The 72089-nt window shown below is 31.3% G+C and overlaps 2 protein-coding genes across 2 annotated transcripts; one reads left to right on the forward strand and one right to left on the reverse strand.

Annotated features, from left to right (window-relative positions):
- The first annotated feature begins 5980 nt into the window (after positions 1-5980).
- Positions 5981-15811, forward strand: LOC101897223 (uncharacterized). Its single transcript, XM_005182388.4, has 4 exons — positions 5981-6274; positions 14854-15092; positions 15168-15360; positions 15436-15811. The coding sequence occupies exons 1-4, from the start codon at positions 6256-6258 to the stop codon at positions 15741-15743; spliced, it is 759 nt and encodes a 252-aa protein (XP_005182445.1). The 5' UTR covers positions 5981-6255; the 3' UTR covers positions 15744-15811.
- A 2957-nt stretch (positions 15812-18768) lies between these two features.
- LOC101897046 (protein ref(2)P) lies at positions 18769-25719 on the reverse strand. Its single transcript, XM_005182387.4, has 3 exons — positions 25042-25719; positions 19256-20938; positions 18769-19186 (listed from the first exon to the last, which is right to left on the reverse strand). Exons 1-3 carry the CDS (start codon positions 25205-25207, stop codon positions 19038-19040), a joined length of 1998 nt encoding a protein of 665 aa, XP_005182444.1. The 5' UTR covers positions 25208-25719; the 3' UTR covers positions 18769-19037.
- Positions 25720-72089: the final 46370 nt, after the last annotated feature.

Genomic DNA, 72089 nt, shown 5'->3' on the forward strand with positions numbered 1-72089 from the left:
GTTAAAAATTCTGCTAAAATCTTAAAAAATACCGAATGTAGCTATTATATTAGGGTCTAAACGACGACATGGACCTGCATAGGTAACATTTGTCATAAGCCATTACAATATTCAAATGTGAAACTTAAAAAAATCGGTAATAATGTAGCTAAAATCATCAAAATACCGAATATCGGGAGGTACCATGGGAGTTATAAAATATGGACCTGCACAGAGAATTTTCTGTCATAGGCTGCAGTATCCATTACGAACTTTAAATACAAAATTTGAAAAAAAATCCGGTCAGAAATGTCGATAAAATTATAAAAAATACCGAATATCGGAAGGTACCGTTATATGGGGCTATACGAAGACGTGGACCTGCACAAACAATTTTCTGTCTTAGGTTGCAGTATCTATAACGAACATCTAATACCAAATTTGAAAGAATTTTCGGTGAGTATTGTACCTAAAATCGTCAAAATACCGAATATATATGTATATCGGGCCTATACGGAGACCTGAACCTGCACTGACAATTTGAATAATGTCGCTAGAATAATCCAAATACCGAATATTGGGAGGTAATATTATATGGGGGCTATACGAAGACATGTAGTATCCATCATCACATACCAAATTTGAAAGAATTCCGATGAATATTGTCGCTAAAATCATAAAAATACCGAATATCGGGAGGTTCCGTTATATGGGGGCTATATCAAAATGTGGACCTACATGGTCCATTTTCAATACCAAAAGACTTGCAGACAAAACATACATTTGAGTGAAATTTTATCAGCCTACTTCATTTTTTTCGGAAGCCAGAGTGATTTCCACAGACGGACAAGCGGATAGATGGACGGACATTGATAAATCGACACAGAATTTTATGCTGATCAAGAATATATATACTTTGTGGGGTCTAAAATGTATATTTCGAGGTGTTACAAATGGAATGACAAACTTAATATACCTCCATACTATGGTGAAGGGTATACAAATTCAAATATTTTTTCTAAAGAAAATTTTCCAAATTTTTTCTAAAGAAAAAAATCAGAATTTTTAAAAGGATAAATTTTGTCAAGAAAAGTCAGATTTGTTTCTAAAGTAAAAAAATCGACATTTTCTTTTAAAGAAAAAACTTTTGTTTTTCTAAGGAAAAAATTGAATTTTTTTTATGAAAAACGTCACAATTTTTTTTCGAAAAATGTTTTTAAAGAAATAAATGCACAATTTTCTGTAAAGAAAAAATTCGCAATTTTTTTCTAAAGAAATAATGCACAATTTTTGCTGAAGAAAAAATCCGATTTTTTTATAGGAAAAAATTCAATTCAAAATTCCTTAAAGAAAAAATTAAAATTTTTTTTCTAAGAAAAAAATTACAATTTTTTTTAAAGAAAATATTCAATTTTTTTCTAAAGAAAAAATATTAGAGTTTTTTAATAAAAAAAAATATTTCAAATTTTGTCTAAAGGAAAAAATTAATTTTTTTTACCAGTTGGAAAATTCGATTAAAATGGAAATGATGGAAAAGCTACATCAGAGAACTTAAAAACAATCAAAATCCAATTCAAATCCCTGATGATGTCTATCGATAATAGTCGAAATATCGGAAAAATAAATTAAAATACAAAAAAAAGAACCAAATTCGTCTGTTTTTTTTTTTAAATTCTGACCTCAAGCCAAACGAAAAACCAGAAGAAAATATATTGATCAAAGGTCAACAATAACTATACAAAAAAAATTTGATTTTTTTCTCTTTAGAAAAAATTCTAATTTAAACAAAATACATTTTTTTTTAATTTTTCAATTTCTTCCTACAAAAATTCTGCTTCTCTTAAAACTATTTTTTACAGTCCCTCCACCCTGCTTATCTCCTATAAAAAATTATCTCAACATGTTTCGGTAGATTTTTACACGTGCCAATAATGCGTTATCTCAAACATCACTTTAATATCTATGACGTAGATGTATTTTTGTTGTGGAATTTCACAATTTCATATCAATGCACAGTGGCTCAAGAAAGAATATTAATTTCTACATTATTATGGCTCTAAGGACCCTGAAAAAAAACAATTATTTTATTCATGACACCAGAAGAACATGTTTTTTGTAATCTACGATCTGATGACCCTTCAGAAAATATTTCTCTTTTTTTCAAAATCCACGATCTTCTGTATCGCAACTCTTCTTCTTGTTAACCACTGTATCACGCACAAATTACCATCCAAACTCGCGAGACGCTTGTAAAACCGGCAATAACTGAATTCCTCCGAATTTTGTTATGTTTACTGTTTTTTGTAATAACTGAAATGTTTAGTGTCATCGCTTCTCTGCTTAGCATGTCTTATCTGATTTTAGGTAAAATCAACAACAAGCAACAGTGCGTTCCCAATATATGTCATCGTCAGCAAACTGAGAAAATTGTGGATTTTTTTAATTTTTTTTTTTTTCAAGGCAGCGGAAAATATGGGTTTTTTTGTAAAAATATTTTAAAGGAAATATAAACTTTTTTTCAAATTTGTTTTTACAAAAAATAAATCGATCTTATAAATGTGATTTTTTGAAAACTAATTTTTTAAAAATATTTCCCAAAAATATTTCAAACGTGTAATTTTTTAAAAATTGTTTATGATTTTTTTTATTTAAAAAACAAATATTAAAAAAATATTTTTAAACATATTTTTTAAATATTTTGTAAAACATTTATTTTTAATATTTTTTAAAGTATTTTTTTAATATTCTTTAAAATATTTTTTAAGGATAAAAGCAACTGTGAATTTTTTTTTTAAATATTATTAATATACTTATATGAGTTTATATTTTGTATAATTTTGAATATAATTTATACAGGGTGAGATGGAAAAAACCGCAATCAACTTCAGACTGCTGTCATTTCTAAGCCACTCCTCCGACAGCTGTTAAAATTATTCCAGTGACAGCTCATTATATTGTTTACAAGCGTACAAAAGCATTTTGGTGAGAATTTTCCAGAAAAAAAGTTATTCGTGAGTTCGGAATTCAAGCGTGATCGGGTGATTTCTTGATATTTGGCTGGAAAACCACAAGTGGCTATGGCTTTCGTTAGAGGACTCCAGCACTTAAATGTGAATAAATCTTTTGTGTCTCGTACCATCGCTCGTTACCGTGATACTAGTAGCGTAGCGTAGTCCGACGTCAAGGAAGTAGACGGAAGACAACACCAACATCAGCAGATATGCTACGAAAAGTAAAGAAGCGACGTGGTCGAAGCCCGCATCGCAGTGGCCGAAAAATGGCTCGTGAGCTGAACATATCGTAATATTCCATATTCCGTTCGGCAAATATTGAAAAATCGCAGGAGCTCGGGGTAAAGCCATTGAAATTCAAAAAAGTGCAAGAACTTACGCCGCAACAGAAAGAAAATAGACTCAAAAGAGCTAAGGAGTTCCTTCGCTTGGTCGAAAATGGTGAACTGCCGAATTTGGTTTTATCAATCCCATTCGACAAATATTGAAAAATTAGTTCGGGGTTAACCCATTGAAATTCCAAAAAGTGCAAGAACTCACACCGCAACAGAAAGAAAATAGACTTAAAAGAGCTAAAGAGTTGCTTCGCTTCACTTGGCCGAAAGTTGTGAACTGACGAATTTGATTTTCTCTCTCTCTCTCTCTCTCTCTCTCTCCGATGAGAAAACATTCGTTGTTCAGTAGTTTGTAAACAAACAAAATGATCGATCGTGTTTACTTGCCAAAGAGGTCAGCTGAAAATGTGCACCTTCGGTTGCCCACTAGAACAAAACTCAAGCGCCGGCCATGGTGATGGTGTGGGCCGCCATAACAGCAGATGGTCGCTCTCCGCTCGTATTAATCGACCATGGCATCAGAATAAATGCCGAATATTTTTGGGAAAATATTGTGGAGGGTGTATAAAAAGCCTAGGGCACGCAAACATTTTGGCTGCATACCCTGGACATTCCAACAGGACACCATCGCACTCAGCACACGGCACCCAAAAATGGTTACAAACTGAGGTTCCTCGCTTCATTTCCAGCACACAATGGCCCCCTAAAAAAATGGTTACAAACTGAGGTTCCTCGCTTCATTTCCAGCACACAATGGCCCCCTAAAATCTCCGGATACCAATCCGTTGGACTATTGTGTCTGGAGTAATTTGGAAAGCAAGGTTGGTACTAAAAAATACCAAGGTGTCGGTCACCTCAAGCAAGCGCTTCGCTGGGAATGGGCCAAAATACCGCAGAGCAACATTCGGGCAGTGTGTGACGGTTTCATTGGCCGTTTGAAGGCGGGTTAAAAATTCTGTTAAAATCTTAAAAAAAACCCGAATGTAGCAGTTATATTAGGGTCTATACGACGACATGGACCTGCATAGGTAACTTTTGTCACAAGCCATTACAATATTCAAATGCGAAATTGAAAAAAAAAAATCGGTGAAAAATGTTGCTAAAATTATCAAAATACCGAATATCGGGAGGTACAGTTATATGGGGGCTATGCGAAGACGTGGACCTGCCCAGACAATTTTCTGTCTTAGGCTGTAGCTTTCATTTCGAACTTCAAATACCAAATTTGAAATAGTTCCTGTAAATAATGTCGCTAAAATCATCAAAATACCGAATATCGGGAGGTACCGTTATATGGGGGCCATACGAAGACGTGGTCCTACACAGACAATTTTCTGTCGTAGGCTGTAGCTTTCATTTCAAATACCAAATTTGAAACAATTCCGATGAATAAGTCGCTAAAATCATCAAAATACCGTATATAGGGAGGTACCGTTATATGGGGGCTATGCGAAGACGTGGACCTGCCCAGACAATTTTCTGTCTTAGGCTGTAGCTTTCATTTCGAACTTCAAATACCAAATTTGAAACAATTCCGATGAATAATGTTGCTAAAATCATCAAAATACCTAATATCGGGAAGTACAGTTATATGGGGGCTATACGAAGACGTGGACCTACACAGACAATTTTCTGTCTAAGGCTGTAGTATTCATTTCGAACTTCAAATACCAAATTTGAAAGAATTCCGGTGAATAATGTCGCTAAAATCATCAAAATACCGAATATCAGGAGGTACCGTTCTATGGGGGCTATATCAAAACGTGGTCCTACATGGTTCATTTTCAATACCAAAAGTCCTGCAGATATGGTACACATTTGAGTAAAATTTTATCAATCTACTTCAATTCGTTTGGAAGTTAGAGTGATTTCGACAGACGGATAGACGGACGGACATCGCTAAATCGTTATAGAATTTTATGCTGATCAAGAATATATATACCTTGTGGGGTCTTATATGTATATTTCGAGATGTTAGAAACGGAATGACAAACTTAATATACCCTCCATACTATGGCGGAGGCGTTTGACTTTGTTACAGTTTTTTTTTATCTCACCCCGTATAAGCACTGATTTTTCGATGTCAAATATAAAGAGATATTTTTACATATATCCATATTGCCCTGTATTTCATAATCTCTGTTAATTTCCATCATCTCTTTTTCTTGGGGATTTGCAAAAATGCCAAGAAAAAGAAACCCCCAAACGTGATCATGACTCAACTTGCTGTTTGCACCAAAATAAAACTGTAGTTTTTTTTTCTCTTGTCTCTCTCTCTCTCTCTTGTCAGCCTCTCAATTCAAAGCACTCTTTTGTGGGGATTTACCATTGATGCGACACTGGACTATGTGACGTCACAACTATAACTACAAAAACAAGATTTCTTCAAAAACAAATTAAATATAAATCAATTTATTTTTATCCAGAAACAAAAAATAAAAAAAAAAACAAAGTAAAGTAAAGAACAAAGCTTTTGGATTTCTGTAAAGGTTAACTAAAACGTTTGCCACTGCTGCTGCTGTTGGCTTGATTTGGCCTGATCTCAATATTGTTGCTATTTCATTGTCATTGTTGTTGTAGTAGTAGTAGTTGTTGTTGCTGTTTTTTTTTTTGTTACAAGATTTGGAAAGGAAACAACGTTGCTGCATGGTTCAGCGTTGGGGTTTATTCTAAATGCTCCCCCAAGTCAAAGGCGCATTCACAAAACGGTAACCGGCGCGTGTGGTTCGCTTAGCTCGCATTGGAATTTTGGATAATAAATTGGCTCAAACTGAATCAAAAAGCAACTAAACTGTGATAAAATAAAAATAAAAAAATCCCCAAACAAAAACATATTTAACAAGAATAGCTTGAAAACAACTATTTTAATTAACAAATAATATTTAAAAAAAAAACAACAAAGAAAAAAAACAATAAAAATCAGCAGCAACATGTCGTGCAATAATGAAGGTATGTTGGAGTATTGAAGTTTTGCTTTTGCAAAAAAAAAACGTGTTCAATTATTGTTCGGAATCCAATGAGATAAGGAAGTCATATATGTAAAGTGATAGTTTTGTAGAGAGAAAAAAAATAAATCTCAAGCAGCTGGCCCTTGAAAAAAAAATAATTTAAAAAATACGGAATTGCAAAAAAATATACAATAATGAAAAAATATATTACATTCAAAAAAAAATATTTTCGAATAATCAATCAAATTACAGATATGAAAAAATATATTTTTCAAAATATCTACAGATGCAAATCCCACGAAACAATATTTTATACAAAAATGTTTAACATTTTAATAAAAAAGATTAAAACTAATTTTTAGGAGTTTTTAGGAAAATATATATTTTTTAAATATTTTCCTATTTTTTTTTTTTTTTTTTTTTTTTTTTGGAAAACAAATTTTTAGGAGTTTTTAGGAAAATATATATTTTTTAAATATGTTCCTAATTTTTTTGATGTAGAGAAAAAAAATTAAGAAGCAGGCCTTTAAATTTTTTTTTTTAAAATACGGAATTGAAAAAAAAAAAAAAAATAAAAAAACATGGACCTCCATAGACAACTTTTGTCATATTCATATTCAGATGCGAAACTTGAAAAAAAAATTGGGAGTAATGTGGCTAAAATCATCAAAATACTGAATATAGGGAGGTACCGTTATATGGGAGCTATACGAAGACGTGGACCTGCACAGACAATTTTCTGTCTTAGGTTGTAGTATCCATTTCGAACTTCAAATACCAAATTTGAAAGAATTCCCGTGAATAATGTCGCTAAAATCATCAAAGCACCGAATATCGGAAGGTACCGTTATATGAGGGCTATACGAAGACCTGTACCTTCATAGACAATTTTCTGTCACAGACTGTAGTTTTCATTACGAACTCTAAATACGTAATTTCAAAGAATTCCGATGAATAAGGTCGCTAAAATCATCAAAATACAGAATATCGGTAGGTACCGTTATATGGGGGCTATACGAAGACGTGGATCTGTACAGATAATTTTCTGTCTTAGTTTGCACTATCCATTACGAAGTTCAAATACCCAATTTGAAACAATTTCGGAGAATAATGTAGTAAATATCATCAAAATACCAAATATCGGGAGATACCGTTATATGGGGGCTATACGAAGACTTGGACCTACATGACCCATTTTCTGTCTTATGGTGAAGTATCCATTACGAACTTCAAATGCCAAATTTAAAAGAATTCCGATGAACAATGCCGCTAAAATCATCAAACTTCCGAATGTCGGAAGGTACCGTTATATGGGGGCTATATGAAGACTTGGGCCTGCATACACAATTTTTCGTCATAGGCTATAGCACCCATTACGAACTTCAAATGCCAAAGTTGAAAGAATTCAGATGAATAATGCCGAATATCGGGAGGTGCCGTTATATGGGGGCTATACCAAAACGTGGACCTACATGGCCCATTTTCAATACCAAAAGTCCTGCAGACATAATATACATTTGAGTAAAATTTTATCAATCTACTCCAATTCGTTCGGAAGCTAGAGTGATTTCCACAGGCGGACGGACATCGCTAAATCGACATAGAATTTTATGCTGATCAAGAATATATTTACCTTGTGAGGTCTAAAATGTTTATTTCGAGGTGTTACAAACAGAATGACAAACTTAATGTACCCTCCATACTATGGTGGAGGATATATTAAAATAAATCTTAAGCAGCTGGCCCTTGAAAAAAAAAAACAAACTCTTCAAAAAATACGGAATTGCAAACAAAAAAACAGTATTGGAAAAAAAAATATTACATTTAAAAAAATTTTGAAAAAAATTTTTTTTAAATATCTACAAATGCAAATTCCTCAAAACAATATTTTATAAAATAATGTATAACTTTTTTTTATAAAAAATATTAAAAAAAAAACATTTTTGAGGTTTTAGAAAAAAATATATATTTTTAAATCAATATTTAAATATTTTTTGGAAAAATATAATTTTTTTAATTCGTTAGAAGTTTATTTGTTGGAAGCTTATTTAATATGTAATATTTTTAAAATTCACCTATGATGTTTATTTTAAAAAAAGATTTTTTTTTAATTTGCGTTGGAAGCTTTTTTAAGAACTTTTTTTTTTAATCCACGTTTGATGTAGAAAAGAATAAGGAGCAGGCTTTTAAAAAAAATTCTATAAAAAATACGGAGTTGAAAAACAAGACAAAATTTAAAAATTATATATTTTATTTGAAAAAACACAAAAATATTTTACAAAAATCACCTTTTGTAAACCCCTTGAAAAAATATTTTTTGAACTATCCACGAACGCATATCCCTCGAAACAATTTTTAAAAAAAGGCGTCTAACATTTGAAAAAAATATTTTCGAATAATCAATCAAATTACAGACTTGAAAAAATATTTTTTAAAATATCTACAAATGAAAATCCCTCGAAAAAAATATTTTATAAAATAATGTATAATTTTTTTTTATAAAAAATATTAAAAAAAATTTTTTTTTGAGTTTTTAGAAAAATATATATTTTTTAAATCATTATTTAAATATTTTATTGAAAAAATATATATATTTTTTTAATTTTTTAAAAGTTTTTTGGGAGCCTATTTAATGTGTAATATTTTTAAAATTCGCCTATGAAGCTTTTATTAAAAAATGTTTTTTTTAATGGAAACTTTTTTAAAATGTTATTTTTTTAAATCCACGTTTGATGTAGAAAAAAATTGGGAGCAGGCCTTTAAAAAAAATCTTTAAAAAAATACGGAGTTGAAAAACAAGACAAAATTTAAAAATTATAAATTTCATTTGAAAAAAAAAATATATATTTTACAAAAATCACCTTTTGTTAACCCCTTGAAAAAAATTTTTGATCTATCCACGAACGCAAATCCCTCGAAACAATTTTTAAAAAAAGGCGTCTAAAATTTTTATTTTTTTACCCTCCATAGAATTGTGGATTATATTAACTTTGTCATTCCCTTTGTAACTCCTCGAAATATTTATAATAGACCCTACAAAGTATTCATGTTCTGGATCAGCATAAAATTCTAAGACGATCTGGCGATGTCCGCAATCATCAATCTCTTGCAATCACGCTATTTATCGAACGAATTGAGATAGAAGGTTAAAATTTTGCACACATGTTTATTTTTCCAGTAGGCAGGATAAGTTCGTAAATGGGCCATGTCGGTCCACGTTTTCGTATAGCCCTCATATAACGGTACCTCCCGATATTCGGTATTTTTGATGATTTTAGTGACGTTATTTACCGGAATCGTTTCAAATTTGGTATTTGAAGATCGAAATGGATACTACATAGGAAGCAGTAGTCCAAACACTAAATTTGAAATAATTCTATTGAAATGTGTGACCCAAATCCGGCCCAAAAATGTGACTAAATTTTTCCAAAAGACCACAAAACGGCCGGTAGAGTTATATAGAGGCTATGGGCTTATTACGAACTCAAAACGTCAAGTTTGAAGGCAATTTTTTAGTCATAGGTAGCAGCAGCCATCAGGAAGTCCAAATACCGAATTTGAAAAAATTTCTTTGAAATGTGTGACCCAAATCCGGCCGAAAATTGTGACTAAATTTTACCAAAATACCACTAAATGGCCGGTACAGTTATATAGGGGCTGTGGGCTTATTACGAACTCAAAACTTCAATTTTCAGAGCCACTTTTCAGTCATAGGTCCAAATACCAAATTTGAAATAATTCTATTGAAATGCGAGACCCAAATCCGACCTAAAATTGTGACTAAATTTTACCAAAAGACCACAAAACGGCCGGTACAGTTATATAGGGTCTGTGGGCTTATTACGAACTCAAAACGTCAAGTTTGGTAGGCAATTTTTCAGACATCGGAAGCAGTACCCATTACGAACTGCAAATATTAAATTTTGCATACATGCATGCATTTTGCATACATGCATAGTTTACCAGTAGGCAGGTTAAGTTCGTAAATGGACCATGTCGGTCCACGTTTTCGTATAGCCCTCATATAACGGTACCTCCCGATATTCGGTATTTATGATGATTTTAGTGACGTTATTTACCGGAATCGTTTCAAATTTGGTATTTGAAGTTCGAAATGGATACTACAGCCTAAGGCAGAAAATTGTCTATGCAGGTCCACGTCTTCGTATAGCTCCCATATACCGTACCCCCCGATATACGGTATTTTCATGATTTTCGCGATGGTATTTACCAGAATTATTTCAAATTTCGTATATGCAGTTCGTAATGGATACTACAGCCTAAGACAGAAAATTGCCCGTGCAGGTCCACGTCTTCATATAGGCCCCATATATCAGTACCTTCCTTATATTCGGTATTTTGACGAATTTAGGTACAATACCCACCGAAATTGTTTCTGATCTCGTATTTGAAGTTCGTAATGGATGCTACATCCTATGACCGAAAATTGTCTATGCTGGTCCAGGTCTTCGCACAGCTCCGCTATAACGATATTTTGATGATTTTAGCTACATTATTCACCGTTTATTTCAAGTTTCGAATTTGAATTTGGTAATGACTTATGACAAACAATGCCTATGTAGGTCCACGTCGTATAAACACCAATATAACGACTATATTCGGCATTTTTTAAAATTTTTACAGAATTTTTTTAAGGATTTTATTTCCAAATTCGTTCAAAATGGTGGAGGGTATTCAACTTGTTACTTTTAAATTTCGTTTGAATGAAAGCAAAAAATGTCGGAAATAGCATACAATTTTGGAATAAGTTTAGATCTGTTCGAATTGGTCATCTTTGGCACGAATTATGGCCTTTAAACGGCCAATGAAACCGTCACACGCTGCCCGAATGTTGCTCTGCGGCCCATTTTGGCCCATTCCCAGTGAAGCGCTTGCTTGAGGTGATCGACACTTTGGTATTTTTTAGTGCCAACCTTGATTTCCCAAAATACTCCAGACACAATAGTCCAACGGATTGGCATCCGGAGATTTTAGGGGGTCATTGTGCGCTGGAAATGAAGCGAGGAACCTTATTTTGTAACCATTCTTGGGTGGCGCGTGCTGAGTGCGATGGTGCTGAGTCCTGTTGTAATGTCTAAGGTCTGCGGCCAAAATGTTTGCGAGACCAAGGCTTTCTATACAGCCTCCAGAATATTTTTCGCAATAATATTCGGCATTTATTCTGATGCCACGGTTGATTAATACGGGCGGAGAGCGACCATCGGCTGTTATGGCGGCCCACACCATCACCATGGCCGGCGCTTGAGTTCTGTTCTGGTGGCCAACCGAAGGTGCACATTTTCAGCCGACCCCTTTGGCAAGTAAACACGATCGATCATTTTGTTTGTTTACAAACTGCTGGATAACAAATGTTTTCTCATCAGAGAGAGAGAGAGAGAGAGAGAGAGAGAGAGAGAGAGAGAGAGAGAGAGATAGAGAGAGAGAGAGAGAGAAAACCAAATTCAGCAGTTCACCACTTTCGGCCAAGCAAAGCAACTCTTTTGGGTCTATTTTCTTTCTGTTGCACTGTAATTTCTTGCACTTTTTGGAATTTTAATTACCTTACCCCGATTTTTTAATATTTGCCGAATGGAATATTGCAATATGTTCAGCTCACGAGCCATTTTTTCGGCCATTGCGACGCAGGTTTCGATCAAGCCGCTTCTTTACTTTTCGTAGCATTTCTGCTGATGTTGCTGTTTTCTTCCGTCCACTTCCACTTCCTTAACGTCGGGCTACGCTACCAGTATCACGATAACGAGCGAGAGGTACGAGACCCAAAATATTTATTCACATTTAAATGCTGAAGTGCTCTAACGATAGCCACTTGTGGTTTTCCAGCCAAATTTAAAAGAAATCACACTATCACGCTTGAATTCCGAACCACGAATAACTTTTTTTCTGGAAAATTCTCACCAATATGCTTTTGTGGGCTTTTAAACAATCGAATGAGCTGTCACTGGGATAATTTTAACAGCTGTCGGACGAGAGTGGCTTAGAAATGTCAGCAGTCTGAAGTTGGTTGCAGTTTTGTCATCTCACCCTGAATTTCCTCAAAATCCACGTTTCAGTTTTGTTTAAAATCCATGCTTCAAATTTCAATGGAAAACCCAAGTTTTTTTGAAATCCACGTTTGAAAAAAAAAATAATTTTCTTTAATTTTTCGCTCGGAAAAATAATATTTTTTAAACAAGAAAAAAAGGCAGCTAAGTTCTGCCGCTATTTTGGAGGGACTTATTTAAAAAAATCCCAATAACTTGTGTTTTTGTTGTATTGGGTTATACGAAAACGTGAACCTCTACATCCCATACTCTGCCAGAGAAGATTCTGCCAATTAAGAACTAAAAAAAATAAATTAATAAATAAATTAATTCCACCAGAGCTGGAACCCATTATGACCAACAAATACCAATTTTTAGACAAATCCGTGAAAAAAAAAAATGTGACAAAAAAAATTAAAATACCGAATATCGGGAGGTACCTTTATATGGGGGCTATACCAAAACGTGGATCTATACATGCAATGTTTTGCCACAAGCACAGGGACTCGTTATGACCTACAAATACCAATTTTCAGACAAACCCGTAAAAAAAATGTGGCATATATCATCAAAATACCGAATATCGGGAGGTACCGTTATATGGGGACTATACCAGAACGTGGACCGATATATCTCATTTTCAATACCAACCATCCTAGAAAAAACTTAGACCTATATAGAAAGTTCTATGCGAGGATGTTACCAAATCCGGCATAAAATTGTGACTAAACTTTACCAAAAGACCACAAAACGGCCAGTACAGTTATATAGGGGCTGTGGGCTTATTACGAACTCAAAACGTCAAGTTTGACTGGCAATTATTCAGTCATAGGAAGCAGTAACCATTACGAACTGCAAATACCAAATTTGAAATAATTCTGTTAAAATATGTGACCCAAATCCGGCCTAAAATTGTGACCAAATTTTACCAAAAGACCACAAAACGGCCGGTACAGTTATATAGGGTCTGTGGGCTTATTACGAACTCAAAACGTCAAGTTTGACAGGACATTTTTCAGTCATAGATAGCAGTACCCGTTACGAACTGCAAATAACAAATTTGAAATAATTCTGCTTAAATGTGTGACCCAAATCCGGTCTAAAATTGTTACTAAATTCTATCAAAAGACCACAAAACGGCCGGTACAGTTATATAGGGTCTGTGGGCTTATTACGAACTCAAAACGTCAAGTTGGAAGGCATTTTTTCAGTCATAGGAAGCAGTACCCATTGCGAACTGCAAATACCAAATTTGAAAAAATTTCTTTGAAATGTGTGACCCAGATCCGGCCTAAAATTGTGACTAAATTTTGCCAAAAGACCACTAAACGGCCGGTACAGTTACATAGGGGCTGTGGGCTTATTACGAACTCAAAATGTCAAGTTTGTCCGGCAATTTTTCAGTCATAGGAAGCAGTACCCATTACGAACTGCAAATACCAAATTTGAAATAATTCTCTTGAAATGCGAGACCCAAATCTGGCCAAAAATTGTGACTAAATTTTACCAAAAGACCACAAAACGTCCGGTACAGTTATATAGGGTCTGTGGGATTATTACGAACTCAAAACGCCGAGTTTGACAGGCAATTTTTCAGTCATAGGAAGCAGTATCCATCAGGAATTCGAAATACCAAATTTGAAATAATTCTGTTGAAATGCAAGACCCAAATCCGGCCTAAAATTGTGACTAAATTTTACCAAAAGACCACAAAACGGCCGGTACAGTTATATAGGGTCTGTGGGCTTATTACGAACTCAAAACGTCAGGTTTGAGAGGAAATTTTTCAGTCATAGGAAGCAGTACCCGTTACGAACTGCAAATACCAAATTTGAAATAATTCTATTGCAATGCGAGACCCAAATCCGGCCTAAAATTGTGACTAAATTTTACCAAAAGACCACAAAACGGCCGGTACAGTTATATGGGGGGCTGTGGGCTTTTTACGAACTCAAAACGTCAAGTTTGACAGGTAATTTTTCAGTCATAGGAAGCAGTACCCATCAGGAAGTCCAAATACCAAATTTGAAATAATTCTATCGAAATGCGAGACCCAAATCCGGCCTAAAATTGTGACTAAATTTTACCAAAAGACCACAAAACGACCGGTACAGTTATATAGGGATTGTGGGCTTATTACGACCTCAAAACGTTAAGTTTGACAGGCGATTTTTCTGTCATAGGAAGCAGTACCCATTGCGAACTGCAAATACCAAATTTGAAAAAATTTCTTTGAAATGTGTGACCCAAATCCGGCCTAACATTGTGACTAAATTTTAGCAAAAGACCATAAAACGGCCGGTACAGTTATATAGGGGCTGTGGGCTTATTACGACCTCAAAACGTCAAGTTTGACAGGTAATTTTTCAGTCATAGGAAGCAGCAGCCATCAGAATACCCTATATCTGGAGGTACAGTTATATGGAGACTATACCGTAACTTGAACATTCCTACATTTGATTTTTAAGGAGCGGATTTTTAAAATCCGCTTTCATTTTTTTAATTTAAAAAACAATCCTGCTCTTTTCTTTTTGTCTAGCTTTCAATTTAAATGGTTTAATGCCCCAAGCCCATATGGAGTGTCAATTCAATCTCACCAATGCCGTTGATGGCGGCTATGCACCCATGGCCCTACAGAGTTTTCCCACCCTACTGGCGGTGGCCATGAATCTATTCAATCATGTTTTAATTGTGACTTTGACCTCTTACATGGTCTACAAATGTTGGCTATTGGAGTTTCAAAAGACCGCCCTGCATGCCCATCTCTGTACAATTGGGGTAAGTGTTTTCGAACACCAATGTTTTGAAATCATTTTTTTTTAAAAGTTTTTCATTATCTTCTTCTCCTTTCAGTTCGTACTGCTAATGGCCGAGGGGATAATGGTGCGCTATCGTGCCAACATTCTATTCGATGACTATTCGCCGGAGAGCAAAACCTTGATGCATGCCTTGCTCCAATTTATGGGTGGATTTTTGGGTATCATTGGTACGCTGCAAAAATACTGGGGCAAGGAGATCCATTTCAAGTCGCGCCATGCAAAATTTGGTGGGTGTCCGTATATTTCACTAGCCCTTGGAATGTTTAAATAACTGCTTTCCTTCATTTTCTCTCTCCCCCTAGGTTTGGCCGCCTGCATATTTTGTTTCATCAATTTCATTGCCGGTTTCTGTACCCTGATATTACCCTCCAGCCGTGCCACCATGAAGCTATTACACACCTCATTGGGTCTACTCACCTTTGTCACCGGCATGTTGGCCCAAATCTTTGGCTATGACACCGGATTCTTCCAACGCAACTTTAGCCATAAACGTCTCTTCAAATTTGTCACCTTCGTCATTATGGCCATCTCCATAATTGGACCATTCAAAATGATGACCTATAAAATGCACAGCACTTTTATGAGCAGCATGCCTCAAGCAAATATATGAGGAGGTCTTTTGAGGTGGTCAGGTGACGACCAGAAAAAAACTGTGATTTTAAGATTATTGTTGCCCTTTCGAAGGTTGGGGGCTTTGTTTGATTTTTGTTTAGTTTTTTTATTGTTGTAGAGTAAATAAGTTATAATAAATAATAGTATTAATTTTTTTTAATAAAAAAAAAATGATCAAGTTCAGACATAATCTTAAGAATATTTATTTTTTAAGACCCTTTAAGGGCTGCTTGAAATTCAATTTGCAATTCATAGTTAAAGGAGTATCAATCGGTTTCTCCGACAGATGTATAGCCCCAGCCTTGACTCATGATTATTCAAACTTATTTACTCTTTATGGGCTATGCCTGGCCTTGACTTCCAGCTTTTTATGGACTTGCACCCTTGGATACAGACTAAAAAGCAGTAAGTTCGGCCGGGCCTATACCAGTTGGAACGAATTTGGAAATTTTAAAAAAATAAAATCCTTAAAAAATTCTGTTAAAATTTTAAAAATATCCGAATATAGCCGTTATATTGGGGTCTATACGACGTGGACCCCAAACATGCATAGGCATTGTTTGTCATAAGCCGTTAACATATTCAAATTCGAAACTTGAAATAAACGGTGAATAATGTAGAAGGAAACGAGATAGACCCATAGCTACTTTTGAGGATCTCCAAAGAATCACTTTCTGAGTTGATTTATGCATGTCAGTCCATCTGTCGATGTATTCTTGTGAACAAAACGCAGGTCGCATTTATTATCCGATTGAGATGAAATTTTCCAAACAAAATTTGTTTGGCCCATGGACGAACCCTATTGAAATTTGAAAGATAATCGGTAAAAATTTAGATATAGCTCCCATATATATCTTCGTCCGATTTGCATTTTATTGTGCACCAAACGTGTAATATCAGCCCGAATAGTATGGAATTTTGCACATACAACCAAATTAGGCCTGAAAAAAGGTTTGCCAAATTTGATTGAAATCGGTTCAGATATAGCTATAGCTTCCATATATATTGTTCATCCGATTTGTTATATTTGTTAACCACAGCTGTAATATGCACTCCGTAACGACGATTTTCAGGGAAAAATATCAAATACAACTCAGAAATATCTTTGCCAAATTTGATCGAAATCGGTTCAGATTTGGATATAGCTCGCATATATAACTTCGTCCGATTTCGCGTTAATTGTGCACCAAACGTCTAATATTTGCCCAAATGGGATGGAATTTGGCACATGCGACCGAATTGAGTCTAGAAGCTAGTATGCCAAATTTGATGAAGATCGGTTCAGATACAGCTGACTTTAAATAATAATTATAATCATGGCGTGTATGATTAAATTCTCCCATAAAAAACTTTTGCCATGTGGAGCTCTACTAAATTAGCAAAGTAGTGTAGGGTTTATTATCTGTTGGTCCTTTATTGGTTCTTTAAAAAACACATGTTTATTGGTCTGTTGGTCCTTGAAAAAAAAAATCCACGTTTATTGATCTGTTGGTCCTTTATTGGTCCGTGAAAAAAATCCAGCTTTATTTATCTGTTGGTCCTTGAAAAAAAAATCCACGTTTATTGATCTGTTGGTCCTTTATTTGTCCGTGAAAAAAATCCAGCTTTATTTATCTGTTGGTCCTTGAAATACAAATCCACGTTTATTGATCTGTTGGTCCTTTATTGGTCCGTGAAAAAAATCCAGCTTTATTTATCTGTTGGTCCTTGAAAAAAAAAATCCACGTTTATTGATCTGTTGGTCCTTTATTGGTCCGTGAAAAAAATCCAGCTTTATTTATCTGTTGGTCCTTGAAAAAAATCCACGTTTATTGATCTGTTGGTCCTTTATTGGTCCGTGAAAAAAAAAATCCACGTTTATTGATCTGTTGGTCCTTTATTGGTCCGTGACAAAAAATCCAGCTTTATTTATCTGTTGGTCCTTGAAAAAAAATCCACGTTTATTGATCTGTTGGTCCTTTATTGGTCCGTGAAAAAAATCCAGCTTTATTTATCTGTTGGTCCTTGAAAAAAAATCCACGTTTATTGATCTGTTGGTCCTTTATTGGTCCGTGAAAAAATCCAGCTTTATTTATCTGTTGGTCCTTGAAAAAAATCCACGTTTATTGATCTGTTGGTCCTTTATTGGTCCGTGACAAAAAATCCAGCTTTATTTATCTGTTGGTCCTTGAAATACAAATCCACGTTTATTGATCTGTTGGTCCTTTATTGGTCCGTGAAAAAAATCCAGCATTATTTATCTGTTGTTCCTTGAAAAAAAATCCACGTTTATTGATCTGTTGGTCCTTTATTGGTCCCTAAAAAAATCCACGTTTATTGATCTGTTGGTCCTTTATTGGTCCCTAAAAAAAATCCACGTTTATTGATCTGTTGGTCCTTGAAAAAAAATCCACGATTATTGATCTGTTGGTCCTTTATTGGTCCGTGAAAAAAATCCAGCTTTATTTATCTGTTGGTCCTTGAAAAAAAATCCACGTTTATTGATCTGTTGGTCCTTTATTGGTCCCTACAAAAAAAATCCACGTTTATTGATCTGTTGGTCCTTTATTGGTCCCTACAAAAAAAATCCACGTTTATTGATCTGTTGGTCCTTAAAAAAATCCACTTTTATTGATCTGTTGGTCCTTAAAAAAATCCACGTTTATTGGTCTGTTGGTCATTTAGTAGTCCTTGAAAAAAATCCATGTTTATTGATCTGTTGGTCCTTGAAAAAAAAAAAAAAAATCCACGTTTATTGATCTGTTGGCCCCGCCCCACTTTAGGACTTTCTTTACTGGTTTAAAATGTCATTTTAAAGCTCCTCAGAATATTTTCATTATCTACTTGTTCCATATATCTTTCTTTATCCTCAAAATACTCCTCAAAATTGCTCATGTCAATATTCAATACACCTCCGATGTTATTAAAAATCTCTTTCAAGGCTCCTCCAATTTCACCTTAAGAACTTTTCCAATCATCGTTTGTAGCTCTCTTGAAAGCCTCTCCTCGATTTGATTTTTCCGATTTTCATACTCGAAAAATAATTCAATTTCCAAGTGCTTTATTCTCCAAATTAAATAGGGGGAGATTTCGTAACACAGATACACGTTTTTTTTCATAATATTATTCACTAATTACACTACACATAGTTATATTGATCGAATAGATTATATATAGAAATTGGCTTGGGAATAGGCTCCAGCAAATGCCATTTCAATTACTACAAACTAGAGTACAATATATAAGAATGTAAATCGAGGGCGTAGTTATTTTTTAAAAATATAAAACGAAATAATTAATTATTGTTTTCCTTTTAACGGCCTTTACGCTGAGTGGCCGAGATAAGATCCAAGGCTTCAGGTATATTGCCATTAACACTTTCCAGCAATTGTGTCAACCAGGCACCCTCATTGCTGAAACCCATGGACATCATGGCATGAATCGAGCTATTGATGAATTCATCTAAAAAAATGAAATGAAAATAAATTAAAATTAAATCATTTAAAATTGGTCTCCATATCTGCCACTTACCCTGATGATAAACCGGAACATTACGCTTCTCCTCGGGTTTGGAGGGTGTGGAAGTTTGTGTTTGTTCGGCTGGCTTTGGGAAAACAGGAACAGCCCGCATTTCAACTGGAACCTCACCACTGTCCGCTTTACGTTCTTCCGTTTCCATTTTATCAATGTGAGCCTTGAGATCAGCACTGATTTGAGCAAAGTCCATAACTTTGGATTTATCCAACGATTTGGGTGGTGTTGTGCTTGTGCTGGCATTTACCGAAGTTGAGGGACCATCTGTAGTTGCTCCTGCTGCAGTTTCGGGGCTAGCCTCCTTGGAGGGAGCATTCAATTTAATGAATGATTCCGAAACGCTATCACTCTCACTGTCACTACCCAAATCACTGACATCCAAAAGGCCATTTGTTACTTCTTCTGGGGTCTTCTTGGTCTCGGCCTTGTTGTTTTCGGGCGCTTTAGAAGCAGTGGTGCTTGTGTTTGAAGTTTTCGAAGAATTCATGGAATTTTGACTATTGCCCGATTGCTGTGAAATGTTGGATGATCTCCTTAGGTTGGCAGCAAAGGGACATGAGGCTTCACCACCCTCAGCCCCATCCATGGGGTCAAGCATTTTAGCAAACATATCATTGAAATTATTCAGAATTTCCATTCCACCTTTGAGCAGTTTGGGATCCAGCAATTGCACAAAATCTTGTAGGGATGGTGTGGCCGACATGGTGGGTGTGGCCTGGGCACTGGTAGAGGGTGTTGAGGATTTTGTTTTATTTTCCTCTTGTTTATCAGCAGATGTTGTAGAAGAGGGACTGGCCTCCTTGGCTGCAGCAGCCAAGCTAGTTTCATGTATAACTTTGGCCGCAATCTCGGCTGACTTTACAGCGGCTTCATGGGCCTTTAGGGCAGCTGTATTTGCTGCCTCGGCTGCAGCCTTGGCAATGGCCTCATTCACAATATTTTCAGTTGGCGTTTTTGTGCTTTCTTCGGCAGCAGGAGCAGAAGCTGCTGCAGCAGCTGCGGCGGCCGCGGCGGCTTCTCCACCACCTTCAGCCAAATCATGCATCATTTCATATAAATGGGACAGGAAGCTATGGCGTGCATGGCGACGTCCATGTTTACGACCACTTTTTTCGCCATCTCCATTGCTGGCAGTGGCATCGCCAGTAGTCGAGGCCCCAGCAGCAGTAGCAGCACATGTTGAGCTCTTCCAACGTTTTTCATGATGACCATGATGATGTTTACGACCCAATTTACGGCCACAGCCAGCACCGGCTGTTATCCAGGCATCCACAACATAGGGACAGTTATTGTTGGGCATACGTATCATCATGTGATCGCCATGGACATGCTTGGCCTCACAATGCTGACACAAATCATAGTTGGGACATTGGATGCACTTGTAGCGAAAACCAACAATGGGTGCCATCAGACAAGAATCGCATTCGACATTTAAATGGACTGCAGCAGCAGCATCGGATGATGTTGGAGCGTTGGTTGGACCAGTAGCAGTAGGAATGTTAGTCTCCACCGAAGGAGCATTGGTGGTGGCATCCTGTGATTTATTTACGGCTGGAACCTCCTTATCATTAGCTGATGGCTGCTTGGGGGCGACATACAAATGACGGCGCTCAAAGCACATTTCATTAAAGATATTCATGTCGTTTTGATTGACAATATCGATTTCATCGCCATCTTGATCTAAAGAAATGGAGAATAAAAATTGAGTTAAATATTTTTAAATCCCAGGGGGTATTCAGGAAGGCAATTTAATCGAAATATTTTAAAAATAACATGGAAGGACCTTCAGAAAGGTCCCCTGGGTCGCATTTTGTCATTTAGTCTTGAAAATGAATCAGCCATTTTCATAGGGAACTTCGTTGGAAAATCGACCGTAGGAAGACTTAGAAATCAGACCCTATAATGTCAGCCTAATTCAAATCCCCAAGCATTGACAATTGTATGCAACAGCAGGGTTCCTCAGAGTCCCATTTTGTCACTAAGTTATGAAAACGAACGCCATTTTCATAGGTAAGTTCGTTGGAAAATCGACCTTAGGAAGACTTCGAAATCAGACCCTAGAATGTCTCCAATTCCAAACCCTAAGTATAAACAATTGTATCCAACAGCAGGGCTCCCCAGAGATCCATTTTTTCAATTAGTTTTGAAAATGAATCAGCCATTTTCATAGGGAGAACGAATTCAAATAAATTCTCCACTTCTCCCTATCTATATCTCTCTCTATACGACAGCCAGTTGGCCACATAGTTCAGACCAACAGATGTGTATGTTTGTATAGGGTACTCCCCAACACATGTTTATCATTTGTGGTGTGCGATGACTCACATCAGAAGCCAATTTTTGTAATCTTCTTTGATTATAAATAAAAACAATGATAAACAAATGACATGTGATAAAAGATAAAGCATAGGACTAATGGCCTAAATGAACGTGTGGTTTTTTTGAAATATGGCAGAGGCTAGGGTATAAATCTAGGAGGAACTTTTGGCCATTTGGGGCACAATTAACCTGAAATCGGTCAAAGAGGGTGGGAGCTATACCCAAAAATGAACCGACCTTGATAAAATTTGCAGAGGTATTTCTGAGCTATATCTGATATCTGGTATCAAATGTAATTCTTTTGGGTAGTGCATATTACGCATGTGAGGGACTTAAACACCAAATCGGATGAAACATATATGTGGGAGCGAACCGATTTTCACCAAATTTGATGTACTTGCTTCTAGACTGGATTCGGTAGGATGTACCAAAATTTAGATAATTTGGACTGATATTGACCATTTGGTGCAAAATTACCCCGAAATCGGTTGAAGATATATATTGGAACTATATTCAAATCTGAACCGATCTCGATAAAATTTAGCAAAGGTATTTCCGATCTATATTTCATATATTTCCCTGAATATCGTTCTTACAGAGTGCATATTATGGCTGCCAGGGACAAAAATAACAAATCCGATGAAAATTATATATGGGAGCTATAGCTATATCTGAACCGATTTTCACCAAAGTTGACATACTTGTTTCTAAACTCAATCTGGTCGTAATTGCCAAATTCCATCCCAGTAGGACTAATATTACACGTTTGGTGCCCAATAAATGGAAAATCGGACGAACATATATATGGAAGCTATATCCAAATATAAAACGATCTCGATAAAATTTGGCAAAGGTATTTCTGAGCTGTATTTGATATATTTCCCCATATATCGTTGTTACAGAGTGCACATTATGGCTGCCTGGGACAAAAATAACAAATCGGATAAAAAATATATATGGGAGCTATAGCTATATCTGAACAGATTTTCACCAAATTTGATATACTACTTTCTAGACTCAATCTGGTCGTAATTGCCGAATTTCATCCCATTTGGACTAATATTACACGTTTGGTGCACAATAAAAGGCAAATCGGACGAAGATATATATGGGAGCTATGCCTAAAATTTTGACCGATTATCTGAATTTTGAGCTATTTCAATAGGATTCGTCCTTGGATCAAACAAATGATTTGTGCAAACTTTCATCTGTATGGGGTAATAAAGGCGACCTGTACTTTGTTTACAAAAATTCATGGACAGACAGACGGACGGACATGCATTAATCGACTCAGAATGTGGGTTGCAAAATTAAAGAAGCGATAATGGTGGAGAATCTAATTTAGAAAACGTATTGAGACTAATGGCATTAACACATAAATAACTGTTACCTACACCCCACAACAGAATGTTAGGAATAGAAAAAGGACATTGTATTCTGATTGAATCAGGACTAGATCAAAATTTATGGGCCGAAGCGGCTGCTACTACAACATATCAAAAATATAAAACCCCTAAAAAGTTTAAAAAACACTACTCCAATGGTATGGTCTTGTCGGCAACCAAAGGGTAATCATTTGAGGGGCTTTGGTTCAGAAGCTGTTGGGCTGAACAAAAATGCAACTGGGAAGCAACTAAAAAAAGTTGTGGATAGACACGATGTCATCTCCAGAAATGCCTTTTTAATGTGCCATTGAAAAATATTGAAACTCTGAAATCTGTGGAAGAGGAAGAAATAGAGGAAACGAACCATGAAATCGATGAGGAACAATCACATTATGATGATTATTTTCAAGAGACTGGAGAATTTTTTGGGTTTACTTCTTCTTCAGATAAACAAGAAAATCCTAAATCTGTGGTCATATTCGAAAAGGGCCAAAGATTTAAAAAAATGGTAATCCTGGTCCACTCTGAAAAGAATGTTGTGGGACGGGACGTCATCTTTGATGAAGATAGAACATTAGAAAAATCTCAAGAACAAATACCAGAAATGCATTTTTATGTGTCGTGGGAAAATGTTGAAACCCTGGAATCTGTGGAAGAGGAAGAAATAGAGGAAAGGAACAAAGAAATCGATGAGGAACAATTAAATTCTGATGATTATGAAGACTGAACAATTTTTTCGTTTTACTTCCTCTTCAGATGAACAGGAAAATCCTAAATCTGCCAAAGTTTGAAGAGAACGAGGTAGACCAAAAATTATTAGAACTGGTCATCCCCGAAAAGAAGATAACATGCTGAATAATGTGGTGGAGGATAGTATTCCTAAAACCTATAAAGAAGCACTATCCAGTAAATTATGGGATAAATTAAACCAAGCCATGGGGATGAGATTCGGTCTTATCATCAAAAGATCATTTGAGCAATGGACAAGGATCTTCCGCCTGGATACAAGCCAATCAATGGCAAGAGGGTAAAATTTAAAATGTGGACAATTCATGATCATGTGTCTGGATGCAAGCCAATCAATGGCAATAGGGTAAAATTGCAGGTATTAAAGTCGGATTAGACTCGTTTCGGCTTAACTTTAATTTAGTAAAAATTCTCGGATTTTTTTTTAAATTGTTCCCAGGGATAGGTATTTGCACCCTGCTTCCGAAAAAAAATATTTTTTTCTTTGGGACGAATCCGGATATTTGACCCGAAAGTCCGTCTTCGATACCCGGAACTAGAGTAAAAATATCCAGTAAATTATGTGTCGAATGAAACCAAACCATGGGGATGAAATTCGGTCTAATCATCAAAAGAATATGAGGACAATAAAGGATCCTTCGCCTGGATGCAAGCCAATCTATGGCGAGAGGGTAAAAATTCAAATGTGGAAAATTCAGGATCTTGTGCCTGGATGCAAGCCAATCAATGGCAGTAGGGTAAAATTTCAGGTATTAAAGTCAGATTACATTCCTTTCGGCATAACTCAAGTTTAGTAAAAACTCTCGGATTTTTTTAAAACATTTCCCAGAGTTAGGTATTTGCACCCTTCTTCCGAAAAAAGTATTTATTTCCGAATCCGGATATTTGACCCGAAAATCCGTCTCCAAGACCCGGAACTAGGGTGAAAATACCTAGATCTGGACAAAAATTCCAAAAAACATTCGAGAGCTTTTTCTAAACTAGAGTTATTCCTCCGTTTCTTTGGATATCACTTGGAAGTTTATGAAAATTCAACTTGTCACCAGAATGGATTTTGTTCTGAATTATTATTCACAGCCCACGAAAATTCCAAAATGGTCTCATTATAGGGGGCATAAGCCACAATATTTTCACAGCTAAGAGAATTTGTACTTCTCTTTAAAAACCTGCTGACACGGGCAATTCTCTTAGCAAAAGAATCACATATCAAAGTGCAACATGCAAACACACACACACACACCCACAAATCTATTATTGCAAAATATACTATGTAATTTTTCGATGTTTTTCACAAATATTCTGTGTTTTTTTTTTCTTTTTGTTCTGACTTACCAATCCAATAATAGCGAATTTCACAAGTTTTTTCCTTGTGCTCCTGGAACAGGGAACGATTGATGGTCGCTTTAATGGCCTCAAAGTTGTCCAAGGATTCCTTCAAGTAGCCATTGATTTTCTTGCCATTAGGCGAATTGTAGGTGAATTTCATCAATGATGACATGGTTGAACGGCTTGTTATTCTGGTATACTTTCAAAAAAACTAATTGATGACTATTTTTCTCGTTGGTGTGGTTGTTAGACGGGTTTTCTTTAAAAACTTTATTTTAATGGTTATTGTTTAAAACTTCTTGTTCACAAATAAAACTTGATATTGTATTGCGTTTTAGTTTTCGGTTAATTCTCGCCGACTTCTTTCTTATGGTCTCTGGTTGTTTTCGTTTGATACTGGTTCGTTTATGTTTGGGTCCCTTTGTTTTTATAAGCAACGAACGAACGGAGACGACACACTCAACACACGCACTTGTCGTAATTTTGCTCACAGCAGAAACTATTTCACAATTTCTCTTAAAAATAACTTCACCACTTGTTTGTTTCTCTTTTTGGTTCTCGTTTTTTCTGGAACAATTCCTTCAAAATTTGCAATATCACTTCCAGTTCTGGGACTGATGACTGGGTCTTAAATTGATGACTGGACTTGATTCTTGGTGACTTGAAGTTTTGTTTTGTTTTGATGTGAGAGAGCTGCTCTGTGATGCTCAGTTTTCATTACACTGAACACACGCCATATGGCAGCCATATGAAATTGATATGATAGGGGTGATGCTCAAATTTTAACGGATGGTAAATGCCATAAATTTGTTAAAAGGGCATGGAAATCTAAAAAATATATATTTTTTCAAAGGAAAATACGTGTTTTTTATGGAAATGCCTGTGAGAGGATCATATTTATATATGCTATTTTCCATTACCTTATTTATAATACAAGTCTTTAAGAAGAAATATGTCATAATCGCTGCGAGAACGATTTTTTTAAAATTTAAAATATTAAACAATTTTTTTAGATTAAATATTTTTTATACAAATGGTCTGCATTTTTTTTAACTTTATTTATAAGAACGTTCAGAAGATGAACGCTATAAAATCCACAGTCTCCTTCGTGGTAGAAGAATACAGGTAGATGCATCAACGCTTGGGAACATTGATATGTCAGCACTTTTTAAATGTTTCTTCAAAAATAAGTAGATTTGTATATGTTTTCTAATGCGACGCCAAACAGACGTTGTTGTGAAATGCAGTTTTTATTTTTTTTTTTCAAATTTGAATAATTTTTCATCCAACAATTTCAATTAGAAAATTAGTTTGACAGTTCATTGCAGATAGCATAGTAGATGGTGTCGATGCGAATACTTGTATGCTTCTACCGTGGTCTCCTTATTATTCAAATTACGATTGAAATAAAAGTTGTGTTCCAGAACCTGCAAATTAGTACTAGTTAGCACTAATTCTGCTACAACGCGTTCCCGTACTCCAAAAACTAGCAAAACTTGCAGCTCTCTCGAGAAAAAAATGGCGCTGAGTGGTGCACATTTCTGCTTGTTTTAGCTACATGAATTTGGCCGAGCAGAAATGTGCATATTGTAAATTTGACATTTAATTGGCAGGGCTAACAAGGTTGAAAAATGTATTGATACATTTCAATAAAAAAAATGATCAACTTGAAAACTAAAGGAAAAACTAATATTTGTCGTGCAAAAAACAAAAAGAGAAAATATGGAGCAACTGATGTATCAGATTATTAATGAGGAATAAGATTATTAATTATATTATAAATTATTAATTTTAACCAATCGTTGTTGTTGGCGCTCTTTTCAGTACGGTTTCACCAGTCCGATTTAGGCTGTTTACTTTTGGAATTTTGACATTTTATCGCATTTCTGCTAATTTTCCGTTCCCTTATTTTTTGAGCAAACCTAAATGAGAAAGACATTTCGAACTGTTCTCTCTTCTGCTAGTTTTACTACTAAAAAAGTACTGGAACACAACTAAAGCTAGATTATATTAGTCCAACGCATTCGATAACAATTTGCATTAAATTAACGATAAATCGTTGAATGTGAACTACCTTCATATTGATAACCTGTGAAGTACTCAGCTGATTGCCAACTGTACGTTTACGGTTGGTTATTTTGAAGATTATTATTAAGGAAACCAAAGCTACAGTTAAGTACCGTTACGTTTATAAAAACGACGGTTATCAAAAATAATGTTCAGACGATATCCGGCACAGTCTTGCTATTATTGAAATGAAGACTGGGAACATAATAATCGAAGGTAGGTGCTTGCCATGGGTGCTTACATTCCAAGAGCCCTACAAAAGATACACAGCATTTAAAATCAAATAACGTTTTGGCAAGTGAACTTCCCTAGAGTGCCTCCTAAGACACTTGAGCAGGATCAGGCAAAACGTAATTCCAACCACCTTCAAAATCAAACCCAATGAATAGCAATGCAAACGGAGAATAACAAAACTGGATGAAGCAAGGCTGCATCCTCTGAAATCCTTATGATATGCAAAAAGAGAAAGTGAGAGTTCCAGAAGAGTCAACGTACGTAGTACGTTCAGTGCATTCACATTCAAGCGGCGAAAAAGTCTAGTGTGAACATCAGACACGCGTGCCTTCAATGAATGTAATTCTCTCCACCTTCAAAATCAAACCCATTGAAAAACAATGTAATCAGAGAGTAATAAAACTGGGGAAAAAGCTGCTCTGCACTAGTAGCCTTTATCAGCATGTGAGGTGAAATTCCCATGAAATGCAAAAAGAGAGGCAAAGTTTCAAAAGAGCCATCGTACATAGTACGTTCAGTGCATTCACACTCAGGCGGTGAAACTGTCCAGTGTGAACAGAAGACACGCGCGCCTTCACTGGACGTAATTCCCTCCACCTTCAAAATCAAGCCCAAATAATGTAATCAGAGAGTAAGAAAACAGAGAGAAGAAAAGCTGCTCTGCACTAGTAGACCATCATCAGTATGTGAGGTGAAATCCTCATGATATGCAAAAAGAGAAAGGGAGAGTTCCAGAAGAGCCAATGTACGTAGTACGTTCAGTGCATTCACACTCAGGCGGTGAACAGTCCAGTGTGAGTACCACACTCAAAGAGCATTAACTGTGAATATACAAATATTTAAAAACAAATCAAGAAAATAGTTTTGTTTGAAAAACTAAAAACTTGAGAAATTCCACGGTGTAAATGTTGCATTCCCAGAAAACGCCTGAAAGTATGCTTTATTTTTCATATAGCGAATGTAGTGCAACGCATAATTTTCTTTAAAACACTAACAACAAATAGAAGTGTGCAGCAGCCGGTAAGTAATATTAAAAACAGAAAAAAAACAACAAAAACAAACAACAACAAAAAACTACTAAAGAATTTTAGCTATCTGTCTATGATTGAATCCTCAGATATAAACAAATAGATGTGGCCATTAGAATTGTGTAAAATTAATTCGAAGAGATTTATTTTCTAAATGAGCAATGATTTGATTTTGATGGATTTTTTACAAATGGGCCGCGTGAATAAATTATTAAACATTCCCATTTCATTTTAATTTATATGTTATTCGGTTTTCGAATAGAAAAAATGATAGAATTTGGATGATCTCCTCGATGGCTGGGATTTCAGTTGCTTTTCAAGAGTGGTTCGGTGCTAACACCCGGAATGAGCGTCAAAAAAGTGTTAATTTTCTGTGATAATTAGAAATTAAATGAATTAAAATTTTGAAAATTACAATAAAACAATAGAAAATGCATTTAATTTACATCAGGTTGGTGTGTGTGTGTTAAAAAAATTGAGACGTAGATTTTTTAAAGAATATTTTTTTAAAAGACCTTCGAGAGGTGGATTTAAAAAAATAATAAAGAATACTTTTTTTAAGAGCCTTCGAGACGTGGATTTTTTAAAGAATATTTTTTTTAAAAGACCTTCGAGAGGTGGGTTTTTTAAAGAATATTTTTTTCAAGAGCCTACGAGGCATGGATTTTTTAAAGAATATTTTTTGAAGAGCCTACGAGGCGTGGATTTTTTAAAGAATATTTTTTGAGGAGTCTTCGGGAAGTGGATTTTTTAAAAGATATTTTTTGAGGAGCCATTGAGATGTGGATTTTTTAAAAAAATATTTTTTGAGAAGTCTTCGGGACGTGGATTTTTTAAAAAATATTTTTCCGAGAGCCTTCGAGTAGTGAATTTTTTTTAAGAACATTTTTTTAAGAGTGTTCGAGATGTTAATTTTTTAAAGAATATTTTTTCCAGACGTGGATTTTTTAAAGAATATTTTTTTTCCAAACATGGATTTTTTAAAGAATATTTTTTCCAAACATGGATTTTTTAAAGAATATTCTTTTTCCAAACGTGGATTTTTTAAAGAATATTTTTTTTCCAAACGTGAATTTTTTAAAGAATATTTTTTTTCCAAACGTGGATTTTTTGAAGAATATTTTTTTATTTATATATATTTTTTAAAGAATATTTTTTCCAGACGTGAATTTTTTAAAAAATATTTTTTCTAGACATGGATTTTTTAAAGAATATTTTTTCAAGAGACGTGGATTTTTTAAAGAATATTTTTTCAAGATACGTGGATTTTTTTAAAGAATATTTTTTCCAAACGTGGATTTTATAAAGAATATTTTTTTTCCAAACGTGGATTTTTTAAGAATATTTTTTTTCAAACGTGGATTTTTTAAGAATATTTTTTCAAGACACGTGGATTTTTTAAAGAATATTTTTTTCAAGAGACGTGGATTTAATTTTTTTAAGGAACCTCGTTTTTTCTGAAGATTATTTTTTTTTTCAAGTATTTTTCTTTGGATTTTTTAAGGAGCCTCGATTTTTTTGTAGATTTTTTTTTAATGATTTTATCATTTATATTTTTTGTTTCTATTTTAGCCTTTTCCTGATTTTCATTTTTCCCTTGCCAATGAAATGTCAAATTAATTTCGAAAATGATCCCGAAAGTGCCATAGCAAACAAATCGGCAATTTTGGAAACTTCCACCCTTGGAAGTCCCCTGGCCGCTGAGGAGGATTACGATGAGGGAGACTATGACGACGATGACGATGGTGATGCAGAGAATGAGAATAGTTTTGACGCCACTAATGGCCAGGAGAGGAAGGAAGCCATTGGTGAGGATGTAGACCCTCATAAGGATAAAAACAATGGCAGGAGGCGCCAGAAAAAAATCAAACAACATCTGGGCATTACCTATGTGTGGGGCCAATGGGATAAATGGAGTAGATGTGGCAGTGGGTGTGTCCAAACGCGGAGAAGATTTTGCATAAAAAGGTGAGATTTTGAGTTACGAAAATTTTTTAATTTTTTTTTTAATTTTCCATGGAATTTTCCAGGACCCAATATTCCTCGGACGTGGAGCCGGAGGAATTCCAATTCTATCCGGATCCCAAGTCGGGTCCTATCGGCTGTGTGGGTATTATGAAAAAATTCCGTCTTTGCAATGACGGTAAATGCCCCAATGTCCAGGGTTTGCGTCAGGAACAGTGTTCGGCATTTAATCGTATTATCATTCGTGGCCGCTACTATCAGTGGGAGGCTCATGAGGATCCCTACAACGAATGTGAGCTGCACTGTAAAGTCAAAGATTCCGATTTGATGATGAACATGAATAAATCGGTCATCGATGGGACACCATGTCGCAGGCCGGCCATACACTATACCCACTATTATCGCCGGAAGGCGGTGTGTGTAGAGGGCATATGCAAGGTAAGTAAGCAAACTATCCATCCATCGATCCAGGCTGCCAGGCCGGGCAGGCTATGATTGGTTTATTGAAATTTCGATCTGTGTTTAAGTCACATTAAATGAGGTCCAAGCGGGTGGAGTGAGATTCGGACAGACATGCTGTCTCTCTTCTTGTGTGCGCATGCGTGTGTGTGAGTGCGAACAAGTGTCGAGATGCCATGGCATGCCATCTGGCCTGGTAGGACGTTGCATCTCAATCCGCTTGTCTTTTAATATTGTTTGACTTGAACAAAAAAAAATCGCGGATTTTTTTCCTGGCCAGGCTATGATTCTTGTTAAAGTTAATCATGCGCATTTAAGCCGGCTAAACGTTTAGATTATGTTTTGAAAAAAATGAAAACAATTTCAACACGATCTTTCCCATTAATCCTGCCGATGACTAGCAAGGCAGGCAGGCAGTCAGTCCGTCGGTCTCTTTAAAATCATGGCAGCCTATTATGGCCTAATGAAGCCTTAAGGTGGCAATTGTCTTCGCCAAATGAGCATGATTGTTGGCAAATGAGACGTCGATGATTGGGATGACCTTTGAACTTTTTTAAAAATGAAAAAAAAAAACAAAAATAGTTCTGGAAAAAGAAGAGGAATATCATATTTTTTCAAGGACTCCATAGACGTGATTTTCCAAATCAGCTACAGAGGAGTGGATTTTTTAAAGCATTTTTCAAGGCTTAGAAACATAGAAAAAATATTCGTTGGTGAAAAAATATTCTTTAAAAAATCCATATTGGAGAAAAAATATTCGTTAGTGAAAAATATTCTTTAAAAAATCCACGTTGGAGAAAAAATTTTCCGTTGGTGAAAAATATTTTTTAATAAATCCACGTTGGAGAAAAACAATATTCGTTGGTGAAAAAATCTACGTTGATGAAAAAATATTCTTTAAAAAATCCACGTTGGAGAAGAAATCCACGTTATTAAAAAATATTCTTTAAATAATCCACGTTGATGAAAAATATTTTTAAAAAAATATTATTTAAAAAATCCACGTCAGAGAAAAAATCCACGTTATTAAAAAAATATTCTTTAAGTAATCCACGTTGATGAAAAAATATTCTTTAAAAAATCCACGTTGGAGAAGAAATCCACGTTATTAAAAAATATTCTTTAAATAATCCACGTTGATGAAAAATATTTTTAAAAAAATATTATTTAAAAAATCCACGTCGGAGAAAAAATCCACGTTATTAAAAAATATTCTTTAAGTAATCCACGTTGATGAAAAATATTTTTAAAAAAATATTCTTTAAAAAATCCACGTTGGTGAAAAATATTCTTTAAAAAATCCACGTTGGAGAAAAAATTGTCTGTTAGTGAAAAATATTTTTTTAAAAAATCCACGTTGGAGAAAAACAATATTCGTTGGTGAAAAATATTTTTTAAAAAATCCACGTTGGAGAAAAAATTTATTCGTTGGTGAAAAATATTTTTAAAAAATCCACGTTGGAGAAGAAAATATTCGTTGGTGAATAATATTCTTTAATAAATCCACGATGGAGAAAAAATCCACGTTGTTTGAAAAAATCCACGTTGGTGAAAAAATATTCTTTAAAAAATCCACGTTGTTTAAAAAATATTCTTTAAATAATCCACGTTGGTGAAAAAATATTCTTTAAAAAATCCACGTTGGTGAAAAAATATTCTTTAAAAAATCCACGTTGGTGGAAAATATTTTTTATAAAATCCACGTTGGTGAAAAAATACACGTTCTGTAATAAATCCACGTTGGTGAAAAAATATTCTTTAAAAAATGCACGTTGGTGAAAAAATATTATTTTACAAAATCCTCGTTGTTAAAAAATATTCTTTACTAGATCCACGTTGGTGATAAAATATTCTTTAAAATAATCCAAGTTGGTGAAAAACTATTCTTTAAAAAATCCACGTTGGTGAAAAAAAAATTCTTTAAAAAATCCAGGTTGGTGAAAAAAAAATTCTTAAAATAATCCAAGTTGGTGAAAAACTACTCTTTAAAAAATCCAAATGGTAAAAAAAATTAAAAAATCCACGTTGGTGAAAAAAAAAAATAAATGTAAACATCCACGTTGGTGAAAAAATATTTTTTTTAAAAAATCCACGTTGGTGAAAAAAAATAAATGTAAACATCCACGTTGGTGAAAAAATATTTTTTAAAAAATCCACGTTGGTTAAAAACATTCTTTAAAAAATCCACGTTGGAGAAAAAATCCACGTTAGTGAAAAAATATTTTTTTTAAAAAATCCACGTTGATGAAAAAATATTTTTTAAAAAATCCACGTTGATGAAAAATATATTTTAAAAAACCCACGTTGATGAAAAAATATATTTTAAAAAATCCACGTTGATGAAAAAATATTTTTTTAAAAAATCCACGTTGGTGAAAAAATATTTTTTAAAAAATCCAAAAAATCTTTTTTAAAAAATCCACGTTGATGAAAAAATATTTTTTAAAAAATCCACGTTGATGAAAAATATATTTTAAAAAACCCACGTTGATGAAAAAATATATTTTAAAAAATCCACGTTGATGAAAAAATATTTTTTTAAAAAATCCACGTTGGTGAAAAAATATTTTTTAAAAAATCCAAAAAATCTTTTTTAAAAAATCCACGTTGGAGAAAAAATATTCGTTGGTGAAAAATATTCTTTACAAAATGCACGTTGGTTAAACAAATTGTTAAAAAAAATCAACGTTGGAGAAAAAATATTCGTTGGTGTAAAATAACTTTTTAAAAAACTACATTTTTAAAAAACACGTTGTTGAAAATAATTTTTTACAAAATCCACGTTGGTGTAAAAATATTGTTTAAAAAATCCACGTTGTTGAAAATAATTTTTTACAAAATCCACGTTGGTGTAAAAATATTGTTTAAAAAATCCACGTTGGTGAAAAAATATTCTTCACAAAATTCTCGTTGGTGAAAAATCATTGGAAATTTTTTTAAAAATCCATATATTTTTATGTTTTTCATTTCGAGTTTTTTTTTTCAATTCCCCATTAAAAGTGTCAAAAACTCACACTTTTCGAAAACAATTTATTAGAGTTATCATCAACATAAGTGGCCCTTAAAAACGCAACAACAAAAACAACTCTTATTGGACCTCTCTCCATTTGGGCCAACGCCTTAAGTCAATGTCAGTGTGAATTCATTGGTGGCCAGAATTGAAATAAAAATATTTTCATAAAACCACAAAAAAAAAAAAAAACAATAAATTTGTTTATTTCATTTGGGCGCCACTTAGACATCAGGTCTGATAATAGGACAAATAAAATCACACATAATTGGCTAAGGGGCAAATATGGAAATGATAACAACTCCTCTCCACCTCCTCTTTTCCTTCAGTTGGGGTTCAATGGTTTCCAACTTGTCATCTGCCAAAGTAGGTGCTTTTGTGTGGAGGGGCTTAAAGAGCATTCTAAGGGATATGGGCGTTGTTGGTGTGGAGTGCATCTGTTGCACTTAGTGGCGATATTAGAGGAGTTGATTTTGTTGCTGTTATTGCTGCCTGTCCCAAATCATGGCTTGTCATATGTGGTATTTTGTTTTCAAATTGTAACAAATTGAGATTCAATATTTTTTCGATTTTTTTTTCAAATGTATTTTCGAAGCCCTGGAATTTGTTGTATTTTTTTAGAAGGGCATCTGTTATTTGTTGAATGTTTTTCTTTGATTTGTGTTCCAAAAATGAAAATAAAGCAATTTGAAATTGAGAATATTGTAAAACGATGGATATGTTGAGTTGAGAATGATACTTGAGTGGATCGATTGAACGATGTTTCGATCGTTTGTTCGATTGAGAACAGGCCATTTAGCAAAGAGTTAGTTGGGTCAGTAGTGACAGGGAGATTTTAGCAGGGTTGCCATATCGTTAATAGAGTTTCTACAAAAAAAAGATGAAAGAATATTTTTTCAACAACGTGGATTTTTTGAAGAGTGTTTTTCACCAACGTGGATTTTTTTAAGATTTTTTTCACCAACTTGAATTTTTTAAATATTATTTTTTATGAACGAATATTGTTTCCACCAACGTTGATTTTATTTTTCAGATTATTTATTTTAGATTATTTTTCACCAACGTGAATTTTTTAAAGATTATTTTTAACTAACGTAAAGTTTTTAAAGAATATTTTTCACTAACGTGGATTTTTTTTAAAGAATATTTTTTCACCAACGTGGATTTTTTTAAAGAATATTTTTCACCAACCTGGATTTATTTAAAGAATATTTTTCACCAACGTGGATTTATTTAAAGAATATTTTTTCACCAACGTGGATTTATTTAAAGAATATTTTTTCACCAACGTGGATTTATTTAAAGAATATTTTTTCACCAACGTGGATTTATTTAAAGAATATTTTTTCACCAACGTGGATTTATTTAAAGAATATTTTTTCACCAACGTGGATTTATTTAAAGAATATTTTTTCACCAACGTGGATTTATTTAAAGAATATTTTTTCACCAACGTGGATTTATTTAAAGAATATTTTTTCACCAACGTGGATTTTTTAAAGAATACTTTTTCACCAACGTGGATTTTTTAAAGAATATTTTTTCACAAACGTGGATTTTTTAAAGAATATTTTTTCACAAACGTGGATTTTTTAAAGAATATTTTTTCACCAACGTGGATTTTTTCACCAATGAATATTTTTTCACCAACGTGGATTTATTTAAAGAATATTTTTTCACCAATGAATATTTTTTCACCAATGAATATTTTTTCACCAACGTGGATTTATTTAAAGAATATTTTTTCACCAACGTGGATTTATTTAAAGAATATTTTTTCACCAACGTGGATTTATTTAAAGAATATTTTTTCACCAACGTGGATTTATTTAAAGAATATTTTTTCACCAACGTGGATTTATTTAAAGAATATTTTTTCACCAACGTGGATTTATTTAAAGAATATTTTTTCACCAACGTGGATTTATTTAAAGAATATTTTTTCACCAACGTGGATTTATTTAAAGAATATTTTTTCACCAACGTGGATTTATTTAAAGAATATTTTTTCACCAACGTGGATTTATTTAAAGAATATTTTTTCACCAACGTGGATTTATTTAAAGAATATTTTTTCACCAACGTGGATTTATTTAAAGAATATTTTTTCACCAACGTGGATTTATTTAAAGAATATTTTTTCACCAACGTGGATTTATTTAAAGAATATTTTTTCACCAACGTGGATTTATTTAAAGAATATTTTTTCACCAATGTGGATTTTTTTACCAATGAATATTTTTTCACCAACGTGGATTTTTTAAAGAATATTTTTTACCAATGAATATTTTTTCACCAATGAATATTTTTTCACCAACGTGGATTTTTTAAAGAATATTTTTCACCAATGAATATTTTTTCACCAATGAATATTTTTTCACCAACGTGGATTTATTTAAAGAATATTTTTTCACCAACGTGGATTTATTTAAAGAATATTTTTTCACCAACGTGGATTTATTTAAATAATATTTTTTCACCAACGTGGATTTATTTAAAGAATATTTTTTCACCAACGTGGATTTATTTAAAGAATATTTTTTCACCAACGTGGATTTATTTAAAGAATATTTTTTCACCAACGTGGATTTATTTAAAGAATATTTTTTCACCAACGTGGATTTATTTAAAGAATATTTTTTCACCAACGTGGATTTATTTAAAGAATATTTTTCACCAACGTGGATTTATTTAAAGAATATTTTTTCACCAACGTGGATTTATTTAAAGAATATTTTTTCACCAACGTGGATTTATTTAAAGAATATTTTTCACCAACGTGGATTATTTAAAGAATATTTTTTCACCAACGTGGATTTATTTAAAGAATATTTTTTCACCAACGTGGATTTATTTAAAGAATATTTTTCACCAACGTGGATTTATTTAAAGAATATTTTTTCACCAATGTGGATTTTTTTACCAATGAATATTTTTTCACCAACGTGGATTTTTTAAAGAATATTTTTTACCAATGAATATTTTTTCACCAATGAATATTTTTTCACCAACGTGGATTTTTTAAAGAATATTTTTTCACCAATGAATATTTTTTCACCAATGAATATTTTTTCACCAACGTGGATTTTTTAAAGAATATTTTTTACCAATGAATATTTTTTCACCAATGAATATTTTTTCACCAACGTGGATTTTTTAAAGAATATTTTTTCACCAATGAATATTTTTTCACCAATGAATATTTTTTCACCAACGTGGATTTATTTAAAGAATATTTTTTCACCAACGTGGATTTATTTAAAGAATATTTTTTCACCAACGTGGATTTATTTAAAGAATATTTTTTCACCAACGTGGATTTATTTAAAGAATATTTTTTCACCAACGTGGATTTATTTAAAGAATATTTTTTCACCAACGTGGATTTATTTAAAGAATATTTTTTCACCAACGTGGATTTTTTAAAGAATATTAAATATTTTTCACCAACGTGGAATTATTAAAGAATATTTTTTTACCAACCTGGATTTTTTAAAGAATATTTTTTTACCAACGTGGATTTTTTAAAGAATATTTTTTTCACCAACGTGGATTTTTTAAAGAATATTTTTTCACCAACGTGGATTTATTTAAAGAATATTTTTTCACCAACGTGGATTTATTTAAAGAATATTTTTTCACCAACGTGGATTTATTTAAAGAATATTTTTTCACCAACGTGGATTTATTTAAAGAATATTTTTTCACCAACGTGGATTTATTTAAAGAATATTTTTTCACCAACGTGGATTTATTTAAAGAATATTTTTTCACCAACGTGGATTTATTTAAAGAATATTTTTTCACCAACGTGGATTTATTTAAAGAATATTTTTTCACCAACGTGGATTTATTTAAAGAATATTTTTTCACCAACGTGGATTTATTTAAAGAATATTTTTTCACCAACGTGGATTTATTTAAAGAATATTTTTTCACCAACGTGGATTTATTTAAAGAATATTTTTTCACCAACGTGGATTTATTTAAAGAATATTTTTTCACCAACGTCGATTTATTTAAAGAATATTTTTTCACCAACGTGGATTTATTTAAAGAATATTTTTTCACCAACGTGGATTTATTTAAAGAATATTTTTTCACCAACGTGGATTTATTTAAAGAATATTTTTTCACCAACGTGGATTTATTTAAAGAATATTTTTTCACCAATGTGGATTTTTTTACCAATGAATATTTTTTCACCAACGTGGATTTTTTAAAGAATATTTTTACCAATGAATATTTTTTCACCAATGAATATTTTTTCACCAACGTGGATTTTTTAAAGAATATTTTTTCACCAATGAATATTTTTTCACCAATGAATATTTTTTCACCAACGTGGATTTATTTAAAGAATATTTTTTCACCAACGTGGATTTATTTAAAGAATATTTTTTCACCAACGTGGATTTATTTAAAGAATATTTTTTCACCAACGTGGATTTATTAAAGAATATTTTTTTACCAACCTGGATTTTTTAAAGAATATTTTTTTACCAACGTGGATTTTTTAAAGATTATTTTTCACCAACGTGGATTTTTTAAAGATTATTTTTCACCAACGTGGATTTTTTAAAAATTATTTTTCACCAACGTGGATTTTTTAAAGATTATTTTTCACCAACGTGGATTTTTTAAAGATTATTTTTCACCAACGTGGATTTTTTAAAAATTATTTTTCACCAACGTGGATTTTTTAAAGATTATTTTTCACCAACGTGGATTTTTTAAAGATTATTTTTCACCAACGTGGATTTTTTAAAGATTATTTTTCACCAACTTGGATTTTTTAAAGATTATTTTTCACCAACGTGGATTTTTTAAAAATTATTTTTCACCAACGTGGATTTTTTAAAGATTATTTTTCACCAACTTGGATTTTTTAAAGATTATTTTTCACCAACGTGGATTTTTTAAAGATTATTTTTCACCAATGTGGATTTTTTAAAGATTATTTTTCACCAACGTGGATTTTTTAAAGATTATTTTTCACCAACGTGCATTTTTTAAAGAATATTAAATATTTTTCACCAATGTGGATTTTTTAAAGAATATTAAATATTTTTCACCAACGTGGATTTTTTAAAGAATATTAAATATTTTTCACCAACGTGGATTTTTTAAAGAATATTAAATATTTTTCACCAACGTGGATTTTTTAAAGAATATTAAATATTTTTCACCAACGTGGATTTTTTAAAGAATATTAAATATTTTTCACCAACGTGGATTTTTTAAAGAATATTAAATATTTTTCACCAACGTGGATTTTTTAAAGAATATTAAATATTTTTCACCAACGTGGATTTTTTAAAGAATATTAAATATTTTTCACCAACGTGGATTTTTTAAAGAATATTAAATATTTTTCACCAACGTGGATTTTTTAAAGAATATTAAATATTTTTCACCAACGTGGATTTTTTTAAAGAATATTTCTTTACCAACGTGGATTTTTTAAAGAATATATTTTCACCAACGTGGATTTTTTAAAGATTATTTTTTCACCAACGTGGATTTTTTAAAAAAAATATTTTTCACCAATGTGGATTTTTTAAAGGATATTTTTCACCGACATGGATTTTTTTAAAAAATATTTTTTCACCAACTTTGATTTTTTAAAGAACATTTGTTCACCAACGTTGATTTTTTAAAGAATATTTTTCACCAACGTGGATTTTTTAAAGAATATTTTTTCACCAACGTGGATTTTTTAAAGAATATTTTTTTTCACCAACGTGGATTTATTAAAGAATATTAAATATTTTTCACCAACGTGGATTTTTTAAAGAATATTAAATATTTTTCACCAACGTGCATTTTTTAAAGAATATTAAATATTTTTCACCAATGTGGATTTTTTAAAGAATATTAAATATTTTTCACCAACGTGGATTTTTTAAAGAATATTAAATATTTTTCACCAACGTGGATTTTTTAAAGAATATTAAATATTTTTCACCAACGTGGATTTTTTAAAGAATATTAAATATTTTTCACCAACGTGGATTTTTTAAAGAATATTAAATATTTTTCACCAACGTGGATTTTTTAAAGAATATTAAATATTTTTCACCAACGTGGATTTTTTAAAGAATATTAAATATTTTTCACCAACGTGGATTTTTTAAAGAATATTAAATATTTTTCACCAACGTGGATTTTTTAAAGAATATTAAATATTTTTCACCAACGTGGATTTTTTAAGGAATATTAAATATTTTTCACCAACGTGGATTTTTTTAAAGAATATTTCTTTACCAACGTGGATTTTTTAAAGAATATATTTTCACCAACGTGGATTTTTTAAAGATTATTTTTTCACCAACGTGGATTTTTTAAAAAAAATATTTTTCACCAATGTGGATTTTTTAAAGGATATTTTTCACCGACATGGATTTTTTTAAAAAATATTTTTTCACCAACTTTGATTTTTTAAAGAACATTTGTTCACCAACGTTGATTTTTTAAAGAATATTTTTCACCAACGTGGATTTTTTAAAGAATATTTTTTCACCAACGTGGATTTTTTAAAGAATATTTTTTTTCACCAACGTGGATTTATTAAAGAATATTTTTTCACCAACGTGGAGTTTGTAAAGAATATTTTTTCACCAACGAATATGTTTTTTTCACCAACGTGGATTTATTAAAGAATATTTTTCCACCAACGTGGATTTTTTAAAGTTTATTATTCACCAACGTGGATTTTTTAAAGATTATTTTTTCACCAACATGGATTCTTTGAAGAATATTTTTCACCAATGTGGATTTTTTAAAGAATATATTTCACGCCTCTTGTTGTATGCCTTGAAAAAGTTGTTAAAAAATATCCACGCCTCTGATTGTATGCCTTGAAAAATGTTAAAAAAAATCCACGCCTCTGGATCTCTGCCGTGAAAAAGTTGTTAAAAATCCACGCCTCTGGATCTATGCCGTGAAAAAGTTGTTAAAAAATCCACGCCTCTGGATCTATGCCGTGAAAGAGTTGTTAAAAAATCCACGCCACTGGATCTATGCCGCGAAAAAAGTTGTTAAAAAATCCACGCCTCTGATTGTATGCCTTGAAAAAGTTGTTAAAAATCCACGCTTCTGGATCTATGGCTTGAAAAAGTTGTTAAAAAATCCTCACCTCTGGTTGTATGCCTTAAAAAATTGTTAAAAATCCATGACTCTGGACTTGGAATTTCCGAGTATTTTTTTTTTTTTGGTATAAAAAAAGCGCCCAAAGTGAAATTGTTTTTTGTTGAGGAAATTGTTCCTAATGCTATTTTTAGAGCTATCCTTCAAATCTATCTGAAAAGAATTACAAAAATTTTTAAACATTTTCAGACCATATTAGTTTTTGGTCGGATAAAATATCCAATATGGTCGGAGATTTTGTTAATGAAAAACTTTTGTGGAGTTCTGTTCTGAACCATCCATAACGACATTTTTTTGTCCACACATAAATTTTTCGACCATATTTGTTTTTTGGTCGAAAAAATACACAAAATTACAACGGTCGGAAAAAATATCCAATATGGTAGGAAATTTTGTTAAGATATTTTCAAAGCCATTCACAATGAAATTTTTTGTGGTCAAATAAATTTTTCGATGATATTTGTTTTTTGGTCGAAAAAATGGCCAAAATTACATGGCCGTATAAAATTCCACATTGGTCAATTTTTTGTGAATGTATTTTCAACAACATTTTTTGTCGACATATATATTTTCCGACCACTTTTGTATTTTGGTCGAACAAATACCCATGGTCAAATGGCTGAAAATACTATTAGTGAACAATTTTTTGTGAATATATTTTCAGAGCCAACAATAACAACATATTTTGCCCAAAGCAATCCATAACGATAATGATTTTTCGACCATATTTTTTGGTCGAAAAAATATCAAAAATAAAATATCCACATTGGTCGGAAATTTTGTTAAGGAGCAATTTTTGATAAGGAATTTTCATAGCCATCCATAACGACATTTTTTGTCCACACAAAAATTTTTCGACCATATTTTTTGGTCGAAAAAATACCCAAAATTACATTGGTCGGATAAATTATCCAAATTGGTCGGAAATTTTGTTAATGAAAATTTTTTCTCAAGTTCTTTTCAGAGCCATTCATAGCGACATTTTGTGTCCACATATAAATTTTTCGACCTTTTTTTTTTTGGTCGAAAAAAATACCCAAAATGGTCGGAAATTTTGTTAATTTTTTTTGTCTGAAGTTATTTTTAGAGCCATCCATAACGACATTTTTTGTCCTCATATAATTTTTTCGACCATATTTGTTTTGGTCGAAAAAATACCCAAATTTACAATAAAAATTAAAGCAAAAAGAAAAAGAAACTCAATATCAAACATGTCCATCCCATTAAAGAAGAAATGCTATAGAGGGCCACAGTGGTTTGTTTTGCTGGCTTTTTTGTGAGATTTTTTCTCCACATCTGGCCCACACCATCGGCCAGCAAAGAAAATGTTTGTGTAGCTGTTGGCATTGTTGTGGCGTATAAGATTTTTCTATTGTTTCGCCCCCACCACCTCTTTTTCTCTCTCTGTACCCTCTGGCTGTTATGATAGCGGCGTTAGCGGCATATTATTGCCGATGGCCTAACTGGCTGGCTGACTGACTGACAGACTGGCTGTTAGAGACGAATTGAGATGAATGCTGCCTGTCTTTGATTTCAGTTGGGTCTGTGCTTTATTTTTTGGTAGTAATCATAAATTTTTGTGTTATAATTTGTTGGCCATTCATTCGTACGCGTTTTGTCAACGTTTCAACAACACGGCATTGCGCGATAGTCGGTAGTAGAGCGAGTGTTCGATTTTTGGCGGAATTTGATTTTCGTTTTCATTGCCGGTGGAACAAATTTTTTGAATTTTGTCAATTGTTTTTTTGGTAGAAATAAAATTGGAAAAAAGTTGGAAAAGAATTGGAAAAGAAATAAAATTGGAAAAAGTTGGTGAAAAAATAAAAGAAGAGATATGTGAGAAGAACAAAAAATAAGAAAAATATTTGGAGTTAAAAAAATTATAAAAAAAATAAAAAAAAAATATATTTTAAAATAAAAACAGAAAAATAGATATCGAATTATAATTAAAAAAAAACGAAAAATTATAAAATTTAAAAAAATATATTTCTTTCCCTTTTAGTCCAAAATATTGAAAGTAAAATATTTTTAGAAAATCGAATTCATTAAAAAAAATAAAATTAATATATATCCGATAATTATAAATAGTGTCATTGTAAGTCTGATATTTTCCTAATTTTAGAAAAGTTGATACCAGAATTTTTTTTTGGATTTTTTTTAAATGTTTTTTTACGGGACTATAAACGTTTTTTTTTTAATTTTTAAAATTCTTACCAGACTAAAAATTTTAAATTTTTATTTTTAAAGGCTTCGTATCGGACTATAAAAATTATTTTTTGGAATTTTTTTTAACGACACTTCCCAAATAATATACTTGAATTTTTTAAAAGACACTCACCTACTACTAATTTTAGGGGATTTTAGAGGGATATTTACCAGATCAAAATCCTCGATTTTTTTAAAGAATTTTTTAAAAATGTTTTCCAGGCCGAAAATTAAGATTTTTAATTTTTTTTTAGGAATTGTAAAAGGATATTTTTCAGTCTCTGAACATATAAATTTTTCGACCATATTTTTTTGTCGGAAAAATACCCAAATTTTGTTGAGTTATTTTCAGAGACATCTATAATGACATTTTTTGTCCTCACATAAATTTTTCGACCAATTTATTTTGGTCGAAAAAGTACCCAAAATTACAATGGCCGGACAAAATATTCAATATGGGGATTTTTTAATTGTTTCTTTTTAGGAATTGTAAAAGGTTATTTTTCAGACTCTGAACATATAAATTTTTCGACCATATTTTTTTTTGGTCAAAAAAAAAAAATACCCAGATAAAATATTAACATTGTTCGCTAATTTTGTTAATGAGCAATTTTTGTTGAGGTATTTTCAGAGCCATATATAACGACATTTTTTGTTCACACATAAATTTTTCGACCATTTTCTTTTGGTCGAAAAAATACCCAAAATTACAATGGCCGGATAAAATATTCAATATGATCGGAAATTTTTGTTAAGATATTTTCAGAGCCATCCACAACGATCTTTTTTGTCCGTATATAAATTTTCCGACCCTATTTATTTTGGTCGAAAAACAACCAAATTTAAGGGATACCCACCCGATTATTAACATGGATTAGCAGAATATAAAAAAGGACTTTTTAGGGGATTTTAAAAAATACATATCAGACTAAATGCGAGGATTTTTTTTGGAAATTTTTGAAGGATACTTACCGGACACTAACATGATTTGTAAAGAAGTCGTAGATTTGTAGGGAATTTCTCCAAACCAAAATCGGAAAAAGCATCAAATTTTAGGATAAGTTTAGATTTGTTCGAATTGGTCAACTTTGGCACGAATTATGGCCTTCAAACGGCCAATGAAACCGTCACACGCCACACCCGAATGTTGCTTTGCGGTATTTTGGCCCATTCCCGGCGAAGCGCTTGCTTGAGGTTGGAGATCGACACTTTGGTATTTTTTAGTGCCAACCTTGCTTTCCAAAATACTCCAGACACTATACTTCAACGGATTGGTGTGCGAAGATTTTGGTGGCCATTGTGCGCGGGAAAAGAAGCAAGGAACCTCATCTCTATGGAGTAGGTTCCGAAGTAATGTGCCAAAATTGTCCATTTCGTATCGGACCTAAATGAATATGATATAAATTCGGCGACGTGCCAGGTTTCGATCATATCTTGTGTAACAGATATTGTGTTGATGGAAATATTGCGGTGTGCCAAGTCTGAATGGAATCGGATGTTAACTTCGTGATTTATGAGCTTCATGAATATTCAAAAATTTGACCCTTTGTGGAGGAGGTACCAGAAGGAGTGGACCGATAAAACCCATTTTCACATAAGATTTTGGTTCAATAAAAATATTGTGATGTGTGAAATATAGAGAGAACCGGATACTTATTTCGGATTTTATAATCGTTTTGGTTAATTAAAACTTTGACCCTTTGTGGGGGAGGTACCAGAAGGAGTGGACCGACATATTCCATCTTCACACTAGACTTTGAATAAATAAAAATAATGGGATGTGTGAAGTTCGAGGAGAACCGGAAGCTTATTTTGGATTTTATAATCGTTTTGGTTATTCAAAACTTTGAGTCTTTGTGGGGGAGGTACCAGAAGGAATGATCCGATCTCTACCATTTTTATAACGGTCTTTGGTTTGACGGAAATATTGAGATGTGCCAAGTCTGAATGCAATCGTAGGTTAACTTGGTGTTTTATGAGCTTCATGAATATTAAAAATTTTGACACTTTGTGGGGGAGGTACTTGATGGAGTGGACCGATATTGTCCATTTTCGCACCTGACCTAGCACTGACGCAAATATTAGGATTTGCGAAATTAGAGCAAAATTCTTTTCTTTCTGTGCAGAAAATATTTTTTTTGCAAATTTCGACCATTTTTGGGGGCGTTACCAGATGGAGTTGACCAATTTTGCCCATCTTGACACCAGACCTTGGGTTAATATAAATTTTGGGATGTGTGAAATTTGAAGACAATCGGAGTCTTATATCACATTTTATAAAAGTTATAATTATTCAAAATTTTGACCATTTGTGGGGGAGGTACTTGATGGAGTGGACCGATATTGTCCATCTTCACACCTGACCTATTTGCAAAGTCGGAGCAAAATTGGATTATGCTTTCTCTCTCTGTGTAGTGAAATATTTTCTTTGAAAATTTCGAACTTTTTGTGTGGGAGGTACCAGAAGGAGTTGACCGCTATTGCCCATCTCCGAACTCAGTTTTAGTTGGATAAAAATATTACGATGTACCAAGTTTGAACCCAATCGGTTACTCCCTTCGAGAGTTATCGTCTATACCAGCCGGATAGACAGGCAGACGGACGGACATAGCTAGATCGATGGATTTGATCCAAAGATATCTAGGGCCTAAAACCGTCATTTCGACTAGGTACGTTTTGGCCGTATCAAATGATATATACCCTCTATAGCCATATGGCTGAGGGTATAATTATGTCCCCTTTCTCCCAGTTATCCAAGTATTGCCATTTTCTTCCTCCTTTTTCCAAACGTGACTTCATTGACCGGAAAAATGTGTTCCATTACAAATTACTCCACTTAGAAAAGGTGCTATTAACACTTTCCTTTTGGATGCTGTAAAATGTTCGGCAAACTTGACATAATGACAACCGCTCATAACAATTAATTGTGAAGAGTTTGAGGAAAGAACTCCACATTTCCATGGCTAAATTTTGCTTGGCATACATTGCCCTCCTCAGCACCTCACCTCGACAGCCTTTCGCATAACCTGGCATTCAATTAATTGTCCAGCCGTTGAACATTCTTTGGCTATCCATCCAGTTAAATACCCGTCAATTTATATTGTTGTCGATCTTGCTCAATGGTCCCTCTCTCTCTCCCTCTTTGCCTAGGCCTCTCTCGCTCTCTCTCTCTCGCTGACAAATATCATTGAAGAGATAAATTGTTATCGTTTATTTATGTCCATTTAATCCTTAACCGGGTGATATATGTTCATGTTCATAAAGTGGATGGCTGGCAGACTGACTGCCTGAGTGAGTGAGAATGGCCTTTTGGTGAATGCCATCTATTTGGGCTAGGAAAAAGGTAACAGTCCATTTAGAGGTTTGGAGTAACTGGTCTGGCGGCTTAATGACGGTAATTACAAGCGGCACGCACATGGCGGCTGGGGAAACAGAGCCGACCGGCCAGCCAGCCAGCCAGATATGGTAGCTGTGAAATGGGCGGACATGAGAACTGAAGTATAGACGTCAAATTGAAATTTATGAATATAATAAACCAATTATAAACTTGTCAGAATTTGAAAAAAAAGTTAAAAAGCACTAAGTTCGGCCGGACCAAACTATCCCTGTGAATACCCTCCACCATTTGAAACGAATTTGGAAATTAAAAAAAAAATAAAATAAAATCCTTAAAAAATTCTGTTAAATTTTAAAAATACCGAAATTTTAAAAATACCCTTTTATTGGGGTCTATGCGACGTAGACCTACATAGGCATTGTTTGCAATTAGCCATTACCATATTCAAATTCGAAACTTGAAATATACGGTGAATAATGTAGCTAAAATCAAAAACAAATTTGGTATATAGGGAGGTTCCATTATATCGAAGACCTGGACCAGCATAGGCAATTTTCTGTCACAGGCTATAGCATCCATTACTAACGTCAAATACGACATCTCATAGAATTTCGGTGGGTATTGTACCTAAACTCGTCAAAATACCGAATATAGAGAGGTACTGATATATGGGGCCTATACAAAGACCTGGACATGCATAGACATTTTTCTGTCATAGGCTGTAGCATCCATTACGAACTCTAAATACCGAATTTGAAACAATTCCGGTGAAAAATGCCGCTAAAACCATCAAAATACCGAATTTTGGGAGATACCGTTATATGGGGGCTATACGAAGACCTGGACCTGCACAGTCAATTTTCTGTCATAGGCTGTAGCACCCATTTCGAACTTCAAATACCAAAGTTGAAACAATTCCGGTGAATAATGTCGCTAAAATCATGAAAATACCGAATATCGGGAGGTACCGTTATATGGGGGCTATATGAAAACGTGGACCTGCACAGATAATTTTCTGTCACAGGCTGTAGCATCCATTACTAACGTCAAATACGATATCTCAAACAATTTCGGTGGGTATTGTACCTAAACTCGTCACTGATATATGGGGCCTATACGAAGACCTGGACCTGCATAGACAATTTTCTGTCATAGGCTGTAGTATCCATTACGAATTTCAAATACCAAAGTTGAAACAATTCCGATGAATAATGGCACTAAAATCGTCAAAATACCGAATATAAGGAAGGTACCGTTATATGGGGGCTATACGAAGACGTAGACCTGCCCAGATAATTTTCTGTCATAGGCTGTAGCATCCATTACGAATTTCAAATACCAAATTTGAAACAATTCCGGTGAATAATGGCGCTAATATCATCAAAATACCGAATATCGGAGGGTACCGTTATATGGGGGCTATATGAAAACGTGGACCTACATGGCCCATTTACGAACTTAACCTGCGTACTGGAAAAATAAACACATGTGCAAAATTTTAGCCTTCTATCTCAATTCGTTCGAAAGATAGCGTGATTACAACAGACAGACAGACACAAAGACAGACGGACAGACAGACAGACGGACATCGCTAAATCGACTTAGACTTTTACGCTGATCAAGAATATATATACTTTGTTGGGTCTGACATTAGTATTTCGAGGAGTTACAAACGGAATGACAAAGTTAATATACCCTCCGTAGTATGGTGGAGGGTATAAAAATTCACAGAGGATAATGGATTTCCTGATGACAGGTAAAAAATTTACAAAAATATATTTTGAATACCAGGGGATTTAAAAAAATTTTTTTGAGTGATTTACTGAAAAGAAAGTCTAGATGGCCAATAAAAATCCAGGCCTATACCTAACCTCACATTTAGCAAATGAAAAATATTTAATCCCAAACTTGCTGTCCAAAACTTGCTGTGGGAAATTTCAACTTGCCCATTGATTACAAATTTGAATCGAAATCTTGTTGTTTGGGTATTAGCGGTGGTTTTCTGCTTATTACTAATGAATCGAATGCGACAAAACAACTCAAATCAAACAAAATTTTGACTTGTCATTCTCAATACCAACATTAAAAAATTTTATTTATTTATTTTCATTAACCAGAGGAACTTGACTTTTTTTTGGGCTACTGCTCTTCCCAAATACCCAGTTTTTGTTTTCATATTTCAATTTTTTTAACGGTTTTTTGGTGGGGAATTTCCAAATAAGTTTTGTTATTGTCGGTATTTTTTTTTTTTTTTTAATTTAATTTTTTTCTTTTTTTCGATATTTCTTCAGTGAGAAAATCAAAATATTTTTGTTAGCAACGATTAAGTTCACGTAATAATGCCTCGGTAATTGATTGATGATAATGACGATTTGATAAATTAATCAATTTCACGGCAGAGAGTGTGTGTGTGAGAGAAAGAGAGGGAGAGAAGTTAACCGAAAATGGGAGCAGTAATTAAGGGCTAAACACACAAACATGCACATGTTTTGTAATAGAGAGGAGGAATTTGATGGTGCATCAACATTTCAAGAAATGATACTTTAATTACAGGGAGGCAGGGTGGAATTTCAACACTTTAATAAATTTTTAAAAAACACATAAAAATAAAATTTAAATAATAAATTTGAAAAAAAAAAAATAGATAATGCAATTGCAATATTTGTATAATGTTTTAAACATTTTCTTAGCTTAGAAAAAATATTTTCAACAAAATTTGGATAACGTGGATAACATGCTTTTAACATGTGAGAATATATACATGGAGAATATATGAAATTTAGATAACGCGGATAACGTGGATAATAAATTTTAAACATTGGATAATATATTTTCAACATTCGGACAACGATTTTAACATTTGGTTTGGACGATTTCAAACTTTTGGATAACGTGGATAATGTATTTCCAATATACGGATAACGATTGCAAAATTTGGATAACGTGGATAATATATTTTAAAAATTTGGATAGCGTGGATAACACATTTTCAACATACGAATAATGTTTTCCACATTGAATTTTAGAAAAAAGATATTTTTTGAATATTTCAAGAAAGTGGATATTTAAAAAATATATATTTTTTTTCAAAAATTTCACCAACCGTGGATTTTTAAAACAGATATTTGTTTCAAAAAATTTCACAAAAAGTGCATTTTTAAAAATAAATATTATTTTTTCGAAAAATTCACAAAACGTTGATTTTTAAAACAAATATTTTTTCCAAAAAATTTACAAAACGTGAATTTAAAAAAAATATATATATTGTAGATTTACTTGGAAGATATATTTAATTTTGTACACCCAGAGATGTTTAATTTTATGTCATTTTTTTCAGAAACAAAAATAAAAATATTTTTATTGAATAATTCAATAAACGTGATTTTTTTTAAATATTTTTTTCTAAAATTTCACAAAACAAGGATTGTTAAAAAAATAATTTTTCGAAAATTGCACAAAATGTAAATTTTTAGAAAAATGTATATTTTTTTAAAGTTCACAAAATTTGGATAATATAATAATAAGAATAATAATAATAATAATAATAATAATAATAATAATAATAATAATAATAATAATAATAATAATAATAATAATAATAATAATAATAATAATAATAATAATAATAATAATAATAATAATAATAATAATAATAATAATAATAATAATAATAATAATAATAATAATAATAATAATAATAATAATAATAATAATAATAATAATAATAATAATAATAATAATAATAATAATAATAATAATAATAATAATAATAATAATAATAATAATAATAATAATAATAATAATAATACTAATAATAATAATAATAATAATAATAATAATAATAATAATAATAATAATAATAATAATAATAATAATAATAATAATAATAATAATAATAACAATAATAATAATAATAATAATAATAATAATAATAATAATAATAATAATAATAATAATAATAATAATAATAATAATAATAATAATAATAATAATAATAATAATAATAATAATAATAATAATAATAATAATAATAATAATAATAATAATAATAAAATGATTTTTTTGTATATTTCACATAACGTGGATTTTTTAAAAAAATATTTATTTTTCAAAAATGTCATGAAAAGTGGATTTAAAATATATGTATATTTTTTAAAAAAATCTCACAAAAAATATTTGTTGAAAATTTTAAAAGGCGAGGATTTGATGAAACATATTTTTTTAAACATATTTTATACAAATATTTTTTGAAAATTTTGAACGGAGCGAATTAAAAAATATATTTTTTGAAAATTTTAAAAGACGTGAATTTAAAAAAATATTTAAACATTTAAAAGGCGTGGATTTAAAAAAAAAATATATAAACATTTAAAAGGCGTGGATTAAAACAAAAAAATATTTAAACATTTAAAAGGCGTGGATTAAAAAAAAAATTAAAAATTTTAAAAAGTGTGGATTTGGATAACGCGGATAATATATTTTCAATCTTTGGATAACGCGGATAGTATATTTCCAACATTTGGATAACGCGGATAGCATATTTTCAGCATTTGGATAACGCGGATAATATATTTTAAACATTTGGATAACGTGGATAAAATATTTTCAACATTTGGATAACGTGGATAAAATACTTTCAACATTTGGATAACGCGGATAATATATTTTCAACATTTGGATAATGCGGATAATATTTTTAACCTTTGGATAACGCGGATAATATATTTGCAACATTTGGATAATGAGGATAATATATTTTCATGTTTGGATAACGCGGATAATATATTTTCATGTTTGGATAACGCGAATAGTATATTTTCAGCATTTGGTTAACGCGGATAATATATTTTCAACCTTTGGATAACGCGGATAATATATTTTCAACATTTGGATAACGCGGATAATATATTTTTAGCATTTGGATGACGCGGGTAATATATTTTCAACATTTGGATAACGTGGATAATATATTTTTAGCATTTGGATGACGCGGGTAATATATTTTTAACATTTGGATAACGTGGATAATATCTTTTCAACATTTGGATAACGCGGATAATACATTTTCAACATTTGGATAACGCGGATATTTTTTCAACATTTGGATAACGCGGATAATATAAAATTTGGATAACGCGGATAATATATTTTTTATATTTGGATAACGAGGATAATATATTTTTCATATTTGGATAATGAGGATAATATATTTCTAATATGTGAATAACGTGGATAAAATATTTTTAATAATTGGATAAGGTGGATAATATATTTTCAACATTTGGATAACGCGGATAATATATTTTTAACATTTGAATAATGCGGATAACATATTTTCAACCTTTGTATAACACGGATAGTATGTTTTCAACATTTGGATAACTCGGATAAAATATTTTCAACATTTGGATAACGATTTCAGTATTTGAATAAAGTGGATAAGATATTTTCAACGTTTGGATAACGCGGATAATATATTTTCCACATTTGGATAGCACGGATAATACATTTTCAATATTTAGATAACGCGGATAATACATTTTTCAAAATTTGGATAACGAGGATAATAGATTTTAACATGCGGATAAAGATTTTAACTCTTGGGTGACGTGGATAACATATTTTCAACATTTGGATAACGCGGATAATATATTTTCAACATTTGGATAACGCGGATAATATATTTTCAATATTTAGATAACGCGGATAATATGTTTTCAATGTTTCAAATGTTGAAAACATATTATCCACATTATCCAAGTACTGAAATCTTAATCCGTATGTTAGAAATATATTATCCGCGTTATCCAAATATTTAAAATATATTATCCATATGGTGAAAATATATTGAAAAATATTATCCACGTTATCCATAAGGTGAAAATATTTTATCCACGTTATCCATAAGGTAAAACTATATTACCCAATTTATCCACATTGTAAAAAAATATTATCCGGGTTATCCAATGTTAAAATATATTATCCGAGTTATCGAAATATTGAAAATATATTATCCGCGTTATCCAATGTTGAAAATATATCATCCGAGTTATTCAAATGTTGAAAAAAAATATTATCCGCGTTATGCAAATGTCTAAAAAAATGTCTTATCCAAATGTTGAAAATATATTATCCCCGTTATTCATATTGTGAAAATTTGGTTATCTATGTTATCCATTTTTCGTTATCCAAATATTGAAAATATGTTATCCAGCTTATCCATATTTAGAAAATGGTTTATCCGCTTTATCCAGGTATCATAAATACCTTATCCACCTCATTTAAATTTCGAAAAAATATTAACCACATTCCTTTGCTGGCTATGTATGCCCACCTCCAACATGTTGTGATCCATTTTCAGTTGCTTCGACATGATTAATGATACTATTTAACAATGACGTAAAGAGGGAAAAAAGAAAAGAGAAAAACGGAAACAATTTTCTTTAGAATGTTGAAAATGCGTTCTTTAAAAAAATCTAAATAATTATAATAATGATGATGTCGATCATCAACATCGCCACTGATGTTCACACTCACACACACTTTGGGGCCCAGTCAATGACATTAGCCAGATTCTTTTGCTTAGTTTTTTTTTTGTGTTTCTTTTTCCCTACGTGAAAAAATCGTTTCGACTCGATTTGAATTGTTGTTTTGGGCGTACTGATGTTCTGTTGTTTTGATAGAGGGTGGACAAAATTTGACATTTCGAATTTATAACGTCTCTCGGTGTGTTTGTCTTCGGTGTCGGCGCTATTAAATGCTAATCTGTGCTAATTTCCCATAATTTGTTCAAATTTATTAACTGCGCCATAATAAATTAACATCCATCCGCCATTGGGCGGTTTTATGGGGAAAATAGGTTTTTTTTCGAGAATCGTGTTTTTCACGAGAGATCTGTTATTTTCATATGGAAAATAGAAAAATTCTATTTTGGTTACAATTCCTACGACACATGTTTTAAACTTGAACTGTGACATCGAAGACATCTGATGGGCATTGGAAAAATATTATTTTTCTTTGACAAAAAAAATCTGTAAAAAAAAAAATTCTAGAATTTTTTTCCATTATAATGTAAACGAAAATAGTATTATTTTCCCAGTATGAAAATGACAATTTTCATACAAACTGTAGCAAAAAAACCAAAAAACAATAAAAAACTAGATGACATCCCTCATAACATCAAAGACATCCGAATGATAGACATTTTTTAATTAACTTTACGCAAAATTTACAAAAACAATAAAATTTTGTTTTGTTTAGTCTTGGTCAGTTCTAGGGCGGTTCTATTGTTTCAAAAAAAGAAAAAAAAAATAGCTTTGTTTATTACATTTCAGTTGTTGTGACTTTTATGACGGCTAGAGGTTTTGTCTCAAGGCGAGAAAAGAAAAAAAATAACAAATTAAACAAAAAATTCAAAGAAGCTAAAAAAAGTGGATGAAAGAGAAAATATTTATTTTTTTTTTAAATTTGCGAAAAGAGGATATTTAAAAAAAATATTTTTTTAACGTTTCTAAAAACCTGGATTAAAAAAAAACATTTTTTCAAAAAACGTGGATTTGTAAAAAAATATATTTTTTTTAAATATTTCAGACAACGTGGATTTGTAAAAAATACTTCTGTCAAAAAATTTAAAAAAATATGGAATTGTAAATTTTTTTTTTTAATATTTCAAATAAAAACTTGAATTTTAGAAAAAGATATTTTTTAAATATTTCAAAAAACGTGAATTTAAAAAAATATATATTTTTTTTGAATATTTTAAAAAAGTGGATATATAAAACAAATATTTTTTGAATATTTCAAAAAATTTCACAAAAAGTGATTTTTTTTAAATATATATTTTTTTTTCGAAAATGTCACAAAGCGTTGATTTTTAAAACAAATACTTTTTCAAAAAAATTAAAAAAAAATTTTTTTGAAGATTTTCTTGGGAGATGTTTAATTTCATATCAAATTTATTCGTGAATTTTGATTTATTTGATTTCTACAAAATCTTTTGAAAATTCCATAAAACGGGGATTTTTAAAAAATAAACTTTTCTCGAAAATTTCTCAAAACTATGTTTTTAGAAAAAGGTATTTAAAAATATTTAAAAAAGTCCACATTTGGGATGAGCTTTAAGAAATATTTCTAAAAAAAATCACATTTAGGATTATTTTAAAAGAATTTTTTTAATAGGTCCACATTTAGGATGATCTTTAAAAAATATTTTTTAATTGGTCTAAGTTAAGTTTGGTTTTAAATTTTCTTTTATATAAAGGAATTTAAAAATAATATTTTTTAATTAGGACCACATTCAGGATGATCTTTAAAAAATATTTTTAAAATAGGTCCGAGTTTAAGATGATCTTTAAAAAATAATTTTTAAATAGGTCTAAGTTTAGGAAGACCTAAAAAATATTTTTAAAAAATTCAAGTTTAGGATGATTTTTAAAAACCTTTTTTTAAAAATAGGTTCACATTAAGGATGATCTTTAAACCCTATTTTTCCAAAAATTTCACAGAACGTGGATTTTTTTTTAAAAAATATATTTCTGAAGATTTCGTAAAATGGGGATTTTTTAAAAAAATATTTTATTGAATATTTCAAAAAAGTGGATTTTTATAAAAATATTTGTATTGAATATTTCAATAAACGTGGATATTTAAAAATATATATTTTTTTAAATTTCAAAGACAGTATTTTTTGAATATTTCAAGAAATGTGGATTTAAAAAAATATTTTATTGGATATTTTTTTGAATATTTCGAGAAATGTGGATTTATATTTTTTAATAATTTAAAGACCGTATTTTTTGAAAATTTCATGAAAAGTGTATTTAAAACAAAAATTTTTAATATTTTAATAAACGTAATATTTAAAAAAATATTTTTTTTTAATATTTCAAATAACGTGGATTTTTAAATATTTTTTTTTAATATTTCAAAAAGTGGATTTTTATAAAAATATTTTTAATGAACATTTCAATAAACGTGAATTAAAAAAAATATTTTTTTTAATATTTCAAAAAATAGGGATTTTAACAAATATTTTTTAATATTTAAAAAAGTGAATTTTTTAACAATATTTTTATTGAATATTTCAATAAACGTGGATTTAAAATAAATATTTTTTTAATATTTGAAAGACCGTATATTTTTAATATTTCAAAAAACGAGGATTTTTATAAAATATTTTTTTGAATATTTCAAAATAACTTGAATTTTTTAAAATATTAAAAAAAAACTAAAAATATTTTTGGTTTGATATATTCACCAACGTAGAAAAAACACTTTTTCGAAAATTTCACAAAACGTGGATATACAAAAAATATTTTTTCGAAAATTTCACAAAACGTGGGTTTAATTTTTTTTTTTTTGTAGATCTTCATGAAAGTGATATTTAATTTTGCACTCACAAAGATATTCAAAATATTTATTATTTTTGTTCGAAAAATTTTACAAAAATTGATTTTTTTAAATATTTTTTTTTTCGAAAATTTTAAAACAACGTGGATTTTTTAAGATTTTTGGTTTTTGTATGTTTTACAAAGCGTGGATTAATAAAAAACATTTTTTCGGATTTTTTTCACACAACGTTTATTTTAAGAAAAAATATATACTATATATTTAAAAATTTACAAAATGTGAATTTAAAAAAGTAATTTTTAAATAAATCAAGAAACGTGGATTTTTTGAAATATATCAAGAATGTGGATTTTTTTAAATATATCAAGAACGTGGATTTTTTTAAATATATCAAGAACGTGGATTTTTTTAAATATATATAAAAATGTTTTTTTTGAAAATTTAAAAAAAAACGCGGATTTTTTAAAAATTGATTTTTTTGAAAATTTAAAAAAACGCGGATTTTTTAAAAATTGATTTTTTTGAAAATTAAAAGAAAGTGGATTTTTAAAAAATACATTTTTTGAAAAATTCAAAAAACGTGGATTTAAAAAAAAAATGTTCGTGGATTTTAGACAATGTATGTATTTTTAAAAATGTTAAAAACTTGGATTTAAAAATTTTTTCTTAATGTTTTAAAACATTTTTTAAACTCCATAAAACGTGATTTAAAAAAAAATCAAAATTTTCACAAAATGTGGGTTTTTTTTGTGTTAGGTACATGGTACACCAAAAAAAAAAAAAAAAAAAAGAAAAAAACTGTTTTGTTTTTTTAAACTTTTTGCGTTTTTAAAATACACGGATTTTAAAAAAAATATATCCACAAAACCTAAATTTTGTGTAAGATAAAAATATCCCTAAAAGGTGAATTTTTAACAACATAAAAACTTTTAAAAATTCAAAAAAAAAAAAAAAATTTATTAAAAATTCCAAAATAAATCTTTTTTACTTCAGTTGTTCTGACTTTTAGTGGTTTTGTCTAAATTAAAATTAAGAAATTTAATTTTTTTTAAAGAAGCTAGAAACATGGATTTTCAAAAGAAAATATTTTTTCTTAAATTCCACAAAACGTGGATTTAAACAATTTTTTTTCGAAAATTTTACAAAACGTTAATTTTTTTTTTAAATTTCACAAAACATAAAAAAAATGTTTTTTTCAAGAATTTCTCAAAACGTGGTTTTTATTATTTTTTTTCTTTGAAAATTTCATAAAACTTGTTTTTAATATTCGCAAACTTCAATTTTGTGAAAAATTAACAATATCCCAAAAAACTTAAAATTTTAGTAATTATTTGTTGTTGCCATGAAAGCAGTTTGATTTTTAAAAACTATTAGTTTTAAATTCCTAAAAAAATAACTATTTTCAATTTTCTAGAATCAATTTCAATTTGTCAAAATAAACATTTGGTTGTTGAGTTTAGCAAACATTTCAATATGTCTCATGCCACAACGACAAACAAACGAAATTTTCCATTTTCTGAAAACATCCAAATATCCCCGAAATTCTTTGAGATAATGAAACTGGAGCAGCAAAGCAATATGGCCAATATCATGATACCACCACTTAAGTGGCGGTGGTGATCAATTTTGCCAGAACACCTTTGGCCGTAACGTCCAAAAGTGGATTGTATTTTCTGGATACAAGCCAAATTGATTTGAATATTTTGTCTCCCACAAATCCATCATTTTGAAAATTGAATTTTTTTGCAAACCACCAAAAAATTCCCTGAATAAATCAATTTAAATTAAAATTTCATAGCTGGCCAAATTTTTAATTTAAATATCCAACAGCATACGGGGGTATGGGGGCAAAGTGCGATAATAAAAAATAAAAGGAATTTGAATGGCATTATTTGTTGTTTTAATGGTTTAAGCGCCAGTCATACTTATTTGAATTAATGTTTTTAAGTGATTCTAATGGGATGTTGGTATTTTATTATTGAATGAATTTTTGTTTTACTAATTGACAATAAATTGAAATAAATTTTGGCATATTCATGTTGAGTCATTGACCTACACAATGCATATTTGGCTTCAATTTCATATAAATTTCCAATTTTCAAAATTTTCATTTTCCTACTTTCCTTTTTAATTTTCCTCTCGAATGAGACCACCATAACTTTGCCAAGGCGCCCAGGGGAAAATATGTTAAAATCCATCCATTCACTTGCCATAAATAATTTCCAGAAATTTATTTGGCCAAACGATTTGATTGAAATATTAAAGGCAACATGTTTTTAGGGCATGACTGGCTTGTAACTACCGACAAATGTTGTATTTGAATTATGTTCTCCATTATTTATTGTGAGTTAAAAAAATAGTATTTTTTCTTAGATATAAGCATAAACGTGGATTTGAAAATTATTTTTGAGAATATTTTTTTTTAAGATTTTCAAAATGTGTCTTCTTTCGAGGGCAGTTTGAAAACATATATTCTAAAAATATATATTTTTTTTAAATTAATAATTTTTTACTTGTTATGTTTTACATTCACGTTTAATGAGATTCACATAAAATATATTTTAAAAAGTATTCACTTTTATGGAAATTTAAAAACATATTTGTTTGGAAATTTGTATTTAAAAATTAATTTTTATCAAAGGACCAATAAACGTGGATTTTTTAAAAATAATTTTTATCAAAGGACCAATAAACGTGGATTTTTTAAAAATAATTTTTATCAAAGGACCAATAGACGTGGATTTTTAAAAATAATTTTTATCAAAGGACCAATAAACGTGGATTTTTAAAAATAATTTTTACCAAAGGACCAATAAACGTTGATTTTTTAAAAGTAATTTTCATCAAAGGACCTCTCAAACGTGGATTTTTTAAAAATAATTTTTATCAAAGGACCTCTCAAACGTGGATTTTTTAAAAATAATTTTTATCAAAGGACCAATAAACGTGGATTTTTTAAAAAAAATTTTTATCAAAGGACCAATAAACGTGGATTTTTTAAAAATAATTTTTATCAAAGGACCTCTCAAACGTGGATTTTTTAAAAATAATTTTTATCAAAGGACCTCTCAAACGTGGATTTTTTAAAAATAATTTTTATCAAAGGACCAATAAACGTGGATTTTTTAAAAATATTTTTTATCAAAGGACCAATAAACGTGGATTTTTTAAAAATTATTTTTATCAAAGGACCAATAAACGTGGATTTTTTAAAAATTATTTTTATCAAAGGACCAATAAACGTGGATTTTTTAAAAATTATTTTTATCAAAGGACGTGGATTTTTTAAAAATAATTTTTATCAAAGGACCTCTCAAACGTGGATTTTTTAAAAATTATTTTTATCAAAGGACGTGGATTTTTTAAAAATAATTTTTATCAAAGGACCTCTCAAACGTGGATTTTTTAAAAATAATTTTTATCAAAGGACCAATAAACGTGGATTTTTTAAAAATAATTTTTATCAAAGGACCTCTCAAACGTGGATTTTTTAAAAATAATTTTTATCAAAGGACCAATAAACGTGGATTTTTTAAAAATATTTTTTATCAAAGGACCAATAAACGTGGATTTTTTAAAAATTATTTTTATCAAAGGACCAATAAACGTGGATTTTTTAAAAATAATTTTTATCAAAGGACCAATAAACGTGGATTTTTTAAAAATAATTTTTATCAAAGGACCAATAAACGTGTTTTTTTTTTTTTAAATAATTTTTATCAAAGGACCAATAAACGTGGAATTTTTTCAAAATAATTTTTATCAAAGGACCAATAAACGTGGATTTTTTAAAAATAATTTTTATCAAAGGACCAATAAACGTGGATTTTTTAAAAATAATTTTTATCAAAGGACCAATAAACGTGGATTTTTTTTTTTAAATAATTTTTATCAAAGGACCAATAAACGTGGAATTTTTTCAAAATAATTTTTATCAAAGGACCAATAAACGTGGATTTTTTAAAAATAATTTTTATCAAAGGACCAATGGATTTTTTAAAAATATTTTTTATCAAAGATCTCTCAAACGTGGATTTTTTAAAAATATTTTTTTTTAAAGGACCTCTCAACGTGGATTTTTTAAAAATATTTTTTATCAAAGGACCAATAAACGTTGATTTTTTAAAAATTATTTTCATCATAGGACCAATAAACGTGGATTTTTTAAAAATTATTTTCATCATAGGACCAATAAACGTAGATTTTTTAAAAATATTTTTTATCAAAGGACCAATAAACGTGGATTTTTTAAACATAATTTTTATCATAGGACCAATAAACGTGGATTTTTTAAAAATTATTTTCATCATAGGACCAATAAACGTAGATTTTTTAAAAATATTTTTTATCAAAGGACCAATAAACGTGGATTTTTTAAACATAATTTTTATCAAAGGACCAATAAACGTGGATTTTTTAAAAAATAATTTTTATCAAAGGACCAATAAACGTGGATTTTTTAAACATAATTTTTATCAAAGGACCAATAAACGTAGATTTTTTAAAAATAATATATATCAAAGGACCAATAAACGTGGATTTTTTAAAAATAATATTTATCAAAGGACCAATAAACGTGGATTTTTTAAAAATAATATTTATCAAAGGACCAATAAACATGGATTTTTTTGAAAATAATTTTTATCAAAGGACCAATAAAAGTGGATTTTTTTGAAAATAATTTTTATCAAAGGACCAATAAACATGGATTTTTTAAAAATAGTTTTTATCAAAGGACCATTAAATGTGGATTTTTTAAAAATAATTTTTATCAAAGGACCAATAAACGTGGATTTTTTAAAAATAATTTTTATCAAAGGACCAATAGACGTGGATTTTTAAAAATAATTTTTATCAAAGGACCAATAAACGTGGATTTTTTAAAAATATTTTTGTATCAAAGGACCAATAAACGTGGATTTTTTAAAAATAATTTTTATCAAAGGACCAATAAACGTGGATTTTTTAAAAATTATTTTTATCAAAGGACCTCTCAAACGTGGATTTTTTAAAAATTATTTTTATCAAAGGACCTCTCAAACGTGGATTTTTTAAAAATATTTTTTATCAAAGGACCAAAAAACGTGGATTTTTTAAAAATATTTTTTATCAAAGGACCAATAAACGTGGATTTTTTTTTTAAATGATTTTTATCAACAGACAATAAACGAGTATTATTTAAAAAAATTATCAAAGGTCCTATTAACCTTGATTTTTTTAGAAATAATTTTTATCAAAAACCAAAAAACGCGGACCAATAAATTTTTTTAAAACATTTTTATCAAAGGACCAATAAATGCGGATTTTGTTATTCTTTTTTTAAAGTCACGGATTCCTTTTTCAAATGTCGGAAATATCATCAAATTTTAGAATAAATTTAGCTTTGCTTGAATTGGTCACCTTTGGCACGAATTATGGCCTACAATCGGCAAATGAAACCGTTACAAGCTGCCCGAATGTTGCTCTGTGGTATTTTGGCCCCTTCCTGGAGAAGCGCTTGCTTGAGGTGATCGACACTTTGGTATCGTACCTAAGCGTCCAGAACTCATGTATACTAACATAAAACATTTTAGGGTTAAAACGTATTCTATGTGATTTTATGCAAAAATCTCCTATAGAGCGTCATTTTAGGAAGATGACGTAAAAGGCAAAAATATTCCTTATCAAATTTCACAAAAAGTCATCAAAGAAAGAAAATCTCTATTTCCACTGCATATCAAAAAATAATTGCATTAAAGTTAAAAACAAATAACCTAAAATATTTCTCATTTTCTTTGATCAATTATTCCCCGGCCATTTTTCGAGTTTACGCCTAGAAGTAACATAAAATTTAGTTTTAGGCAAAAAGTGTCACAAGGATAAATATTCTACACAAAATTTCACCATAAATCTCAGAATAAATCATGTATCTAGATACAGTAGATTTCAAGGAAATTACATTCGAAATTTTAGTACTTTAAGTGAAAATTCTGTGTAGGCCTTTTTTACTGTTAATTTAACACGTTTTGAATCAAGGTCAAAATCTCCCTTTAGACTAAATATTTTGGGGCATATGTCAGAGGAAGAAATAATCTAGATCAAATTTCATTATGAATCTCAGAACGAACTATATATCTAGGTATAATAGTTTTTGAGAAAATTACATTCGAAATTTCAGTACTCCAAGTGAAAATTCTATGTTTGACTTTTTTACTGTTAATTTAACACGTATCCACACGAAGTCAAAATCTCCCTTAAGACTTCATTTTTTGGGGAAAGTATGAAAGGAAGAATTATTCTAGATCAAATTTCATTATGAGTCTCCGAACAAAAGAAATTTGTATATTTGGTGTGTACCACGAAAGAATATCATAAATTTTGGTTCATTTTTATTTTCGTTAAATTTAGCGTTTTTTTGCGAATTCGCTGCAATTTTACTTAAAAACTCCCTTATAACGGCATAGTAGCAAATCAAAATATTCTACAAAATTATTTGTCATAAAATCTACCATGGGTCCTAGAAGATATCAAGAGTCGGAATCTTACCTAAGCGTCCAGAATTCATATATACTAACATAACACATTTTAGAGTTAAAGATATACTCAATGTGAGTTTGTGCAAAAATCTCCCACAGAGCATAATTTTAGAAGGATGACATCAAAGACAAAAATATTTCTCATCAAATTTCACTATAAGTCACCAAAGAAAGGAAATCTCTATTTCCACGGCATATCAAAAAAATATTTGCTTCAATATTCCAAAAAATAACCTAATTTTTTTGATTAATTTTTCCTCGGCCATTTTTCGAGTTTACGCCTAGAAGTAACATAAAATTTCGGTTAAGGCAAAAAGTGTCAAAAGGAGAAATATTCTACACAAAATTTCACTATAAATCTCAGAATGAATCATATATCTATGTGCAGTAAATTTTAAGGAAATTACATTCGAAATGTATGTACTATAAAGGAAAATTACATGTTTGCTTTTCTTACTTATAAATTTAACACGTTTCAACTCGAAGTCAAAATCTCCCCTTTTACTTCATTTTTTAGGGAAAGTCTGAAAGGAAAAATTATTCTGGATCAAATTTCATTATGAATCTCAGAACAAACTATATATCTAGGTATAATAGTTTTTGAGAAAATTATATTCGAAATTTTAGTACTTCAAGTGTAAATTCTGTGTTTGTCTTTTTACTGGAAATTTAACACGTTTTGAATCAAAGTCAAAATCTCCACTTATATTACATTTTTTGGGGAAAGTATGAAAGAAAGAATTATTTCATTATGAGTCTCAGAATAAACTATATATCTAGGTACAATAGTTTTTGAGAAAATTACATTTGAATTTTCAGTATTCCAAGTGAAAATTCTGTGTTTGCCTTTTTAGTGGAAATTTAACACGTTTCCACTCGTAGTCAAAATCTCCCCTTATACTTCTTTTTTCGGGGCATATGTTAAAGGAAGAATTATTCTAAATAAAATTTCAATATGAATCTCAGAACGAACTATATATCTAGGTACAATAGTTTCCGAGATAATTACATTCAAAATTTCAGTACTTCAAGTGAAATTTCTGAGTTTGCATTTTTACTGGAAATTTAACATGTTTCATCTTGAAGTCAAAATCTCCCTTTAGATTTCATTTTTTGGGGAAAGTATGAAAGGAAGAATTATTCTATTCCAAATTTCATTGTAAGTCTCAGAACAAACTATATATCTAGTTACAATAGTTTTTGAGAAAATTAAATTAGAAATTTCAGTACCTCAAGTGAAATTTCTAAGTTTGCATTTTTACTGGAAATTTAACACGTATCCCCACGAGGTCAAAAACTACACTTATACTTCATACTTTTGGGAAACGTATGAAAGGAAGAATTATTCTAGGCCAAATTTCATTGTAAGTCTCAGAAGAAACTATATATCTAGTTACAATAGTTTTTGAGAAAATTACATTCGAAATTTCAGTACTCGAAGTGAAAATTCTGTGTTGGACTTTTTTACTGTTAATTTAACACGTATCCACCCGAAGTCAAAATCTTCCTTTAGACTTCATTTTTTGGGGAAAGTATGACAGGAAGAATTATTCTAGGCCAAATTTCATTATGAGTCTCCGAACAAAAGAAATTTGTATATTTGGTGTGTACCACGAAAGAATATCATAAATTTTGGTTCATTTTTATTTTCGTCAAATTTAGCGTTTTTTGCGAATTCGCTGTAAGTCTATTTAAATACTCCCTTTGAACGGCATTGTAGCAAATCAAAATATTCTACAAAATTATTTGTCATGAAATTCTACTATGGGTCCTAGAAAATGTCATAAGTCGGCATTCATATTTACTAACATAATACATTTTAGGATTAAAGCCGTAATCTATGTGAGTTTATGCAAAAATCTCTCACAAAGCATGAATTTAGAAGGATGGCATCAAAGACAAAAATATTCTACATCAAATTTCACTATAAGTCACCAAAGAAAGAAAATCTCTAATTCCACCAAAAATCGAAAAATTAATTGCAACAATGTTAGAAAAAATTAAACGAATATTATTACTAATTTTTTGATCGATTTTTCCCCGGCCTTTTTCGAGTTAACACCTGAAAGTAACATAAAATTTCATTTTAGACAGAAGGTGTTAAATGAAGAAATATTCTATACAAAATTTCACTGTAAATTTCAGAATACATCATATATCTAGGTACAGTAGATTTTAAGGAAATTACATTCGAAATTTATATACCATAAAGAAAAATTATGTGTTTGCCTTTTTACGTGTTAATTTAACACGTTTCCACTCGAAGTCAAAATCTCCCCTTATACTTCATTTTTCGAAGCATATGTTAAAGGAAGAATTATTTTACATCAAATTTCAATATGAATCTCAGAACAAACTATTTTTTTAGGTATAATAGTTTTTGAGAAAATTACATTTCAAATTTCAGTACTTTAAGTAAAAATCCTGTGTTCGCCTTTTACTTGTAAATTTAACATGTTTCATCTTGAAGTCAAAATCTCCCTTTAGACTTCATTTTTTGGGGAAAGTATGAAAGGAAGAATTATTCTAATCCGAATTTCATTATGAGTCTCAGAACAAACTATATATCTAGGTCCAATAGTTTTTGAGAAAATTTTATTCGAAATTTCAGTACTTCAAGTGAAAATTCTTTGTTTGCCTTTTACGTTTTACTTTAACATGTTTCATCTTGAAGTCAAAATCTCCCGTTAGACTTCATTTTTTGTGCAAAGTGTCCAAAGAAGAAATATTCTAGATCAAATTTCAGTATGAATCTCAGAAGGAACTATATATCTAGGTATAATAGGTTTTGAGAAAATTACTTTCGAAATTTCAGTACTTTAAGTGAAATTTTTGAGTTTACATTTTTAGTGGAAATTTAACACGTTTCCACTCGAAGTCAAAATCTCCCCTTATACTTCTTTTTTCGGGGCATATGTTAAAGGAAGAATTATTCTAAATCAAATTTCAATATGAATCTCAGAACGAACTATATATCTAGGTACAAAAGTTTCTGAGATAATTACATTCAAAATTTCAGTACTTCAAGTGAAATTTCTGAGTTTGCATTTTTACTGGAAATTTAACATGTTTCATCTTGAAGTCAAAATCTCCCTTTAGACTTCATTTTTTGTGCAAAGTGTCCAAAGAAGAAATATTCTAGATCAAATTTCAACATGAATCTCAGAAGGATCTATATATCTAGGTATAATAGTTTTTGAGAAAATTACTTTCAAAATTTCAGTACTTTAAGTGAAATTTTTGAGTTTGCATTTTTAGTGGAAATTTAACACGTTTCCATTCGAAGTCAAAATCTCCCCTTATACTTCATACATTTGGGAAAAATATTAAAGGAAGAATTATTCTAGACCAAATTTCATTATGAGTCTCAGAACAAACTATATCTCTAGGTATAATAGTTTTTGAGAAAATTACATTCAAAAAGTATGTACTATAAAGGAAAATTAACTGCTGGCCTTTTTACTGGAAATGTAACACGTTTTGAATCAAAGTCAAAATCTCCCTTTAGACTTCATTTTTTGGAGAAAGTATGAAAGGAAGAATTATTCTACATCAAATTTTATAATGGGTCTCCGAATAAAAGAAATTTGTATATACAATACACATCATGAAAAAATACCATAAATTGTTGTTAATAAAATATCGTTATCACTTCTTCCCTTTTTGCTAAAGAATGATTGGTACAGAGAATGGTTCATGTCGGTCCAATTTTTGGATAGCCCCCTTGAAATGATAACTCCGATTTAAAGAATATTTTTGGATTTTCCATAAAATTTCGAAAAATTTCAATTTTTAAAAAAATATATTTAAAAACAAAATTTTAAAGCCGTATTTTGTACAAATATTTCCAAAACCGAAATCCTCTCTGCGCAAAATTTCAAAAATATTTTTAATTAAAATACGGAGCATTTTCTCCAAAATTATTACTCATCACCACTCTTGTGAAAAATTTCAAAACATTGCCTAAATCTCTTTTTATCCAAAAAAAAAAAAAAAAAAAAAATGGAAAATAAACGTCATCCCAAGAGTCATGATTTTGTCAGTCAGTCATTCAGTACCATCAGCTGTTTGGCATTGAAGTTTGCCATCAAAGTTAATGATGCATGTACGTACATACATATGTGTGTGCGCACCCTAATCTAGTTACACGCTCGATCATGTTATCAAATGGGAGCTACTTATTTTTTTCGGTTTTTTTTTTTTTTTTGGCCACTTTGGCAGCCAATTGAACCAATTATTGAATGTTAATTGGGTCATGATAATGACTTTTTTCTCTTTTCTTTCTTTCTGCCCCATCAAGCGGCCAGTCTGTCAGCCAACAAAGAAAGATGCTCTGACGACAGCCCCTTGTTGTTAAGCTCTGAAATTGCCGAACAAAATTTTTATTGCAACAACTGACCTACAAAATGAAAATGGATGGATGGGCGCATTAATGGGTGCTTAGACGAAAAATAAGTTTTCAAAAAAAAAAACTAAAAATTTAATTATATTTTTCAATTGTTCGGAAGCCATTGCACATTGCAAAGTGCAATTGAAATTTATTTAATTTTTTGTTATCTATTGTTGGGCCAATGAAATAATTGAGAAGTATCATCAAATTCAGATGGAAATTGAAAAAAAATATTAAAAAAGAAAGATGCAGAGGGTTTCAAAGATTCACAAAAGGACCAAACTAACGTCCTTGAAAAAAATATTTTGAATCTTGAAAAAAAAAGATGAAGGTCCTTGAAATAATTTTCGCTCCACCCAAGAATGGTTTCAAAATGAGGTTCCTCGCTTCATTTCCAGTACACCAAAATGACCACTAAAATCTCCAGACTATTGTGTCTGGAGTATTTTAGAAAGCAAGGGGCCGGGAATGGGTCAAAATACCGCAAAGCTACATTCGGGCAGCGTGTGACGGTTTCATTGACCGTTTGAAGGCCATAATTCGTGCCGGCCAAGGTGACCAATTTGAACAAATTTAAACTTATTCTAAAATTTGACGCTATTACCGACATTTTTTGCTTTCATTTAATAAAATTAAAAAAAAAAATGTAAAAATTATGGCTGCAGTTTTTTTTATCTCACCCTGTAGTCTTGATGTCTTCTAGGACCCATAGTAGAATTTCAGGGCAAATAATTCTGTAGAATATTTTGATTGACTACGATGCCGTTTAAGGGTAGTTGTAGAGCATATATTCAAAAAAGTACCAAAAAGACCCCTTTGTTGACTCGTTTGAGGGTTAAAATTGTCCATCTGAAAAATCATCGTATTTTTATCTGCAATATTGCCAAAGACACTATATACCCAAAATCAACGGATTCCATGGAATATTAATTCGAAAATTCCAAAAAGTGTGGAAGAGGGAGGGAAGGGAGGGAGATTTCCGTCAGTGGAAATCACTCTAGCTTCCGAACAAAATGAAGTAGGTTGATAAAATTTTACTCAAATGTACATTATGTCTACAGGACTTTTGGTATTGAAAATGGGTACCTCCCTTTTTTCGGTATTTTGATGATTTTAGCGACATTATTCACCGGAATTCTCTCAAATTTGGTATTTAAAGTTCGCAGTGGATACTACAGCCTAAGACAGAAAATTGTCTGTGCAGGTCCACGTCTTCGTATAGCCCCCACATACCGGTACCTCCCGATATTCGGTATTTTGATGATTTTAGCGACATTATTCACCGGAAATGTTTCAAATTTGGTATTCGAAGTTCGTAATGAATACTACAGCCTAAGACAGAAAATTGTCTCTGCAGATCTACTTCTTCGTATAGCTTCCATATAACGGTACCTACCGATATTCGGTATTTTGTTGATTTTAGCGACATTATTCACCGGAATTATTTTCACCTTGGTACTTTAAGTCCATAATGGATACTACAGCCTATGACAGAAAATTGTCTCTGCAGATCTACTTCTTCGTATAGCCTCCATATAACGGTACCTCCCAATATTCGGTATTTTGGTGATTTTAGCGACATTATTCACCGGAATTATTTTCACCTTCGTACTTAAAGTCCATAATGAATAATACAGTCTAAGACAGAAAATTATCCGTGCAGGTCCACGTATTCGTATAGCCTCCATATATCAGTACCTCCCGATATTCGGTATTTTTGGTGATTTTAGCGACATTATTTACCGGAATTGTTTCAAATTTGGTATTTGAAGTTCGTAATGGATACTACAGCCTATGACAGAAAATTGTCTGTGCAGGTTCACGTCTTCGTATAGCCCCCATATAACGATACCTCCAGATATTCGGTATTTTGATGATTTTAGCTACATTATTCACCGGATTTGTTTCAAATTTGGTATTTGAAGTTCGTCATCGATACTACAGCCTGTGACAGAAAATTGTCTGTGCAGATCCACGTCTTCGTATAGCCCCCATATAACGGTACTTCCCGATATTCGGTATTTTTGGTGATTTTAGCGACATTATTCACCAGAATTGTTTCAAATTTAATATTTAAAGTTCGTAATGTATACTACAGCCTATGACAGAAAATTGTCTGTGCAGGTCCACGTCTTCGTATAGCCTCCATATAACTGTACCTCACGATATTCGGTATTTTGGTGATTTTAGCGACATTATTCACCGGAATTGTTTCAAATTTGGTACTTGAAGTCCGTAATGGATACTACAGCCTAAGACAGAAAATTGCCTGTGCAGGTCCACGTCTTCGTATAGCCCCCTTATAATGGTACCTCCCGATATTCAGTATTTTGATGATTTTAGCGATATTATTCACTGGAATTGTTTCAAATTTGGTACTTGTAGTCCGTAATGGATACTACAGTCTATGACAGAAAATTGTCTGTGCAGGTCCACGTTTTCGTATAGCCTCCATATAACTGTACCTCCCGATATTCGGTATTTTGGTGATTTAAGTGACATTTTTCACCGGAATTGTTTCAAATTTGGTATTTGAAGTTCGTCATGGATACTACAGCCTGTGACAGAAAATTATCTGTGCTGGTCCACGTCTTCGTATAGCCTCCATATAACTGTACCTCACGATATTAGGTATTTTGGTGATTTTAGCGACATTATTTACCGGAACTGTATCAAATTTGGTACTTGAAGTCCGTAATGGATACGACAGCCTATGACAGAAAATTATCTGTGCAGGTCCACATCTTCGTATAGCCTCTCCCGATATTCGGTATTTTGGTGATTTCAGCGACATTTTTACCGGAATTCTTTCAAAATTTGTTTTTGAAGTTCGTAATGGATACTGCAGCCTAAGGCAGAAAATTGTTTGTGCAGGTCCACGTCTTCGTATAGACCCCACATTACGGTACCTCCCAATATTCGGTATTTTGGTGATTTTAGCGACATTATTCACCGGAATTGCCTAAGACAGAAAATTGTCTGTGCAGGTCCATGTCTTCGTATGGCCCCCATATAACGGTACTTCCCGATATTCGGTATTTTTGGTGATTTTAGCGACATTATTCACCGGAATTGTTTCAAATTTGGTATTTGAAGTTGGTAATGTATACTACAGCCTACCACAGAAAATTGTCTGTGCAGGTCCACGTCTTCATATAGCCCTCATATAAAGGTACCTCCCGATATTCGGTAAATTGTTGATTTTAGCGACAATATTCACCGGAAATGTTTCAAATTTTGGCACTTGAAGTCCGTAATGGATACTACAGCCTAAGGTAGAAAATTGTCTGTGCAGGTCCACGTCTTCGTATAGCCCCCATATAACGGTACCTCCCGATATTCCGTATTTTTGGTGATTTTAGCGACATTATTCATCGGAGTAGTTTCAAATTTCGTACTGGAAGAGCCTAATGGGTACTTCAACCTAAGACAGGAAATTGTCTGTGCAGGTCCACGTCTTCGTATAGCCTCCATATAACTGTACCTCCCGATATTCGGTATTTTGACGATTTTAGCGACATTATTTACCGATTTTTTTAAGTTTCTTATTTGAATATTGAAGGTCCCCGCCGTCGATTAGACCCTAATATAACGTCTACATTCGGTATTTTTAAGATTTTAACAGAATTTTTAACGGATTTTATTTATTTATTTTTTTTTTTTGAAAATTGCCAAATTCGTTCCAGATGCTGGAGGGTATTCAAAGATCGGCCCGGCCGAATTTACAGGTTTTTACTTGTTCGCTCTATTTTCACCATCTGCTGGATTTTCCCTGTAATTGTTGAAAAAAATTGAAATTTGTCGCACAGTGTAACCGCCCTCCTTTTATCGGCAAAGGCCCTATAAAGCTAAGAAAAAAATCTGCTACATTTCCCCTAGTTTATATTTGTTTCTGTTACACGGTGTTATTGTTTTCAACCCCTACTTTTAATCCATGCCCTATTTCCTTTTTGAAAATAGGTTACCCCCAAACCCAGTTCCCCCCAAATCACCACCTCATTTTTTTAATTTAAAACAAATCTTTCAATATCTCAATTGAATAATGACATATTTCAATATTTTCCCATCGATAATGCCCTGTGTGAATTCGTTGTTTTTTCTCTTTGTGGCATCTTCAATCCGATCTTCAATTCCAAAGAAGATATCAAAAACAAATGCATCTGCAGAAATGTTGGAACCCCCTTAAGGGGGAAAGATATCAGATTACAGCAGTGTCATGTAATATGGCAAACAAATTTCATTTCAATCAGACAACCAACCACTTCTCCCCATACAAAATCAACTCAACCCTTCCCCCTCCTCCACTCCATCCAACAATTCCAGTGGCTTCAGACAATTGTGTGGAGCTCAACACCATCACACCACACCACACACTTGTTGTTGCCGTTTGCTGTCAACATTAAACAATAATAAATAAATAAATTTATTTATTGTTATATATTATTTCAATAAACTTAACCCTCTCTCCCCTCCCTCCTCTTTCCCCTCCCCTCCAACAAAAAACCGTTTTTTTTGTTAAGGTTTAAAAGTTTTGTTTCTTTTCTTTTCATCTTCCCCCCCCCCATTCCATCGTTTCCGTCCCTGACGTTGTGGAATTGTGACATTTTGTAATTGCCGATGACATCTAACAAATAAACAAAAGAAAAGTGGTTTTGATTTCATTTGCTTGTAAATATCTTCTCTTCGGTTGTTGTGACGCGTTGTTTTTGTTGCTGTTGTTTTTGGTGTTTTACGGCGGCAGATTGCATGTGATGTTGTCACTTTGACAGGCCATTAAATGTCAAATTAAATAATTTTCTTTTTTTTTTAACGATTTTGATTAATTTCCATGTAAACATTTGTCTGGAGGGGGTTACAGCTACAGCAACAACAACACCAAAAACATGGTGCGATGAAAGTCAGGGGAGGCAGGAATCAAAATTTGTTAATCGGTGATCATTTATTCGCCTGAATAACACCTCGGGTTACACGGTCTAAAATATTCAGGGCCATGGTTTGGGAGACATTTTCTAAGGCCACCGAGCATTTTAAAAACAAAAAATATTTTTGCGACAATTTTTTAAAAATATTTCGAGGTTGACAATTTAAAAAAAAATATTAATATACATATTTTTATATATTTTTTAAAAATATTTTGAAGTCGGAAAATTTAAAAAAAAATATTTTTTGAATAAAAAAATATTCTGAGATCGAGAAATTAAAAAATACATATTTTTTAAGCAATGTGTAGGCTCTAAGGCTCTTTGAGTACCCTCCACCATTTAGAACGAATTTGAAATTTTACAAAAAAAATAAAATAAAATAAAATAAAAAAATAAATAAATAAATAAAAATAAAAAATAAAATA

Source organism: Musca domestica, unplaced genomic scaffold (genome assembly GCF_030504385.1).
Source record: "Musca domestica strain aabys unplaced genomic scaffold, Musca_domestica.polishedcontigs.V.1.1 62, whole genome shotgun sequence".
In the NCBI taxonomy this organism is placed as follows: Eukaryota; Metazoa; Arthropoda; class Insecta; order Diptera; family Muscidae; genus Musca; species Musca domestica.

What these genes read in the sequence shown, in the direction of transcription:
- LOC101897223 (XM_005182388.4), top strand. An exon ending in CCCATCTCTGTACAATTGGG is followed by an intron (nt 15,093 to 15,167) that starts GTAAGTGTTTTC and finishes TTCTCCTTTCAG; the next exon opens with TTCGTACTGCTAATGGCCGA. An exon ending in GTCGCGCCATGCAAAATTTG is followed by an intron (nt 15,361 to 15,435) that starts GTGGGTGTCCGT and finishes CTCTCCCCCTAG; the next exon opens with GTTTGGCCGCCTGCATATTT.
- LOC101897046 (XM_005182387.4), bottom strand. Translation starts at nt 25,207, where the DNA reads ATGTCATCATTGATGAAATTCACCTACAATTCGCCTAATGGCAAGAAA. An exon ending in AATTCGCTATTATTGGATTG is followed by an intron (nt 20,939 to 25,041) that starts GTAAGTCAGAAC and finishes CCATTTCTTTAG; the next exon opens with ATCAAGATGGCGATGAAATC. An exon ending in TGTTCCGGTTTATCATCAGG is followed by an intron (nt 19,187 to 19,255) that starts GTAAGTGGCAGA and finishes TCATTTTTTTAG; the next exon opens with ATGAATTCATCAATAGCTCG.